This window comes from Perca fluviatilis, chromosome 6, assembly GCF_010015445.1.
Source record: "Perca fluviatilis chromosome 6, GENO_Pfluv_1.0, whole genome shotgun sequence".
Lineage (NCBI taxonomy): Eukaryota > Metazoa > Chordata > Actinopteri > Perciformes > Percidae > Perca > Perca fluviatilis.
Genome location: NC_053117.1, coordinates 12609724 through 12671954, shown reverse-complemented (window position 1 = coordinate 12671954; position 62231 = coordinate 12609724). Strand labels below are relative to the sequence as shown.

Genomic DNA, 62231 nt, shown 5'->3' with positions numbered 1-62231 from the left:
TATGGAGATGAGATGTGCAGCGACAGAAACTGTGGGAAAGAACCCAAGTGTAATCAGTTTGGGGGGAATCATAAGTCATGGCAAGCTGACTGTCCGAAGAGAAAGAAAGAAAAATGGAAGTCATGAAGATGAGGTTAAAGTGAAGGCTATGCCACGATGCAGCAGCTAGGAAAGTAAAGATTCAAGTCAATCAGTCAGGTAGAAAGCATGATGATCATTATTTATGTAAGGACAAGGTTAGGTTCTCAACATTTCCGGACATACTGATTAACTGTAATGCTGCTGAGGCGGAAAGGAAAATCGGAGAAAATATAAATAGTTGTTGATGCTGCCAGAACAATTTTGGATATTGTGGGAATTACTGGAGAGGAGACGCAGGGACTGTTTAGAGAGGCTTTCAGTCCCTCTCAGAGCCTAGATTGATAGGATTGGTTTATTAAAGAATAAGATGAGGGGTGGGAAATAACTTTTTGCTTTATCTCTTTTAAATTAGAGTAGATAGGACAATTCAGTAGTTGGCAATTTCCCACAAGGCTTCTCGTCTGCTGGAAAGTCAGAAGAAGAAGAAGAAGAAGAATTCAGTAGTAGGTGTCGGTCATGGATGTATTAAGAAAACGGTGTCGGTACGCGATCTGTGTTACATGTTACATTTTGGTTACATGTGGAATGAAGTCTGAGTCTTTCTGTCACTGCAAACCTTCACTTTCCTCCACACTCCCCATGAAATTCCTGCGGTGCAAAGGTACGCAAGCGTGGAACAGATCGTGCAGTGTCGTAATAGGATGCATGCGCGAACATCTTGCACATGCGCATGTCGGATTGTGCAGGCAGCACAGATCGCGTACCCACCATGGATGTATTAAGGGGTACCCACAGTAGGCTCATGGCACTTAAGAAAAGACATCCTGTGCAACATTAGAAGGAATGGTGGTCTAGAAGTATTACGTTTTGAAACCTTAAATAATACTTTCAAAGTGAAATGGTTAACTAATTTGATTGAAGAAAAGGACTGTATTTGGAATACTTTCCCTAAATATGTATTTGGTTTAACTGGTGGAGTAAAATTTATGTTAACATGTGATTACAAAATTGATAGATTACCTGTAAAGTTATCAAATTTTCATAAGCAAGCTCTGCTGGCCTGGGAATTAATTTACAAGCATAATTTTACACCAACCAATTACTTGGTTGATTTGGAATAACAAGGCTATTCAATGTAAAAATAAATCTCCGTATTATGAAAAGTGGTTTGCTAAAGGTATTGTATTGGTAAAACAACTCCTTAATGCTGATGGGCAGTTACTAAAGTATAATGAATTCCTCTCCAAATTCCGGTTAGTCACGCCAAGAGAATATACAGTTGCTGATGCCGAGGAGTGTGCTGCCAACTTCTTAGAGGTTCAGTAATGTCAGTGATCAATCCGTTTAGTGGTATATTCCTTGGGGGAGTTCACATTACCAAGAATAAATGTTCATATAAACACATTAGGAATTGTATACAAGAACCCTCAAGAACATTCTTTTGGGCTTCAATCTATGGAGAAATGAACTGGCAAAAAATCTGGTTAATTGGAGACAAATTCTGTCTTAATAACAAAGTAAAAGCGGTTTCTTTTAAAATCGTGCATAAAATATATCCAGCAAAAAGGACATTAAAGAGATTCAAACTTGATATTGAATATGCTTGCACTTTCTGTGAACTAAAAGAAGAAACAATCTGTCATTTGTTCGTTCACTGTGTGTATACTAAAATATTTTGGGTTGATGTTCAACATCTTATAAGACGGAACACTGGACAATCAATTCAATTTAAGGATGAAGATATTTTTATTTGTTTTGAAGGCAATGAGATGGACAAAGATGTTGTCTATTTTGTTCAATTAATCTTGTTACTGGGAAAATTCCACATTACAAGAAGAAATGGGTGGACTCCAAACCAAGCTTTGAACACTTTTTTCAAGAACTGCACCAATACGGCAACACTATAAGAAACATTAAGAATAAGAAGGCAATAAACATTGGAATTGTGTTTGATAATGATACATTTCTCATGTACTGATGACATATTTGACTTAATATGTACTACTTTTTTTTTTACCTTTTTAAAATGTGATTGAAGAAAATGACTGCATTTGGAATACTTTCCCTAAATATGTATTTGGTTTAACTGGTGGAGTAAAATTTCTGTTAACACGTGATTGCAAAATTGATAAATTACCTGTAAAGTTATCAAATTTCCATAAACAAGCATAATTTTTCACCAACCAATTACTAGATTTGGAATAACAAGGCTATTCAATATAAAAATAAATCTCCGTATTATGAAAAGTGGGTTGCTAATGGTATTGTATTGGTAAAACAACTCCTTAATGCTGATGGGCAGTTACTAAAGCAGTCACGCCAAGAGAATATGCAATATTTGCTTATGCTGTGCCGACTTAATATGTACTAATTATTATTTTTTTTTTACCTTTTTATTTATTTACCACATATATTTTTTCTGTATTTGCACCTCTGTTATTGACTTTTTGTATATTTACATACTGGCGATGTACCTATGTTCTTTACTACTACTACTAATAAAAAAATTAAAAGGAAGGCTCATGACACGGAACAGTTCCGTGGCTGGTGTTTTTGACGGACTGTTTACAAAGTTGCAACACACTCACAGGAAGTTGGCTTTGAATGCGAAGAGCGTATCAGACCATAGTGCATCCATGGCATAGTTGTGCTGTGTGGCAAGCGAAATCTTTTCGGCTGCAAATTCACATGGTAGAATATTTAATTCACATATAAATCTTGAAATTGATGATAAAGCAAAAACGAAAATGTTCGCGGGGCTGCCTGAGCTCGGGATATCCAACGGCGAGGATCTTAAAGAAACACTCACCAACTGTACTGAGCCTCTGAAAGCCATTGATCAGTTTCAGGTAACTCCACGTTAGAAGTTTGTTTTTTTGTTTGTTTGCTAAACAGAATTCTCCAAACCATGCTGTGGAGTGTCGTAACGTTACATTTCGAATATCAGACTATGTCCCCAAAAGGGTCACGCTGTAACGTTAGCTCTAAATAAACGTTAACGTAACTTGTAGGTTATAGAATATACAGAATATACTCCGTACCATTTAGCTAACATTAGCTGTCTGTCTCTGTTGCCTGTTTGTAATGTACCGTTAAGTTAACGTTAACGCTAGCTAATGTGATGCTCCGCCTGCGCAAATGCGCGAGATTCTGAGTGTGGATGTAATACACTGTCGCGTGCAGAGGAGGAAATTGCGGCTAACGTTTGAGTTACAATTAAGCGTTATGCGACCTGTTGCATTATTATTAGTTTTTAACTCTTCTTATTAGTAATATGATAGTTTCACCTGAAGACATACAACCACCCCTAATTCTCCATGGACGGAATACGTTTTTCTTATTAAAAACTTATTTGTGCACTGTGTTATTACTGTTTATTACTATTACTGTGTTATTGTGTAATAACTAACGTTACTATTTCCCAGAGAAATAAGTGTTCTCAGTATTATCCAAATTGTGTTAACATTAGTAATATTGTACTTTTGTTTTCATAATTGTCTCATCTGTTTGTTATTACAAATACACCAAAATGCATCAAAGCTTCCAGCATAAACGTATAAATAATGGCTTTAACAGAGTGATTATTTACAATATGCAAGTAGTTTCATGATGATTATTATTATTTAAGCTGCTACTACTGATTCATACTGATTATTGCCAATAAGCAAAGAAACATTTATTCAGCTGGCTCTGAATGACCAGCTACAGCTAGACCTTATCTCTGACGAGTCTTTGATGCGTTACGTATCTGCAGATGGAAAATGGCATCCTGCTGCCGACCCTCCAGTCTGCTCTTCCCTTCCTCGACCTCCATGGAACGCCTCGGCTGGAGTTCCACCAGTCTGTCTTTGACGAGCTTCGAGACAAGCTGATGGAGCGAGTCGCCACCATTGCAGAGGGCAAGGAGGAGGACAGGTGTAGCATTGGTTGAATGGACTTTGAGGAATTGTATTAACATTTTGAAGGAACCAGCTTGGATGCTATTGTGCTTTGTTTTTCTTTCAATCTACTTACAGATATGGGAAGCTTGAAGAGCTGCTGGAGAAGAGCTTTCCCCTTGTCAAAATGCCATCCATTCAGCCAGTGGTAATGCAGGTGCTGAAGCATCTACCCAAGGCAAGTGTCTTTAGGGCTATTTCTTTCATGTTAAAGACTAAAAATAGCAATCCGAACCCGGCCCGAGCCGACCGGCATTAAGATATATATGTCCGAGCCCGACACAGTTAAAATCTCGTTTTTTTATCATATTAATGACACATACGTTTGTGTGGAAAGCATTTATTAAGCAACTGTAGGAAGGCATTCGGAAATGTCAACAGATGAGCGCTTCAGCGCACACGGGGCAACAAGCGCACATTAACACAGGCGCGCACCTACATAATAAGCTGTTTTAAATTTAAAGTGTTCAATGTCTTATCGCGCTGATGTGATCTAGCCCGACCCGAACTCGAACATCATTTCTAAATATCTGGCAAAACCCAGCCCAGCCCGTCAGATTACGACGGGTCCCGACGGGCTCGGTTCGGGTATATATCCTCTAGTGGGCTGACACCCAATTTCTGGAGCTTTTGGCCCAAGAGGTGAGGCTGCACAATATTAAATGCACTTGAGAAGTCAATAAAGTTCCCTAGTTTCTCCAGGTGCGTGTGGATGTTGTGCGGCAGCGTCATAACTGCGTCATCAACGCCTCTGTCCTTCCGGTAGGCAAATTAAAGTGGGTCAGTAGAGCCACTAACCTCCACGTGCAGTTTAGTGAGAATGAGCCTTTCAAAGCTCTTCATCACTACTGATGTCAGGGCTACTGGGCGAAAGTCATTTTGGCCTATACAGTCCAGATCTCAACCCAACTTAACACTTTTCTATCCTGTCATTAACTGTAGTAAATACAAATACCTATACCCTCTGGAAACCATGAATGCCTGTACCAAATTTAATTTTGTTACAAAGCAAATTGTTGACCCAAAATCTTCAAATTGGCGTAAAAAAATGTAAAGAGCACCCTGCCTTTAATCTTTACCACATGCTCCCACCTGCAGGTGCCAGAGAAGAAACTGAAGATGGTGATGGCTGACAAGGAGTTGTACAAGGTGTGTGCTGTGGAGGTGAAAAGGCAGATCTGGCAGGACAACCAGGCTCTATTTGGGGATGAAGTCTCACCCCTCCTCAAGCAGTACATTGTGGAGAAGGAAGCAGCTCTGTTCAGCAGCGACCTCTCCATCCTGCACAATTTCTTCAGCCCTTCCCCCAAAACACGACGCCAGGGCGAGGTGAGTCCCAGTCATCACGTTAGATACCTGATAAACACTAATCAAAGTCTTTGAGACATGATGGTGGTGGTGTTGTTGTTCAACCTTTTGGTGTTGTTGTAGGTGGTCCTGAAGCTGACACAGATGATTGGAAAGAACGTGAAGCTATACGACATGGTGCTGCAGTTTTTACGAACACTCTTCCTGCGAACGCGAAATGTCCACTACTGCACACTGAGAGCAGAGCTGTTGATGTCTCTTCACGACCTGGACATCAGCGAGATCTGCTCTGTGGACCCTTGCCATAAGGTTAGGACACAAACCGTGATGGGGAATCAGTTTAGTAACACCGTTGTAGCACTGCATAGGCAAGGCAGCTTTGTTCGTTTAGCACATTTCAGCAGCAAGGCAATTCAAAGTGCTTTACATGAAATATTTAAAGAGCAATTATAACTAGCCCCTGGAGTTGGGTTAGTTACCGGTTTCATCGGTCCGGTGTAGGAGGCTATACCGATTGATTTTATGGTTGTTATTTTATATATATATATATATATATATATATATATAGTATAATCTAATGGCTCTGGAGTTGCTACACTCTAATTTTGGGCTCTCTCAGGGCCGGAGTGGGACTTATTTTCAGCCCTAGAGTTTCATGCCCACTTTACTTCACGGCGGACTATATTAAAATAATGTTACTGAAACCTTAGTATACTGTATATGTCTTCAATAGCGCACTGTTCTCTACAGCCTTGTAATTCAGTGCATTTTTGTAAAATATCATTCAGTACAAACAGTAAGTGTTGCTTCACAATGTAGACTTATTAGAACAGTTAGGTTATCATCTTTGCAGCAACGCAATAATGTTCAACAATATCAGAATCTATTTTCAGTGCAAAGAAGTGTCCACAGATATCCAAATATTTTTAAAAATCATCCTATTCCCTTTCATTCATGGGCTTCATGTATTTACGATCCTACATTCAAGGATAACCGGCATAATGGGCCAATAGTAACATCTGGGCTCTCTGATCAGTCTCACTCCGGAGCGACTGAGACAAGTCCGAATCCAAGTGGTAAAATCCGGGATACCAGTCGGATGTTTGGTTGGATATCAAACCGGTTTGAAAATGTTTACACCGGCTCAAGACTAGTATGTCCTGTGTTTTAGCTTTGTGTTACATTTTCTTTTGTGTCTCTGTTGTGTGCTGTGACAGTTCACTTGGTGTTTGGACGCTTGCATCCGTGAGAAGTTTGTGGACGGCAAGCGAGCCAGAGAGCTGCAAGGTTTCCTAGATGGAGTGAAGAAAGGACAAGAGCAAGTCCTCGGGTAACCGATGAGGGGATGGGTTTAAGTTCACAAACAGAGCTGTTCGTCATCTGATAAATGGGGGAATTAACCTGTGGAGAGTTTCTGTGCATTCCAGGGACCTGTCCATGATCCTGTGTGACCCGTTTGCTTGTAACACCCTGGTCCTGAGTATCATGAGGAACCTGCAAGAGCTGCTGAGTCAGGACGCTTTACCCAGGGTGAGGTTACTGTGCACGAGGATGCAGGCGACATCATGCACAGTCACGCCGGTGGTGTCATGGTTTTCTACTGATTGACATTTGCTGCTTTTGGAAATGTTTTATGAGGAAGGAAATGCTCTCAGCATGTTTGTTTGATCTCAAGGATGTTTTTGTGAGTAACACTGAATGTAAACCACGTGTGTTAATTTACAAGAAAACAGTCAATAAGATGACAGTACAGTGGGACGTTTGCCTTCAACAGAGCGACAGTAATAACCTAATATACCATCATTACTGAGTTTAAACTACATTCTCGGTTATGTTTGCACTGAATAACGCATTCAATAAACAGAAACCTAACTCTTGCAGCGCACATGAACAGATGCGCAATATTAGCTCACACATAAAATAGCACCCTCGTGAATTAGCCTATGTTGCTAACGTACATTCATAAATCCTTCATAACATCGTCCCGTACCTACAGGACCTCAGATTTACTTATTGATGCACGCACAGAGTAGTGTCGACAAACTTAGTCCATTGAGGGGAGAAAGGAAAGTGTGATAGCGTTCCACTTTTAACGCTTTTTTCTCTCTCACTCGAGACCGCTGTGTCCAACGTTACTAGAAGGTAGAGCGAGCTACAACTGACAGGGAGAGAGAGAGAGAATGTATCACTACAGCCAATCCAGTCTGCTCAAAGCGATGGTCTTTTTCACAAATAGGTTGCACGTAAAGGGGGAAAAGTAGCTTCCACTTAAGGAGCCCTATGTCTTGTCTTTGTGTCTTTGCTAGTTTAAGACCGACGCACTTGTCAATTTCCCGTACAGCGCCCGCGACTAAGATTAGTGTGTTTGACAGGGTGAGGAATGTGGCATCACGATGGTGGCTCTCCATCGTGATGGACGATGATATCGTCCATCACGACGATACCGTGGGGGCAGAAATCTGATACCGTGGGGGACAGAAATTTTGCCATGGTGGGCCGCCACTACAAAATCACACAGAGGAAACATTGTTATATTATTAATGATGATATAAATTGAGTAACTGTTTTTACAGTAAGCACTGAAGTGTTGGCATTGTGGCTACATTAGCTAAGACTACAGCGTTTGTACCACAAATACACATTAAAACAAGAAGAATAAACAGCAGCTTAGGTTTTGTAGTAAGCTTTATAATAAATAAAACCTGATAAAGCAGGATTAATCATAAATAAATCATCAGTTGCAAATTATCAACTAATACCGAGCTTAAATGTTAGTTTACACAATTTAAACCAACGAAAACACAGCGATAACTCATAACTTGTTTTGCAAAAAAACAATCTTACCCACCAATCTAGTTACAATATTTTAATGCTGCTTTCCATTAGGACAGCAATGTTGTCGTCTTGACAGTCTGTGTGAAACATCATACATCATCAGACATTTTTTATGTAAATATTTACTTTCTATTTGCACATTTCTATTAGCCTGGAAATCAGAATAAGCTTTATTGGTCAGGTTTGCATAGACAAACAAGGAATTTGACTCCGGCTAATCTTTGCTCTCAAGTACAACACTCACTTAACCCATAAAGAATAAAAAACTGAAATGACAGTAAGAAATATAAAAAATATACTGTTAAGTATACAGTATAACACTCCAGACCCAAAGCCGAAAGATTAAGGGCCTGGCACTGAGTAATGAAAAAGGCCCAACTTGAGGGGCCGGTGCCAAGCATGCATTTGAAAATCTCACTGCACGCAATTGGATAACACTACAACCAATCACAACAATACACGGGGTGACGTATCCAGAGCCCCATACGCTTAGCTACCAGCGGAACTAACTGGTAGATTAAACTGTCATCATCTGTTTAGCTCGCCTCTGGCCCGCCTATATCAGATACACCGATGTGATTGGTGCAGCTCGGCTACAAGGGCATAGTTAATGAGCATCATTACTCAAAGCCAGAATGACTCGCTGAGCAAATTCAAATTGTGCACTCGTGAGAACTATGGATTTCCAGGGTACATTTCTATCGCTATCGTTTAAATAGTGTATGCCAAGTCTAATGGCGCTTACCCACTGCTAGTCCCAGCTGGGCTTGACTCGACTCGGCCGCGGTGCTCCGTCCTCCTTTTTCCATTGCAGATTTAGTACCGCCTCATGCGTGAGGCGAGCGTGGCTGGTCGTCATAGTGACGCCACAGGAAACTGCCGTGACCTAACCCGACACGCACACAGAAACAGCAAAAAGAACCACCGCTGGCTAAACTATTTAAAAATGGCGGGTGTGTTCAGGATACCCCCGTCTGTCGCTAGCAATGATGACGCAGTGATTAGTGACGATTCTCTCTGACCAATCAGTAGTCTGCAGATTTTCACGTCACCTTTTGGTATCGGCTCAGCTCGCTTGGAACCTCGACTGAGGTGATACTAAAAAAGTACCTGTTACCAGTCACGTTTTTTCATAATGGAAAACCAAAAAAGGCGAGTAGAGTCGAGGCAAGTCGAGCAGTTACCATATAATGGAAAAACGCCATAAAAGACTTTATTATTATTGGTATAACACCAAGGCCATTCCAATATGTGATTCTCCACCACAATTAAATGTTTTCACTCTAAAGTCCCCTCACACACACACCCCCCGTTGTATCAACAGAAGGTTTTTGATTTGATTTAATTTTTTATTTATCCCGAACAATCAACAGTATGCTATAAAAGAGAAAATTAAACAGAATATAAACACAAAGATAAAAACGCAAACGTAGACGAATCAATTGGATTTTATCAAAGAACAAAAAAAGAACAGGTACAAGAAGGAGCACGCAGAAGTATAATGCTTATATAGTCCTGCCACTATAATATCGTATAATATTATATTATATTATTATTATTATTATTATACAGCATAGAAAATTGTAGGTCATACAACACTTACAACAATACAATAATACATTTACATTACATTTCAATTCCTATATATTAAGGTCTCCTCCTTTCTGTATTGGTCAAGTATTGTTTTCTTAAATCTATTTTTGAACTGTATATTATTATGACTCTAAGTTTCAAGTTGTTGTATCTGTGTTTGTCAACAGGACAGTCCAGACTTGATGCTGCTGCTGAGGATGCTGTCACTTGGTCAAGGGGCGTGGGACATGATTGACAGCCAGGTCTTCAAAGAGCCTCGTTTGGTACGTACAGGATACGCCTCGGGTGTATCTGTGCTTCGGCTCATAGAATCACATCAAGTCACTGCGAAAGAAAATTCTTTTTGTATCTTTTGTTTTGACTGTAAGATGTTGATGTCAATTTGTCTTTCCTGTGTGCCTACTCTCAGGATCTGGAAGTGGTGACCCGCTTCCTGCCTGCCATGATGTCAGTGGTTGTTGACGATCACACCTTAAATGTAGAACAGAAGCTTCCCAATGAGGAGAAGAGTTCGTTGTCATACCCCACCACCCTGCCAGATGCCTTCAACAGGTAAAGCGCGGCAGGAGGACAGAGGGTGACGTAATATATCATGACTTCAAAGCGTTTCAGAGTTTCCTTTGCTAGGGCTTGCGTCAGGAGGAGAAAAGAGGGGGTTAGCAAGGTCATAGTCTATATCCACGACGTTCCACTTCCGGGATTGATCCGTTGCCACCGGAAAATTCCGTCGGATGTCCCTTTTTACGGCCAGATGTCCGTTACATTCCCCTTTTATTTGTGTTGGAATTTTAAACTCCAAAACAAGTTCCTTCCCGAGGCTATTTTTGCAGCGGCCCTGGGGCTCCGTCCGGCACTTAGCTACGCCCAAGACGATTGTGATTGGTTTAAAGAAATGCCAATAAACCAAAGCATGTTTTTCTCCCATCCCGGAATGTTGTGTGTACTAGCCAGACCCTCCTCCTCAGCGCTGTGGAGGAAGGTCTGGCAATGCGAGACTAGCAGGTTAACAACAGGCTTAACCTTGATGTCTTAGTCTCACGTCAGCCACTTGTGTATCATCAGGAGAAATAACAACAGTGTCAACAGGAAAGGCTTTTATTAGTTTCATTAAGATGACACAAAAGTGTAAAAAATAAAATGTCCACCGGGTCCTGATGCAAAAGATAGGGCTTTTTCAATGTTTTGTATTTACTCTCTCCGCAGTAATCTTCTCTAAAGTTTGCAGCAGAAACAGTGATGCTTGTATTAGCTATAATGTATGCATTCATTACAGTAGTTTATTCGTGATTAGGATTGGGTAATGAAAAATGCACCAACCGAATAATGTCGGTCCATCCCGTAAACAGTGCCAAATTTTAGTACTTCACGGTAATTGCCAATCATTGGGGGTTTCCTTAATTAGCACCGTTCGCTTTGAGGGGCACTATGTCGCGACATACTGCAGAGGGAGAGCACGGGTTAGATTCCACTGGGCAACTGTGCTGCCGGAGTTGAACTGTTAAGTGTTTCTTGACAGCGAGATAGTTTGGTCCAGTTCATGGCATGCATAAGCCTTACTTCAACAGTCAGCAGAATGCTAGTATTTTGCAAGGATTGATGGGTTAGGTTTTTATCAAGACTGATATGGCTAATTGAAACTTGAAATAGTTGTTAGTTGAAGCTATGAAATGTTCCTTATCTTTAACCCTTGGGTTATTTTTGCCTTTAACGCAAAGGAGATCAACCATCTTATCTCATACTGTATAAGGTACATTGTTCTTAATATGTTGGTGTTACATGCAATAGGTTGTGTGTTACTAACTTCACAGCTTTAATGAGAACATAGTCTTGCATTGCCAAACACATCTCCACAGCTCTGCGGAGGAAGGTCTGTCCCCACAGTAATGAGAGCTCCTGTATATCAATTAGCTGGATACATGGTTAAATGTAATTTGCTCTTTCACCGTGTGTATTTTGTCCATAGCAAATCCCCGCCAATAGGTCCCAAAACGTCCCATTTAGAGAGTAAATGCTGTGAACATATTCTTTGTAAATCTTAACAATCATTCCCCGAATGGACCAAGCAGGCCTGCATGATCCAAATATTCCATAGAACTTGCCATTTTCAGCCTGTACTGTTGCTCAGAGGTTCCGGTTAATGTTGCTCGATGCAACTGCAATTTTAAAGTTAACTCAAAGACAGCAGAAAGTGAGGGACATCCGGCAGAGGTTCCGGCGGCACCGGAACTATACCGTAAATGAACCATAAATGTCGTCAATATAGACTAATGAGAACATGCTGAGACTATGTATCTGGATCATAGCATGGCTCTGAGATGGTCCAAAGGCAGTGAGATTTGCAGCTTTCAAAATGCCACAAACTGGAATTTCAGGGCACTCTTTGTAATGTACTGTTTCTTGAATTAAGGATGTTTTTCCATCTCTCAAATGTCTGATGTGAAATGTGAAAAATGCCTCAGTGCGAGCTAAGTGTTGTGACAGTCTTTGTTGCTCCCCCTCAGGTATCTGCAGGAGAACAGAGTGGCCTGTGAAATGGGTCTCTACTACGTCCTCCACATCGCCAAACTGAGGAACAAGAACACCTTACAGAGGTTACTACCTGCCCTGGGTGAGTATAGTCAAATGTGTAAAATATGAGTCCTAGAATATCTGAAACCGTATTATCTAAAACCCTATCCCAAAATACTGAAACTTGTATTTTATTTTAACCCTCCTGTTGTCAAATTTGACCCATTTTCAAAGTTTCTGTAACAGAAATATAGGTTACTTAAAACCAAATTGCCTCAAAAATAACATGGATTGTTCCATACAACGCTTTTTGCAAGTAAAATGACGGATCGGATCATTACTCTCATTGAATTGTGGGGGTTTTATTAAACTTTATAGCATTTGAAAAGAAATTGAAATGGTTTCAAAACAGTTTCCTGACTAAACGTTGACATATATATATACCAGTCTGTGATCCACTCCGCATCCTCTGATTTAGTCAAATTAATTCATAATTTGTGCTTTTTTTTTCTCAGAAAGTAGGTATTTAGTTAATATTAATTAGGTTTATTGACCATGAATTCCAGAAATAAGTGTAACACTAGTGGTAATAGGTTGGAGTGAAGTTGGCTGAGAACACAGAATGGGATGATAATTTATACTTTACAGACAAAACAGAAGGGTCAACAGAGTTGAGGGACATTTTTTTTTTTTTTTATTAACCAAAGCGTTCTGGTGTGGGAGTTTCTTGGTACACTGTTTTTTCTAAATTTTATTTTAATGTTCCACGTAAAATTGCTGTTTGTGTTGTTATTGACAAAAAGGAATTTAAAATATTGACATTTCATTTGATGTGTAATTGGCACTACGGGGGACCCCGGCTAGTCGAATACTCTATGCTTCCATCAAAGGAGCCATATTCGACTGAGCCAATCACCACAGTCGAATCTTCGCAGAGGTGTAATGGAACGTGGATCATGCCATTTCGGCTATATAGGGGTTCTTAATAGCCGCTTTCCGACCAGGTAGTTACAGGAACATATTATAGGAAAAGTCCACTTCTAAGCAGTTCTACTAACTACTCTCCCCCAAAACCGTTTTTTCAATTTGCATTCGCACTGGCCAGGAGGACTATAGGAGGGGTAAGGGAGTAGCCTAATGCAAGCACAGCAACGGTCTTTATAGCGTTAAAATCAGAAAACAAATACACCAAAAAAGTATGAACTACTAAATCTAATGTATATAGCATATTTGTCATAATTTAAATAAGTTTCCCGAAGAGAAACTAGTATCTGTGTGTGTGTGTGTGTGTGTGTGTGTGTGTGTGTGTGTGTGTGTGTGTGTGTGTGTGTGTGTGTGTGTGTGTGTGTGTGTGTGTGTGTGTGTGTGTGTGTGTGTGTGTGTGACGGCCGGACAGCGAGGTTGTCAAGTCCGCCGGGCACGCTTGTGGAGTTTAACTCCGAAAAGACAGTTAACCACAGGTTCCCGTTAATCTTATGATGGACATGTGTTGTGATATTTAAACAAACGAACCGTCAACGGCGAAATAAAAGCCTGTTATTTATGAGAGCGGTCTGAGAGACCTCCAGCTGACAGCGGGGTTTCTGAGCAGGACATGGCCGAGCGGCGAGCTTGCGGCCGGGGCAGGCGCCTGCCGACTGTCGCCTCACTTCATGGAGCTTCTCACCTCCGAAAACTTTGAAGCAAATTGTCAATTGTCAAATGTTAACAGTTAATTTCTCGCCTAAAACGTTGTCAGAAGTGAATTTAGTGATGAATAAGATGGCGAAAATTGTTAAAATTGTCCCGTTGTTGGTCTGTCTGTACTGGAAACTCGACCCTCGTTGAGCTAGGTCTCTATGCTGAAAAGGGAACAGCGAAAAGACCCTGCCCTGAAGTAGGAGCTGAAAGAGTTACAGGAACTGCAGCCAGAGGGACTTAAAAATCCCCAAATTGGTCCAGTTGGAACAAGAGAAAAAAAGAGTTCTTGGAACGTTGCGTTCTAGGAACTGCAAAAATCCCTCCGGTCGGAAAGCGGCTAAAGTCTGATTTTACATAGAACTACCTGTTTTCAACATTCATGTCTGTGAACTGTGTGCTGCTCTTTGTAACACCTTCTGGGTGCGGGTCAGTGTTGACAGTTAAAGTATCCTAAACAAAAGGGTAAGTGTCACATCTTCATGCCTCTTAATTGTCCCTCTGGGACAAATAAAGTTATTTGAATTGAATTGAATATAGCCTAATGCCGTAAATAAAAATGTGAAAAGAAAGAAGCTTTTAATAAATCTTTTTAAAGTGCGTAAATCAATGACAGATTTAAGTTTCATTTTCTATGATCCGTGACCGATGGAGGAGCATCTTGGCGGCAGGGATTTAAACCTTTAATTGAAAAATGTCTGGGAAAAGAAAATCTAAAGTGCAAGTTAAGGCTGGGCAATATATCGATATTATATCAACATCGATAACGAGGCTGGATATCATCTTAAAGGAACACGCCAACTTACTGGGACTTATTCACCGTAACCCACAGAGATAGACAAGTCCATACATACCCTTCTCATACAAAATATTTTCATACAAAAGGAACTTAACACACAACCTTATCACGGCTGAATATTTCATCAATGATTCGTTGATCAGTCGACAATAGGCAAGACTTGACGAATCTAATTCGACGATGTAAGTTCTTAGTCGGGGACACCCCCCAGTTGGCACTGGCCATGTATGGATTAGCAGTTTGAATCCTTAAGTAGGCCGTGAATTATACTACTAGGGTCACTAGTATAAAGAATCCAGTGAAAGACATCCATTTGAAGTAGGACCTACGTGACTTGTCAAATTAAGAGTTGGATCTGTGCTGTTCCCTCACAGTGGAGACCTACAATGACATGGCCTTTGGTGACATCTTCCTGCACCTGCTGACCGGACACCTCACCCTGCTCTCTGATGAGTTTGGATCCGAAGACTTTTGTTCAGTTGTCTTTGATGGCTTTCTTCTTACTTCTTTTTCCAGGTGGGCTGAATCTAGCAGAGCCTTATATATTTAATATAACTGCATGCCCATGGTCAGTGTAATCTACTTTATAAAAGTTCAACGTAATTAAAGTACTTCACCATCATAAAACACAAAGTGGACTGAGACAGACTGTGTGTCCTATTGCTAACAGATACACACACATATAGCATTTGGCAGGATGGGCTGGTTTGTAGACAGGATGGGTCTCCCAGGGACCTTTTAACATTATTCTTGAATCAAAACCGATTTAGTTTCTGTCTATATATTTTTCCAGTAAAGAGAACGTCCACAGACACACCCTCCGGATGTTGCTGCATCTACACCACAAAGTGCTGCCATCGTACATGGAAACCTTGATGAAAACTCTCGAACCTCCAAAGCAGGTTGGTTTCATTTCCACATTTAGCTCATGCTTTGAAATGTACTGTAGTGTACAGTGTGTGTAGTGTGTGGTAGTGATGGCTAGAATCCGAAAGAGCTCTCTGTGGTCTATAGTTCCACATTGACAGCGTATTTAAAAATACCTCGTATATATCAATATATGAGTCTTAAACCACACTTGGCTGAAATCTTTTAGTCAGGGAGAGTAGGGTTGGGTATCGTTTTTTTTTTTTCTGATACCGGTGCTAAAACGATACTTTTAAAACGGTGCCTGAACCGATACTTTTAAAAAGATTTTTTTTAAATATGTATATATTTAAAAAAGAAAACAAAAGGAGCACAAAACGACAGTCGGTGAGATTTAAGAACGGCTTGTTTATTGCTAAGGCCATATGGTCAAAATTAAATGATGTATTAAAAATGTAATACATACAAAACAAATACAAAAACAACCACTAGATGGAAAAAGGGTATTTTACAATAACTTTGAATGCACCACGAGGCTGGCGAGGCGAGTTTCAAGTGACGCACCGGCAGCTGCAGACTGTTACGTCCCGGTGTTGGAATCCTCTACTGTGAAATACAGTCACACCGTTTAATGTTAGCTGTCAGAATTTTAACCGTGTTTAATCCAGCTTCTAGCTAACGGTAGGCTAACGTTACCTGCTGCCAAGTGTATTACGTTAAATTGCCCATATTATGAACAAAATCACTTTTTCTGGGATTTGGGGTGTTATTTTGTGTCTCTGGTGCTTCCACACGCATACAAACTTTGAAAAAACCCATCCAGTCTGTTTTGAGTGAGATACGGGTTTCTGAATGTGTCCTGCCTTGTGTGTCCGGGTGAGCTGTTCAAAATCTGCACGGCTTTCTACGTCACTAGCCTAAACGAGGGGCCTAGGGGGCTAACCGTTAGCTAGCTCGTTCTCAATGGCAAAACACTGCTACAACACACACAAATTCACCCTAATCTACAAAATAAATTGTATAGAACTACATACATGTCCCTGTTCTGTAGGTATTCCACGCAAAGTGTGAAGTGCGCCCTCGTTTAGAAGAAGTCTCCCGGCTAATCCTGCCTTGTACTGACTGAAGTTAGAGAAACAGCTAGCTAGCTCATGTAATCCTTACCTAGCTACTGCGTATGTGCGACTGAAAACAAAGATGTTACAGAAGTTGAGATGTCTCACTCTGTAGCTAAAACAGAGACCTGACACAGGGTGAAAAGAGGAGCTGCAGCAATGTGCAGTACAACAAAAATATGGTGTTTTTTGAAAATGAAACCTATTCTGATACAATCTCAAATTACAATTATGAACCTGAAAATGAGCATAATATTGCCACTTTAACTAGCGGCACGTGCAGCGATGCATCTGTTGCCATTTCGGAGCATCAGAGGGCAGCACTGGCATTTCAGTAGCACCGAAATGTTGCTATTCGGTCCGGTAGATACCGGTTGTTAAGGCACCGGTGCCGTATAAGCAGCGGGTTTCGGTACCCAACCCTAAAGGAGAGTGACCAATATTACCTTTGCTGATCAGTAGTGATGGGCAAAGGAAGCCTCATGAAGCGTCATAAATCATTTTCTCTATTTTCTGAGCCCATTAGACAGCACTCTTTGTTCAACAAAGGTTTAAAGGAAACTGAATTGCCATTTCTTAAGCCTTTTTCTTTAAACCAAGCGTGCCATCTAATGGGCTCAGAATTAAAAATAAATTCGCAAATTAGCAAAATATCTCTTTAACATGTTCTACACAGGATGGAACTTATTTACATACAAATTTGGCCAGTCGATATGATTGAAAACATTATCTTGATATTAATAACTTAGGATACTTTACAATATTGATCATTCATATCACGAAATAGCAAATCATTTCAAAATCACATATAAAACACTTAAACTGATGTTCCAACTGGTGAACTTTTGATAACACTGTTTCACATTGGATTAGTCTCGCTTTGCCAGACCTTCCTTCCTAACCCTAACCAAGAAAACTCAGATTGGACAGATAGTCTAGCTAGCTGTCTGGATTTACCCTGCAGAGATCTGAGGAGCAGTTAACCATAGTCCTCACAAATCCACCGGAGTTTAAAGAAACACAAAAGAAAGAGGAAGGTGACGGACATCCGTCCGGAAAGAGTGAAATCCGGCGGTATTTCCGGCGGCAACGGAGCAATCCCGGAAGTGGGACGTCGTGGATATAGACTAGGGTTGCACGATTATGAATATTGCGATATCGATACTAATTTCGATATTTTTAAACATATGTAAAATTACAAAAGTTACGGGAAAACGCATCAAAATATATTCTTCCAACACAAGGTTTATTTGATATTGGACTGGTCCAACATGAATAAATAAATAACGACCGTGTCTACAGAACAGGACATGCTTTACTGGTTGTACAGTATAAAATAAATAAATAAAGAGAGGCACAAGAGGACACTTTTCTTTCGCTTCTCTGATTCGTTCCGTTTTGATGTCTCTATTTCTTCACTTACAGTGTCACTCTGTCGAAATATGCACACTTAGAGTGCGGATCGGGCCAGATTTTCCTGTCCGAGCCCGGCCCGCGTCCGACAGAGCCGTGACTGAACCCGGCCCGAGCCCGACAGGCATTAAGAAATTTGTGTCCGAGCCCAACACAGTTAAAATCTCATTTTTTTCCTCATACTAATTACACTAATGATGTTTGTTTATGTGGAAAGCCCGCTTATATTAAGCAACTGTAGGAAGGCATTTGGAAAGGTCAACAGATGAGCGCATCAGCGCACACGGGGCAACAAGCGCACGTTAATAAGCCGTTAAAATGTTCAATGTGTTAACCTTTCCTGATCGCTTCGTTTCCGACCGTGATCAGAAAACCAGGAGAGACTCGTTACCTCCAGGGCCGACGTTACCGTATGAATAAAATCCCATTTCTGGTGAGAAAATGAATGAACTTGGCTTTCAGTCTAAGGTTTATTTCGGACACCGCACACACTGCTCCGGTTGCATACAACACGTCTGCTTCCTCTTTCTCTATCTCTCTTCTGCCCACTTACCACACACACACACACACACACACTCATTCACACACACACACACACACACACGCACGCACGCAGTGAGTTCTCTTAAAGGAGCCGCAGCACCACCGCGTTAATAATTTCAATTGAAGCATCACATTGCAGCTTTAAAAAAAAGCAACTGCATGCATGACAGGAAGCCGTTGCCAAAAATCTCAGCGTTTGGAGTGTTTAGCACTTTGTATGTACTGAAACTTTTGTGACCACAGAGCTGCGAGCCAGTGAAGGAGCTGTACACCCAGCTGACGGAGAAGCTGGATGCACAGAAGAAGAGCCCTCCACCAGCAGATGAAACTCCATCTCTGGACCTGGGGCTGCACCCAGTGACTGTCCCCACCACTGCCTCCACCCCAAGCACGCCTCTCTGAGACACAGCAGAAACACATCAGTGACTGACTGTAAATGCAGCCACCAGTTTGGCTCGAGAATTTTCAAAAAGACTGGACATTTTACATTGTTGTTTGTCCTATGGTTTGTTTCATGGAGATTTTTCTTTAGTTGTTTATCCCTGATAGGCTATTTCTGCTCTAGTTCAGCAGCCATCTGTTTTTCTTCAAAGGAAGGTGTTACCTTTCTAAACTTTGGTCTCGCGTTATTGTCAGAATATAAAGAATCTTAATATGTAATTGGGCTATCAGTATTTTAATTTGTATCAGTAGTGCAACAAACCTGTAAATAAATGATCATTTAGAAATACAAAATGGTGTTTTACAACAACGTTGCTACACATCTGTGCAGATTCAGTCACTTGATAAGAAACACTTGACTAAAACTGAAAATGCCTGGTGTCGAACTCAATTGGCACCTCCCCTGGTAGCCACACATGTAGATAGTGAGGAAGAGGAAGCGTGGTGTGTGTTATACTGGGCTCAACACACTGAGGACAACTTCAACACTGGTAAGATCATTTCTTATGGTTCAAGATCATTTTCATCAAGGGCATTTTTAGGCCTTTGACAGGACAGCTGAAGAAATGAAAGGGGAGAGAGAGAGGGGGAATGACATGCAGCAAAGGGCCGCGGGTCAGAATCAAACCCCAGGCCCGCTGCGTCGAGGAGTAAACCTCTATACATGGGCGCCCGCTCTACCAACTGAGCTATCCGAGCATCCAAGTGCCCAAGATCATTTCGAAATGAGCGAACAATGCCCATAGAGGTGACAAAATGTCATTTAACCTGCCATATCATTAAGTAAGGGTCAAACGTTATGCTCTTGATCATTATATTCAGTATTTATTAGAAAAGCAAGGCTGTAGTTTTTACAGGTCTTAAATAATTGTGTTGCCATGTACTTTTATACTGTTGGATATTTGAAAATGACCGGAAACCTCTCAGGGTAAGTATTTTCTTAAGTGTGGCTTCTGTATTTGTATATATAATTATCTTTTATAGAGCATAAATTTAAAAAAAACACATACGACAAAAGTGCTTAACAAAACAGTTTAATAAAATGGATGAGTCAAAAACTAAAATACTGTATGAGAAACTGAGAAATTAACAATAAGAGAGTATGTGCTGCATCTCTATCTGTTAATTTCTCAGTTCCTCAACAATACTAAGGCAGGAAGGGATTTTCTGCAAAGAGGCACCTAACAGACTGTGATCACAATAAATGTAGATGCTGTACAGTGGGTATCCAGCAGGTGGACAGAAAAATAAGACAACCATACATTATAATGCTAACCAAATGACAAATTTCAGCCTCAAAAGGGTTCAATCGTGTTGAATTAACTCCTCTACGACGCCCTCAACAAAGACTGAAAGGCCCCGAATACCACACAGGTGTTTTTAGTTAATTTAGCTGATTGGACCTCTATCCAGGACTTTGTGGGTGTGTATAGACTGATTGATTGACAAAAAGTACAGGCTCAAATTGTGTGGCAGTAAAGTACCAGGATAATGGATAGGGTGGTGCGCTGATCCAAAAAAGGTTAAGAACCGCTGCTGTACTATAATCCACATGAAGGCACAAAAAAACAACCTAATCCTAGTGTGAGTGTAGATGCTGTATGTGGACAGCATAACAAAAATAACAGGAACACTATACAATATAATATGACATAAACAATACAAAAAGGTCAACAGAATTGACTGTACTAGTTGAATGTACTATACAGCTCTTTGACAGCCTGAAGATTAGAATGTAAAAGAGTCTGTGTTGTTCATTACAGTCCACAACTGGAACTTACTAACGATCTTGGTCCTGAGGGTGCTGCTAGACCAAAGGTCACCGAGTGTGAAATGGAAAGGGTTCATCCTCAATAGAACATGAAAATAATCGGAAAAGTTAAGCCAATCGGCCCATTAGATTTTGATATTTCTTGTGTGGAATTAGACTTTGGGCCTGATGGTGGAGCTTAGGAGAAGTTACAGGGAACTCCTAAGCATAAAGATGAATGTAACAAGAATATTCACAGCAGATTTCATGGAGATTTGGCCATTAGCTTATTATTAGGCCATATAAACACTCCCCCTCTTTAAATACAAGTTAACAAATTCCATTTGAAGGCAGCAACATGGGCATAAATCTGATCTAACAGTAGGGGGGGACAATAAACCTTACATTTCTGAAGAGCAATTTTTGAAGGGGACACAAATAATACAGCCACAATTAGACTCGTAGAGGATGTGTACACAGAGGAAAGCCTTAAAGGTGCCCTGCCGCATGTATTTCATTACTTTGTGGTAATGTCTGAAGTTCTACCATGGACTCTGTAACATTTTTTTGTGGAAAAAATGCCTTGGTTACCTTGTTTCAAACCATTCTAGCATGGTATAGAAAGCCTACAGGAAGACTCAGCTCGATTTCTGCCAGTTGTCATTAAGATTCAACAAGCTAAGCTGTTTGAATCTGATTGGCTAACAGCTAGCCAATGAGAGCCTGGCTGTTATTTCTTTTCAGTGGCTAGCGCTGACAGAGGAGGTAGCAGTTCATTTTCACATTCACCACATAACACAAACACATATGGACCTAACATATTTCAAAAAATACAAGTAAAAACGGTTTTTGTATTGCAGGGCACCTTTACTACTGTCATTAGTGTAGCATGGAGACTGTACCATTATCCTTCTTTTCAGTGTTTCTCTTGATTCAATGAAAAAACTGACTAAATTCACCAAAATATTCTTCTTTAAAACCATGTATTTATTTTTAAGTTGTTTACAATCGAGCCACAAAAATACCTTAAAACATAATGACTTATTTTGAAAAAGTGTCCCCATATAAAAGAAATACAATACTTTTGTACACTTGTTAAATTAGCTGATCATAATGTAAATTAGTGAGCCACTAGTAAAGCTCATCTGCTAACCCTGACAGCCATACATCTCCAACAATATGAACTAAGCTCAACACACTTCCCTGAGACTCTCCACCTGACTGTCCCTGGTCTCCCTGAGACTCTACACCTGACTGTCCCTGGTCTCCCTGTTCCTCAGTTCTGTCTGTCTCCTTTGCCTGTGACATGGTGACGTTAGTATTTCCATAAGCACCCATTCTTATAAAGATGTTACCAATTTGTCTTGATATGAGGACTTATTGTACTTACTTTTTGGTGTAGGCCTACTGAAAAAGGATCTTATGTCTTGTTTTTTATCTGGACAACACAAATCTTTAACGTCAGATGTCTATGAGTCAGGTTCATATGTTCACCACGCAGTCATATAATTATAAAATGATCTTGCATCCTCCACATAAATATTAGGTTTTGTCTGGGACAGAGGATATATATTTAACTGCAGCAAACCCACTGATCAGCCACTTCAAACACAACTGTGGATCTTCAATATTAACCCTAATATCAGTTCACACACATAATGTTAGGCTTATCGCCGTGTTAACGTTAGTTGTAGTCTCTTAATACATCCATGGTTGTAGTGGGTGCATTTCTATTAAACAAGCTAGGTAACGTTACATTATATTACGCTAACATATTCTTCAAACTTCAAAAACCCTATGAAACAACGAGGAAGAGGTGAAGTGACCCTGCCCGGAGGAAGCCCGGGGCCCCCGTCTGGAGCCAGGCCCAGATGGCGGGCTCGTCAGCGAGCGTCTGGTGGCTGGGCGTCCTGGCTCTGGGGACGTGGAACGTCACCTCTCTGTGGGGGAAGGAGCCGGAACTGGTGCGGGAGGTGGAGCGCTACTGGTTAGATCTGGTGGGGCTTACCTCTACGCACAGTCTGGGTTCTGGAACCATACTCCTGGATAGGGGTTGGACTCTTTTCTTCACCGGAGTTGCCCAGGGTGTAAGGCACCGGGCGGGTGTGGGAATACTCACAAGCCCCCGGCTGAGCGCCGCTACGTTGGAGTTTACCCCGGTGGACGAGAGGGTCGCCTCCCTACGTCTGCGGGTGGTGGGGGGGAAAACTCTGACTGTTGTTTGTGCATATGCACCAAACAGGAGTTCGGAGTCTTCTTGGATACCTTGAGTGGAGTCCTGCCTGGAGACTCCATGTGGGGCTCCGGACAGCTTTGTGGGGCCAATGCGGAATCCCACAAACGCGGGGCTGGGAGGGACACCTGGAGGCGCGAGGGCCGAGAACCCCCGATCTAAACCAGAGTGGTTGTTTGTTGTTGGATTTCTGTGCTAGTCATGGATTGTCTATAACAAACACCATGTTCGAACATAGGGATGCTCATAAGTTTACTTGGTACCAGAGAACCCTAGGCCAACGGTCAATGATCGATTTTATAATCGTTTCATCTGATCTGAGGCCGTATGTTTTGGACACTCAGGTGAAGAGAGGGGCGGAGCTGTCAACCAATCACCACCTGGTGGTGAGTTGGGTCAGGGGGTGGGGGAAGACTGGACAGACCTGGTAAGCCCAAACGGGTAGTGCGGGTAAATTGGGAACGTCTGGAGGAGGCCCCTGTCCGACAGACTTTCAACTCACACCTCCGGTGGAGCTTTTCGTGCATCCCTGTGGAGGCTGGGGGCATTGAACCCGAGTGGACAATGTTCAAAGTTTCCATTGCTGAAGCTGCGGCGAGGAGCTGTGGTCTTAGGGTCTTAGGTGCCTCAAGGGGCGGTAACCCACGAACACCATGGTGGACACCGGTGGTCAGGGAAGCCGTCCATCCCAGAGGACTCCGGAGGCAGTTGCAGGGTACCGAAGGGCCCGAAGGGATGCAACCTCTGCCGTGAAAGAGGCAAAGCAGCGGGTGTGGGAGAAGTTTGGAGAAGACATGGAGAAGGACTTTCGGTCGGCCCCAAAGTGCTTCTGGAAAACTGTTCGCCACCTCAGGAGGGGGAAGCGGGGTACCATCCAAGCTGTGTACAGTAAGTGAGGGGACATTGTTGACCTCAACTGAGGAGGTAATAGGGCGGTGGAAGGAGCACTTTGAGGAACTCCTGAATCCGACTAATACGCCCTCTATGTTAGAGGCAGAGCTGGAGGATGATGGGGGATTGTCGTCAATTTCCCAGGCGGACGTCACTGATGTGGTCAAACACCTCCACAGTGGCAAAGCCCCAGGGATTGATGAGATCCGTCCAGAAATGCTCAAGGCTCTGGGTGTGGAGGGGCTGTCCTGGTTGACACGTCTCTTCAACATTGCTTGGAAGTCTGGGACAGTGCCAAAGGAGTGGCAGACTGGGGTGGTGGTTCCCCTTTTTAAAAAGGGGGACCAGAAGGTGTGTGCCAATTACAGGGGTATCACACTTCTCAGCCTCCCTGGTAAAGGGATCTCATCGCTGCTCTTTGCAGATGAAATGGTCCTGATGGCATCATCGGCCTGTGACCTTCAGCACTCACTGGATCGGTTCGCAGCCGAGTGTGAAGCGGCTGGGATGAGGATCAGCTCCTCTAAATCTGAGGCCATGGTTCTCAGCAGGAAACCGATGGAATGCCTTCTCCAGTTAGGGAATGAGTTCTTAACCCACGTGAAGGAGTTCAAGTACCTTGGGGTTTTGTTCGAGTGTGAGGGGAGAATGGAGCGGGAGATTGGTCGGCGAATCGGCGCAGCGGGTGCGGTATTACATTCAATCTATCGCACCGTTGTGACGAAAAGAGAGCTGAGCCAGAAGGCAAAGCTCTCGATCTACTGGTCAGTTTTCGTTCCTACCCTCACCTATGGGACTCCCATCCCAGAATGCTGTGTGGACTAGCCAGCAGGGCGCAACTAACCAGTGTCAGAGGGGTATGCAGCAATAATTTTGGTGCCCCCCTTCCACCCCCCGGACATCATCATGTATGGGGTTTAAATAATAAATGTTTATTTTAAAGTATATCAGCCACTGTAGGCCTAGCATAATTATAAATAATTACATGGTATATATCACTTATATAAATGTACTTTATTTTCATTACAATAATAAATCCTCATTGATGGCATTCGAGCACAGATTTGTTTGCTACGTCCCCGCTGTCAGACATAGGCTAATTGTTAAATTTCGCACATGTGCCGGGTTTTGATACAGAAATGCATTTTTCATTTGCAACGGCAAGATTAGCCTAATAGCATATAACAAAACATTTAATTATTTAAATTATTTAGATTTTGCATTAGAAGTAATCAGACTTCATCTCTAAGCAACACTAATGTTAAAGTGCAAAATGAAACAAAAGTGAGGAGGACTCGGAGCTTGAACTGGACATTTAGTTTTGTGTGGTCCAACTAATAGAACTCCTACCTGATGTCATCACTGGTCTCCTCTCTACTTGATGACATCGCTGACCTCATGTCTGTCTCATTCACTCCTTGCCTGTGTTCTTCTCCACTAAGACATATTGTCAAACAAACATTATGTAATAGATTTTCCACATTAGTTTTTCCATATTAATAATATTAAGAAATGAATCTGATGGTATCAAGTGGCTCCCCCTACACTTTCACCTAATGTTAGACCTACCGGTTGCCTTCCCCTGTCTTTCCTGATCCACCATCCTCACACCTGAATGAAATGAACTCACTGTTAAATATAGCAGCCTAAATTCAATTCTTAATTCAGCCTAGTGATGGCATCAGATTTTTTTATTTTTTTTTTATTTAGTTTATTACAGAGACAGTGCATATTAATAAACATTTCTGTCAATATGCCAGAGTTAGCCAGAAGGCTATTTTTCATCTGCAGTCTCTAGACAGATGGTAAAAAAGTCACCCTAAAAGAATATAAAATTACGCATTTACATAAAAGTATAAATAAGACAACTATTATGCAGTAAGGTTGTGCTGCTGTTGAAATTACATTCACATTTTGGATTTTAAAAAGTATAAATATGGAGAGCTACTTAGCACAGACCTTTTAAAGAGAGGTAGAGATGTGACCCTGTAATTACAGCTTCCATGTCACCCAACAGATGTAAATATAGCCTGTATGTCTGACAGCACAGCTGACATGAACAGCTAATGATAAAACTAAATCCATTAATGATTCCATGGTAAACCAGCAACATTTAAATTATATTTTTAACCATCGCTTTGGCGCCCCCATGGTGCTGCGCCGCATATAGCGCATACCCACTTTTTGCGCCAATGCTAGCCATACCCTCCTCTGCAGTGCTGTGGAGGAAGGTCTGGCAAATTCTCGTACTGTACTACACTGGAGCAACATACTGAAGCAACATCAGGTCACTGGGGAAAATGTTTTTAGAAGGGCTAAGGAAAACAGCATTTTGATGCTAAATAATATAAACCTTTTTTTTTTAAATGGACTCATCCTTTAAGTGTTCATTCATTCTTACCTACTGCACCCAGCATGTCAGAGTGAACAGATCAATGTCTGAGCATGTGACCATCAACACTGGAGCACCTGTGCTGTTCACTCTCTACATCAGGGGTGTCACACATACGGCCCGTGGGCCAGAACTGGCCCGCCAAAGGGTCCAATCAGGCCCACTGGATGACTTTGCAGAGAAGTAATTAATTCCAATTCCAAATGTACCACTTTAATAGAATATCTTCATAGAATATCTGAGTACTTTTTCCGTAAATTTACAACATTAACATACCTCTCAAGTCTCACGCATTGGGTGTGAGACACACACATTTCAACCCGTTCACACGCTCACACGCCACACCTTGTATTTCTCAGGCAGAGAAATTAACAGGATAACGCCCACCAAGTTGCGCCGCTATTTTTTAAACAGTGGAGCAGGTAGAGGAATCAAGTGAGTTCCCCATAGAGTTCAGAAGGCCCTGCCACACACCAGCTGAGTGAGTGCAGATTTCAAGTTGCGGCTTATGGTGCGTTCTTTTTGTCCACCGAAGTTGATCTACGAGTCGTCTTCCGGAGTTACGACCCGGAAGTTGCAAAAAGACGCCGAGGTCGTATTTACGACTCGTCAAGTCGTCTGAACTCAGAGGACCCCGAGCTCACTTTCAAAGATGGCTACGTCGTGCATCACACGTAGTAAACATTGTGGTTTTCTACAATTTTAAGCACTTTTGTCTTTGTTGTAACCAAATGAAGAAGTCGTACACATAGCGCTGTATACTGCTACCTATAGACATGTCGCTACAGTCTTATTAGGAGTTAAATACCGCCTGATTAGTTATTTTGTAGCTTGTGCAGCTGAAATTGGCTAGAGACGCTCGGTTGCTATATGACAACAATGGCTTTAAGCCGTGTCTTGAGCAGAAAGCAGAGCAGTAGCCTAACGTTAACGTTAATCAAAACGTAATTTTCATGTATCAAACTGTGAAATATATGTGTGTAATATGTCAATAACTGGGTGAATAGAATCCTAAATGTTACTAAAAATGTTAAAGAAATCCATCTTTTCTCCGACTCGTAGTATTGTGTGACAAAAAGAATGCAACAACCCGCGGTTATTCGTTTTTCGACACGGATGTGACGTCACGCTCGAGCTACTAGTAGCGATTACAAGACAAAAAGAACGCACCATTAGTCGCTGTTTGTGACTTTGCCTAAGATTGAGTGACAAGTGTACTCGCCCTGTTGTTTATTTGGTTGCCATGACTTCGCGAGTGATGACGTCCTGTCACTGTTCCAGTTGAGGGGAGAGAGAGCGGATGACAGTTCACTTGAGTTTAGTAGAGCACACCATAGACATAATATAGAGCACACGGCTCTGTAGAGTCGTGTAATTATAACTTTATATACAACATGTACATAGCGGAAACGCTGTTGTGCGTCTGCCCTATTTCTGATAGTGTGGCGGCGCAGAAATCAACATAGAGGAAACACTGGGTAGCTTTTGCGTTTTATAATAGGCATGCCCATAATACTTTTATAACAATACCCATAATAATTTTGAATATTTTTAGTTTTTTCTTTCCTTTTATTTTTACCGCACAATCTCCCAGCCCCCATTGTGGAAACCTTTGGCCTAGGCTATTTCATTATATTTTATCCAGACAATGCATAGTATTAATTATTGCACACACACACACAAAGAAATACTGAATTAAATAAAAATAAAAATATTTGTACGAATTTATGTCATTTATTTCAGATCAGACCCCCGTCCCCACCCAAACCCCTGCCGCCAAAATCTCACTCTGAACGCTGTTCAAAACTTGAGAGCCCTGCATTAATGTTAGAAAGAGTTTTTTCTCAGAATATTACTCCTATCTCCCGGGTCTGTAACATTGTTTATTTTTCCTGCACTTCCTGAGAAGGCTCAGAACCTTTGGTGTGAATCGAGAGGTGCAGCTTGTTTCTATAATGCAGTAGTGGAGTGCATTATGTGCTATGGTATCTCTGCATGGTTTGGTAAATTGACAGTACAGTCAAAGGCCCAGATTACCCAATTTATACAGACAGCCATGAAGATCGTCAACATTCCAGTCTTCAGGCTATTTTTCAGCAAAACATAATCAGACAGGCCCAAAAATCATTTTGTGATCCATTTTGTGATCCAACCCTGAAATATGTGTATGCCGTAGCTTCTTGTCGTTGATCACTGTTATATATTATAATATGTGTGCACTTTTTATGATGTAGACAGGCATGTGCAATTGCTGTATGAATGGATTTGTTGTTGTTTTTACTGTTGTTTTTGCTGTGATTTTCTACTGCAGTCATTGTGGTTTCCAATGCAAATTTCCCACTGGGACAATAAAGTCTATCTTACAGTATTATTTTATTTTGTAAATCGAAGTTAACCAGCTTTCTGTTCTTTGATTTTATATGAAAAGTTATGTTTGTAGTATATATTATTGAAGTGAGCAAGTCTGTTTTTCTTTTCCCGCAGGTTTAAGAAACAAGAAGATCTTTGAGAAGATGGAGCCTCTGGCGGTTTCCTCACAGCTTGGGAACAGCAGCAATGACTCTGGATCTTGTCTGGGGGAGAGCCAGCATGTGTCCATCGCTGTCCTCCTGTGCCTGGTCTTCTTCCTGGGCTTCCTCCTGAACACCTTCAGCCTCTGGGTCTTCTGCTGCCGGCTGCCCCGCTGGACCTGTGGAACCACACTGCAGTTCCACCTGGCCCTGAGCGACGCCATCGCCACCCCAGTCACTCCCATGATGGCGGTGTACTTTGCCATGGGCAATGATTGGCCCTTTGGTCGCTTCCTATGCCAAGTCAAGATTGCCCTGCTTAGTTCGCATTTCTACGGCAGCACCATATTCCTCACTCTCATCAGCATACATCGGTACACAGCCGTTGTGCGCTACAACAGAAGCTCCTGCATGAAACGGAAGAAGTTTGTCAGGAATCTGTGTGCAGGAATTTGGTCTCTGCTACTGATTCAGGCTCTGATCTACGCTTTATTGCTTCCTCCTAGTAAAGAGGGCAGTAACAGTCAATGCCTCACCATCCATCAGAGGAACCTATCAGACACCTACTTTGTCATTAACTTCATCCTGGTTATCTTTGGGTTTCTACTCCCTTTTCTTCTGTCATCTGTTTGCTATGGGCGCCTGACAAACACCTTAACGCACCTCAACATCAGCACGGCTAAAGGTCTGAATGTCAAGGTGAAATCTCAGAGGATGATCGCCCTGTGTCTGGTGATATTCGGGCTGTGCTTCCTGCCCCTGAACGTGGTACGAACCGTGGGAGTGATACTTAAAAAATACTACCCACAAGAATGCCACGTTCTTCTGCAGATCGAGACAGCGTATTATGTATCCTGGATTATAGCAGGCGTGAACAGCTGCCTGGATCCACTGCTGTACTGTTTTGGTTCACAAAATTTTCGAGATGCATTCCAGTCTTTCAGGATTGGGAAGAGAGAAGGACTACCAAGAACTGATTCAGACATTACTGCAAATTAGTAACATTGGGGCATCTCATAACCCTTATTTGATAGCTCCTCGGTCCTCGGCTGAACCGGAAGTTGTTCTGACCCTCCTCGGTGAAGGCTGTCTCAAAGCTCTTATTTCTGCCCTGGGGACCGAGGAGCAAGCATCAAGGAGGGATCACCGAGGAGCTATAGGCGAGGATACACAAGAGCAGCCTTCCCGGAAGCCGTGCAGCTGAAGGACTTGCTAACTCTGCCCAAACAGCTGACGTATTCATGTGACGTTTCAGAGGAAAGGACGTCTCATCCCTCTAAAACACATTTGCTCGTTGCTTCTTTCCTCCCATGATTTCCTTGCGTCTCTCAAGTGCCTCCTCGTGGGAGGGACTAAGGTAGGGAGGCAAGTGGAGGACTCAAGGAGGCCATTTGAGGGCTATCAGATGCACCCTCATGCACTATAACCGAGTGTGACCAATGTAGCTTTCTATTTTCTGTGCAGAAATTAAACTCTAATCTTACTCTCAACAAGAAGTCAAGTGAGTATGTTCCCCGAAATGTTTAATTGTTCATTTTAAGACCTGAACCCAGCTTTTAAAAAAACGTTGGTAACCCAAATTTTGTACTGCCAAAAGCTTTATTTGTGCTTTATTTCATCCATTTCTGGTGGTTAACATTACGTTCCCACTGAGCATTGCCTATCTATCTTGCAACACATCAATGCATATGTTTAGCACAGTCAAAGAAAAGCAGACATTTCTTAAAGGGGTGAATGATTATATAGGGTATTTTTAAATGTTCCTTAAGGTCTCCTAATGGGGTATGTAACATTGGTTGGGCTGAAAATTGCCTGAATGCTATTTTATTAGGCCCTTAACTACCCTGTGAATATGGCTCTATTTGGAACAAGAGCTTTTCTTCCAAATATGGTATGCTCATGAATTTTTAGATGAGCTGCGCGCTGAGCGAACCACATAGAAACACATTGGAGACTCGACAGCAGGTCTCATATTTCAGACACTGCAAAGTTATACATTGTTTGTTGGGCTATTTTGTTATTAAATTCACTTCTGAGACTTTTTTAAGTGAGAAATCAACTATATAAAGCTCAAATATGGGCCGTTTTACAAAGATTACGGCTAATTGCAAATTTAGCTAGGAGCTCCACACAGTCTGACGAGAAAGCGGCAACCTCCATACCCAGTGAAAGTCACCGTCCCTGGGTACTGGACTACTGGAATACTCGGGGCTGCCAGCTGCCGGCATAACTAGAGTAGCCATATTTACAGTTTGAATTTCGTCACGCCACTTATATAACATCTACCCCAAAGTCTTATAAAGCTAACAATGGTGTCTGATTTCAATTTAATAATTTTTTGTGAACATTAGGGGTTTCGTTAACTGCGACTGTCCCTTCAATCCTATGTGTACAGATAGTTAGTTTCATTTTCGGCATAATTAGAGTATATTTACAGTTTGAATTTCGTCACGCCACTTATATAACATCTACCTCAAGGTCATGTAAAGCTAACAACGGTGTCCGATTTCAAATTTAATGAATTTTGTCAATTTCAGAGGAATTCTAAGAGGAGGCTAGCTAGCTCTCATTGATAGAGCTCCATCCAGCCGCAGGCTCTATCAGTGAGACTCGCGGACAAGCGGCGTTTATTTCCCCAATCGTTTGTTTAAATAACTCAACACATTATAATTACACACATTATAAGCAGAGATGGGAAGTAACAAAGTACAAATACTTCGTTTCTGTAGTCAAGTAGATTTTTCAGATATTTTTACTTTACTATTTATTTTTGTGGCGACTTTTTACTTTTACTCCTTACATTTTAACAAGAATATCGGTACTTTCTACTCCTTACATTTTAGAAAATTGGTTTGTTACTTTAGTTTTGTACAAAAAGTCGTCTATCAGGAGTGAGTGCATGTCGGAAAATAGCGCGGACACGCGGCTCACACGAGAGCGGGCGCGCGCGTGCCACACAGAGAAAAAAGTGAGAGAAAAGACGATAAATCAGTTGAGATGGTGTGTGTGCGTCCTTGAGAACTGTAAGTCGTATAACTTATGTTGTCAGTTAATTTAAGCCTGTTGTATTGGTCTATATTTCTTGCAAACTTAAAGTAAGTTAGCTAGTGATTTTGTTGTTTGTGTTCTTCACCTGTTAGCTAGGTGTGTGTGCAAGACTTTTGATCTTATTAAAGCATCAAAAGAGAGAAGTTGTCTCCGTCCGTGTTTTAACAGACACACCTGCGACAACGTTGGAAACCAGAATCAGCTTTAAATACAGTCCTAATCTAGTCCTAACTAACAAGTTTCAAATCATTTCACTGGAGTTACCGTTTTTATTTTTCGCGTCATCAATACCGAATTCAATCTAATTGGATCTAACTGGATGGGAATATACTGTACGTTGCACTTGATGCAACGACTCGACAGATTCGGCGGCATTCATTTGCGGCAAATCATTGTGGCTTGATGGTGGTAACGTTAGCACTAGTAGTATGGATGTTTGTTTGTTGTCTGTTTAGTAATTCATATTGAATCCTTTATTTTCTTTCCAGAAGCCATATTTGAGCACACACACACGCATACATGTAGATTCCTTTAAATGTTAAGCCTGTACTTTGTTACTTTTACTTGAGTAAAGAATTTAAATCAGTACTTCTACTTTTACCAGAGTATTTTTTAACAAAAATATCTGTACATCTACTTGAGTACGGGAAGTGAGTACTTTTGCCATCTCTGATTATAAGATTAGTGGTAAGAGATTGCTGGCGTAACAAGCTCGCTAACCGCGCTCTCACTCACACACACGGGCCATTTAGCTAGCAGGAAGAGGGGAGCTGCAGGCCCTGGAGCTCTGTCAGGGCAGCGTTTGGTAGTCCATTAACCCAAAAAACGGTGACTTTGCACGGGTATGGAGTGCCATGGGCTGCCAGCCGTGACGGAGTTCCATCTACCTCACAGCAGGCGGGGGTCTGTGAAGGAAGGCAGGCCGGGCGGCGAGGCAGCTACACAGGCAGCACCGGCCGCTGAACTCCGACACACAGTCGGACAAAATTTGCAATCAGACATAAAAAAAGTCTCAGAAGTGAATTTAATGGTAAAATAGCAGATGAACAATGTATACAATTTCTGAGATCTGCGCAACCTCAGATCAGTGGTGTAGCCTATGCAAATGTTGGGGCGTGAAAAAGAGAGAGACTACAGCCAAATGAGGAGGAGCCGCAGAGTTGACGTCAACTAGGCGGCTTGTTGAGATTTGCCCGTTTTCAGAGGCAGTTTCAAATTGTGAGATTTGCAGAGAAAAGAGGTGTCAATGGGATTTTGAGGTTCTATTTATGTCCTAGTTACCCACTAAACTGTCATTATTCAACTATGACAAGGTAAAATCAGTTTTGCATTCTATCACCCCTTTAATAAATTACATTTGAAAATAACTTAACATGAACCTGAAGCTTTATGCAACCAAACATCCTGACCTGATTTAAAACCTGATACTTTTGTCAGGACCCTTTGGGTTGGAGTTGTGTATAGACTTCCTATTCTTTCCTTATAACATAAAATAATTGAAGGTGGTTCTACTATTGCCATAATTGTACATTAGTTACGTGGATTTAACTTTCATTGTACTGAACCTAAAATGTTAAATAAATATATGATTTCAGAATCAAAATTATCTTGTGATGTTTTACTTTTTCCGTAATAATTCACCCACAGCTTACCTATATAAATAACAACTGCATAATTAAACAGCAAACTGGATGTTGGTGGTAATTAATGCACTATAGCAAGTTTCATTTATCTACAGCAGAGTCTTGAATTTGATCTCAAGTGGTCAAGACCAGTATATAATGCTTTATTTTAGTGTAAAGCGGTATAAGTACATAATGACTTATGAACTATAATGAACTATAAGCCAAACAACTGTAAGATTTATGCCTGAAGTTTTTTCAAACTGGTAGTTTCGGTTTCCACATGTGATAAAGAGCAGCACACAGCCGCTTCCCTAACCTTTGATACACATATAATCATCGAAACGTCCCTTGTGTTTGGTAATGCTTAATCCTTTACAATGTAACTTTTGCCTGAATGCATCGTGGCCTGATTGCATAAACTAAGGCATTGTTGCCCTGGATGTCAACATAAGATACAACCTCTGGCAGATGAGCCCTTTACCTTGAGAACAAAGGCAGGCAAAACAGTAAGAGACCCAATCCTGACCAGAGGGGGGAGAACCAATCCAGGGTATAAAGAGAAAGAGAGCAGCTTTCCATCGGTGTGCATATTACAAACTAACGTTTGTCTTGTGAACCATGCTCTGAGCAATACTGTAAGAGATTTTTGTATCATTCCTCATTGTTGGAGAGGGATTACAAAATTGCCTCAACAGTTGATATAGCATGATAAAGTTCCCTTTAGTGTGCCCTTCCAGTAGAGAAAACGTGATGAAGTACTCTTTGGGGCTAGCCTAAATCTAGACGCACCCTAGCGGCAGCAAATGTAATTTGCAGCCAGGGTCAGTCTAGCAACTCTCCATTGGCTTGTGAGCTGGAAAAACCAAATTCTTGTCAGGCCAATCACGTTGTGTACAGAGTCGGTGGGCGGGCTTAATATAATGACGGCCGAGTTGCGACGGTTCTGCGTGAATTCCCTGCTACTTTAAAACAAAGAAGATGGCTGCTGCTGGCAAACAGTGGTCTTTGGAATAGGCTTTAGCCGCGACTCTGGAAGACTTGGAGTTAGGCACAGAAGTCATTCTTAAAAAAGGAAGATGTGTTCGGAGTTTTGCAGACCAGATACGGCAAAAGTTTAAGCTATCAACTAGCGTTGCTCTGGTTGGCTATGAGTGTAGAGAGAATTTGAAAGACAACCGTTTATCCCGCCCCTCGGATTGAGCCCTGCCAATGATGAGTTCCCAGACCCAACATCTTGATGTGGGTCTGGCTTGTCAGGCTACTTTGGAGCAGTTGTTCCCAACATTTTTTGGTCTGAAGTACCCCCACAGCCCTCTTGGGTTGTAATCGATACCCAATGTATGTATTAAATGTATAACTATTCATTATATAAAACTGGATATTCTGAACTGTCAATATTAATGTTGGTTTGATCAGCAATGGTACTACTACTATACTAAGCAACTACTTGGTGTGAAGCTGAATGTTTCAACCCTTTATCCATTAACATTACTTGCATTACTTACAGTTCAGCTAACTATTTTAACAGTTTTTCCATTATTTTAGCTAATCATTTGAACTGTTTAGTAATTTTTTTAAACTTAAAACTTAAAACTTCTGTGCTTCCTTGCAAACTAGTTTTCACACACTCTTACATAACTGCAGCACCTAGTGTTCATGTGTAACAGTTGACTTAATGTTAATATATGGATATAATTTAATCAAATGGTAATTCATATGTTTTCAAATTAGTTGAGCTATACAGTTTACTTTCCATGTACACTATAGTAACTCCAGAAGTACCCCTGTAGGTTACATGTACCCCTGGTTGGGAACCATTGCTGCACCAGATGGTTGTGGGAAAAAAATGAAAATACGTCACCAACTATATTATTGTTGGGGGTCGCGACTCGTTGGGGCGACCTCTAGCTCACAAGAGCGTGCGCCCCATGTAGGCTGAGTCCTTTGCAGCGGCCCCAGTTCGAGTCCGACCTGTGGCCCTTTGCTGCGTGTCATCCCCAAGGGGTTAAGCTTCTGCTCGGAACGCGTAGCTCCTATGGCGCCATTTTGATGCTAACAAGCCATCACCTCCCGTTTGCATTCCATTGACTGCCATTCATTTTGGCGCCACTTTGACAGCGAATAACTTTACATTTGAAGTGTTTAAAGACTTTATTTGTCCATTGTTTATTTCTAAAGAAACATGACAATGTAGAAAAGGCTCCATTACCCTGTACCTCACATTATGGCTCCGTAGCAGACGTTTTTGTAAAAATAGGCTAACGATTGTGTCATAACCACGCACTGTTGTACAGTAGAGAAATTACCGTACAGTACAGGAGAAGCTCGCAGACAGTTTCGACTCACATTAGCTGTTTAAGTTTAATTACTAATGTTAACTAGCATTTTAGTTAGCAATAATTAGCCTGCACCTATATTATCGCCTTACATATCCCTACGCTCTCAGTCTCTGCAAGATTCGGAATGATTGAGATTTCTCTTTGACAGTTGAAGACTGGAAAAATGTTGCCTGGTCTGATGAGTCTCGATTTCTGTTGAGACATTCAGATGGCTACAGCTACCAGAAGACTTCCAACTTTCAGACAGGTTGCTCACGTCACATCTACGTCTTCAAGCTCAGTTGGAGGCTGCAAAGTAACGCAACGTAAAAGTGCTTCTAATATCCTTCACTGGTCTCCGTCCAGAGCAACGGGATCTGTTGGTCCATTATATATTTGTCACTGGTCATCCCCCATCTCTCTCCCACCTGTCCTGTCTATCCACTGTCACCACACATAAAGGGAAAAGCCCCAATAAAATAATCTCATCTAAGTTTAATGTGTGGAGAAAACAAGATGCAGTGCACTAATGGGTGTCTGTAAAATGGAGAAAAACTACATGCAATAAAACATTCTGCATGCTGTTAACCCACTGCATGTAGCTGGTAGCCTGCCTACCCTTTTTATTTTTCAGCATATTTAGGGGCAAGTTGGCAACATTGTTTTTTTATTTTTATTTTTTAACCTTTTATTTAACCAGGTTAGTCTCATTGAGATATAAAATCTCTTTTTCAAGAGAGACCTGGCCAAGATAGCAAAACAAGTTTGTTACATATACATCACAAAAGAGGCAAAAGCAACTCCAGTGCATTGCATGCCTGAGCATTTGAAAAATTATAGCCTATTAAACATCACAATGAACAGTTTTCAACGTGATGAAACACATGTATCAGACATTTTGGAGAGGTCAGTGACGTCACGCGAAGGGGCGGGGATAGAGAGTCGGAAATGCTCATGTTGTTTGCGCGACCAGGTGAGCTTCACTCTCGCTGTGGATCGGGCCAAACATGGGCAAACTTCAGGAGTTTGAGATCACGTTTGACAAAAACAAAGTGGTGTACACTCCGGGTGAGTCTATCTCTGGAACCGTGAGATTCAAACTGGGACAGCCGCTGCAGTGTAAAGGTAAGAGGCTGCTAACACTGCGGTTATTCAGCCAATATTCGCGCACCTGTTGGTAAAAAGCCGCCGTCGCTAAACAAGGAAGTAAGGGTTTTAGCCAAGATAACATGGGTTGTAAATTAGGCCTCTCACACTATCATTCCACTGTGGGAATAGTCTATGTTATGTGAAAATCACTTTCATGTTGATATGATAGTCTCTGGTACTCTGTCTGGGGTAGTTATGGCTTCAAAATTGGATTTTAATGGCATTTTAGCCTAAGTCATTTCCTACAGCACTTCACTATAATGTTTCTGTAATATTCTTACAGATTGAATCTGGGTTTCAGTGAGAGATTTTAATGGGACATAATGGAGTAGTAGGTTGATTTTTCTTTCATTATCATAACCCTAGAGACGGGGCCATAAATGGGATTTTAAATACTGAGATCACGAGTCTCCCCTCCTACAGAAATATTTGACCACACACCAAAAATGAACTCCTATCTTTTTATTTGCAGTTACATTTTTTTAAATGGTTAATTCACCCAATTAATTGTTACATAGTCTGTAAAAAATGTTTTAACATGAAGGTCTCCTGTGAAAACCATACCTCTCCAAAAACTTAAACTTTTCTCCAAGATAAACACTCCTGCTTTTAGCTTTGGGGCAATATTATTTTCAGATAATCCAATGTGTTTTAAATGGTTTATTTAGTCTAAGAAGTAGGAGAAATTTCTCAACCCATAAAAGAATACGTAATCTTTAACTTTATTAGTATAAAATAAAAAAATCAGATCTTCAAATTTGATACATGGTTTTCATTGGACAGTGACTCGGCACACTCTCAGAAATGGAAAAACAATTGGTGGGAAAATAATGAAACTGTTATTTAATGACCTACAATCTTACAAAATTATATTTAATCTACAAACCCCAATTCCAATGAAGTTGGGACATTGTGTAAAACATAAATAAAAACAGAATACAATTATTTTCAAATCCTTTCCAACCTATATTCAATTCAAAATCACATTCTAAATGAGTGAATATTTGCAAAAAAACAGTTTATCAGTTTGAACATTAAATATCTTTGTAGTGTATTCAGTTGAACCATTGTATTCTGTTTTATTCACGTTTTACCCAACGCCCCTACTTCATTGGAATTGGTTTATAAGAAATAAACTTGAGACAAAGAAAAGAATAAAAAACTAATTTAAATAAACTAAATACTGGAATCAGCCGATAAAATTTCCACCAATATAAAATGTAAACTCCCTTAAGTTCTGAAAACTTTTAAATTCCCAGGAAGAAAAAGAATCAGAAGACATGACCTCAATGGTAACCTCAGCCCTACCTTGAAGGGTTATACTGTAGCCTACACTCACCTAAAGGATTATTAGGAACACCTGTTAAATTTCATGTTAATGAAATTATCTAATCAACCAATCACATGGCAGCTTCTTTAATGCATTTAGGGGTGTGATCCAGGTCTAGACAATCTCCTGAACTCCAAACTGAATGTCAGAATGGGAAAGAAAGGTGATCTAAGCAACTTTTGAGTGTGGCATGGTTGTTGATGCCAGACGGGCTGGTTTGAGTATTTCACAGTCTGCTCAGTTACTGGGATTTTCACGCACAACCATTTCTAGGGTTTACAAAGAATGGTCTGAAAAAGTAAAAACATCCAGTATGCAGCAGTCCTCTGGGCGAAAATGCCTTGTTGATGCTAGAGGTCAGAGGAGAATGGGCCGAGTGATTCCAGCTGATAGAAGATCAACTTTGACTCAAATAACCACTCGTTACAACCAAAGTCTGCAGCAAAGCATTTGAGATGCCACAACACGCACAACATTGAGGCAGATGGGCTACACCAGCGGAAGACCCCACCGGGTACCACTTATCGCCACTAAAAATAGGAAAATGAAGCTACAATTTGCACGAGCTCACCAAAATTGGACAGTTGAAGACTGTAAAAATGTTGCCTGGTCTGATGAGTCTCGATTTCTGTTGAGACATTCAGATGGTAGAGTCAGAATTTGGCGTAAACAGTTTGCAATCCAACTTCTTAAAGCTTGTGCTTTTCGCGTGATGCGCGTTTATGCCAGGCGTTGTCATTTGTGTTTACCTACTTGCATGGACCATGTTTCTGCCTTTTACAGTGGTTCTACTCATTGACTGGTGCTCAATTCATATTTATCGTATGCCATGCACAGTCCAGCCATATACTAGGTTTCGGCTTGTTTAACATGATACTGTGTATGTGCTGGAGCCTGAGTTCCCATTTCTCATAGGCTTTAGATACTTTTTAGTACTTACTTACGTACTTACTTACTTACTTGCTTACTAATTATCAAAGTTTCTCCTTGAGATCGTACTCAAGTGCTCTCTCTCTCTCTCTCTCTCTCTCTCTCTCTCTCTCTCTCTCTCTCTCTCTCTCTCTCTCTCTCTCTCTCTCTCTCTCTCTCTCTCTCTCTCTTTTTTTTTTTTTTTTTTTTTTTCTCTCTCTGTGTGTCTCTCTCTCTCTCTCTCTCTCTCTGTGTGTCTCTCTCTCTCTCTCTCTGTGTGTCTCTCTCTCTCTCTCTTGTGTGTCTCTCTGTGTCTGTCTGTATCTGTTGACTTGCTGAGAGCAGCTTTTATGTGTTTGGGTGTTTCTGTCTGAATGACAGTGCCTCCAGTCTATGTACATTCCTCTTCAGGTAGAGCGGGTTTGACTGTCAGCTTTAAACAGGAAACAAACTCTCCCTTTGCAACAGTGTGAATCACTGATGGATTATTAAGCGGGTTGGGCCCTGAGGCGTATTATTGGGCAAATACTGACAATGCATTTAAAATCAAATGTCATTGTGGTTCACTTCGCATACAGTGGGTATGATGAGGTTACTTATGGACTGTTAAGCATTTGTGTTGTTTAGTGTTTTAGACTGACAAGTTTTCTTTTTATTTTGGAAAGTTAAAAAAGGATTACAAATGTGTCGATGTGGACATATACTATACCTGCCCACACTCTCATTTCTCCTGGGTTCCGCCTGTATTTTAAGGCCTTAGCGCCCTCCCATTTAGTTTTGCCAGATTGTCTAAGAAACGCAACACACACACCAGAAAGATAATGACTAATAACATAATTTGCTTATGACAAGGGTTTTTTGCTGCAGCTACTTAAAACATTATTTGTGTAATTGTATGTTGTTTTTAAAATGTTAATCACAAATTTGTTTTTATCTGTGGCTAAAACCTAAAGACTGTGCATTCTCATTTACAGCAATCAAAGTGAACTGCAATGGTTTCTGTGGCATCACCAGTAAGATAAATGAGACGGCATGGTCTGAGGAGGAGCAGTACTTCAACAGTACCATCTCTGTTGCAGACAAAGGTATGCTGCCGAACAGTTGCAGTGCTAACTACAAAACTGATCCAAAGAGTTATTGGTTTTCAGTATCCGATAGGTGCAGTTTACCACATCAAAGATCATGTAGAGGCAAGTGTCCAGACACAGATTAGAGAGCTCAATTGGCCTAAAAGGGTAAAAAAAATTTGGACCCTATTTTCCTATATTTCTGTGTCTAAGTGACAGATGGAAACAGTCTTTGAAATTTGTCCAGTATTGAGCGAGACTGCTGCAGTGGGCAGCGGCGAAACAAGCTGCATTGCAACATTAATGGGCAATTGCGCACCTTCAATTTACGTCTTCGTTTTTTTTTTTTTTTTTTTTTTTTTTTTTTGGGGCTTTTCCCTTTAGGTCGTGACAGTGGATAGACATGAAAGGGGGAGAGAGATGGGGGATGACACGCAGAAAAGGGCAACAGGTCGGATTCGAACCAGCGCCACTGCAGGAGGATTATTATTCTAAGTGTCTGACAACATTATGGAAATGATCCCTACAGAGGTTAACCTTTTTGTGAAAGAGTAAGGTCTATTTTGACACCTTTTTAACATGAAACCTCCCCGAAATCACAATTGCCAAACCCATCAGACTCCATTTAAATAACCAGTAATCTTATCATCGTAAAATGCACTTCAGTCAAAGTCGACAGAAATAAAATAATCAAAAGCCATCTTGGTTCGTCTTTCCACTGTTCCAACAATCCCCACTCTGGTTTGGTTAAAAATCAGTCTAGACGGTTCATTTACCAGATAGTTTGCCAGATGTCCCTCCCCTTCCGCTTTCTTCGCGTTGCCGTTCTAAACTCCGGCCTTTTTGGTAAACCACAACCAAAACGAAAATTTGGATCGTGCAACAAGGCGGGCCTGTTTTGTTCTTTCAGGGAATGATGGTAAAGATTTACAAAGAAAATGTTTACGGTATTTCCTCTCTATCTGGGACGTTTTGGGACCGATTGGCTGGGATTTCTATGGACAAAATACATATGACAATACGCTGATAAAAGCAAATTGCATTTAACCATGTATCCAGCTAATTTAAATAGCTCACGTTACTGTATTGTGTGAACAATACATTAAATATTTTAGGCGGCGTTTTCTTTAGCAGCGTGCAAGTGTTCCACCAAAACAAGTTCCTTCTGAGACCAATGTACAGATCCTCCGTCTCTGAGACCGGAGTTTAGCGTCGCCCAAGACGATTGTGATTTGTTTAAAGAAATGCAAACAAGCCAGAGCGTTTGTTTTTCTGCTATCCAGGAGTGTATGTATGGAGGGGCAACCCTTATTCCACAGCGCTGTGGAGATAGGTCTGGCAGTGTGAGACTAGGTTGAAAAAAAATGTGTAATGTTGTTTCAGAGTATTCTCGTAAGCATAGAATCTGCAGAATACATACGAGCGAGTCGCTCTATGTATTCTGCCATTCTCCATCTTTAAAATACCTTAGCCAAAGGACATACCTCCGCCTTTCGCGCTTTTACACTCAGTGGCACCGTGAAAAATGCCAGGAGGAGATTAATCGTGACTGCCGGCAGATTTGAAAGCCTGTTGAAGATGGAGGATGATGCTGATACTTTACTAACATTAGCTTGCATTTGTTTGGAACCTGATAGCTGATGTTAGCAATGAAATGGTACCAAAATAAAGAAAACATAAAACTATTATTAGACTGGAAGGAACACTCACGGACGAAGTTGTACTTCTTGGAATAATACGGCGATCGGAATGGGAGGGGCTAGAAAGTAATATTCAGATGGTTGTCCTATACAATTTCACTGCTAGATGGGAGAAATTCTTACACTGTAGCTTTAATACACTCATTTGCATGTGGAAATATGCTGGCTCTATACACGCTAAAAGTATTGTTTATTTTAAATGGAATCTGGTGAATTAGGCGAAACAAATAGGATCTTACTCTTTAACAAAAAGGTTGACCTCTGTGGGGATCCTTTCCGTGATGTTGTCAGACACTTAGAATAACAACCTGAGCCTGTCAGTGGCAAAAACAGCACTTTTAGTGAACAAAATTGCTGATGCACATTTGCCCAATAGGGTTACATTGCAGCCCGGTTCGCAGCTGCCGGTTACAGCGTTCTCGCTCAATACTGGACCAATTTCAAAGATTTTTGCTCACATTAGTCACTTATACACCAATGTATGAGGAAATAGGTTGAAAAATAACCAAATAAACACCTGCTTGTGAAAAAAAACTATCCACACACTCAAAAGATTTTAGACACAAATTTTCCCACAATGTAAAGGTAAAACAGTAGTGTGGTTAAAAATAATTGAGGTACAAAGAACGTAGCAGTGAAGGTGTCCATTTTCCACCGTGGATACTGCATGCAGCCCAGAGGCATATCTGCTGGTGGGAAACAGCAGTGTGATTGGTACGGTTTCCACTGACAGATGTTCTCTGTGCTCTCTGTGTCCCGTACAGGAACCCTGATACAGGGAGTGCAAACCTATCCCTTCAAGTTTCTCATACCAGGTAGGAGCTTTGTTCTGCGCATTCTTTTCTGTTTGTGTGTGTGTGTTTTGACAGACATGTCCTGGCATGGTGATATTGTGAGGACGGGGCTCTTATCCCATCATTCACTGGGGCTTATGAGTGTTTCCAGTAGTTGTTTGCACCAGCCCCTCTTATTATACAAAGGCAGTACTTTGAACTTGACAATTTTGGGTTCGCTATTCAATTTGCTACACTTTAGACCCGCTCTAATCCATATTTTTAAATTGACAATGGATCCAATGACAGCTCTACGGAACTTTTAGCCTATAGCCTGATAAATGGTTCTGCGTTGAATCTACGCCGGAGGTACACGTAAGTACACGTAGATACGGACCCTATGCCATAGCCTGATGTGCACCTCCCCAGAAATGTAATTTTTACATCGTGGCGACGCAGGCTGCAGCAACTGTGATTGGCGTCACATTTCCACCCGCTCGTTTCCAGGTTCTCCTCCGTGAACTAGGGATCGACCGATACTGGTTTTTCAAGGCCGATTTTGGAATGTTACAAACTCCAACACAAAATTTTGTTTAAATGCTTTAAGCACTTATTTAATACATTTAGAAACGTTCACAGTAAAAGATAGTTAGTGTTGTGGGCGGGACATTAAGTCAGACTCGGTGGTGAGTGAAACCGAAGCAGAGGGGACAGACGCAGAGCTCTAGCGGAGTCAAAGTAGCGCGATAATTCATTAACTTTGTCGTTTATCAGGCAAATGAAACGCCAATAAAGATAATCTACAAACTGCCAAAAAACGGCCCGATAATCGGCCATGGCCTATAATCGATCTATCCCTACCGTGAACAACATGAAATCGAGGATAAGGTTAAACTTTTCTTGCTACAGCTTTCCGAGCGTGGTCAGAAAGCACAGTGGAGACGCTTTGTCGGTACTGGCTCAGGAGCTAATCCCAGTCACACTCGCTCTACCCTCGAAAACCAGATGATAACCTCTCAAGGGGTTTAGCCTAATAAACAAATTTGAACACACACTTCTCCCCTCTTTGTTTTAATGTTTATGCTGTTTTTAATGTAAAGCACTTAGGGTTTACATCTAATGAAAGGTGCTACACAAATAGAATTGCCATTGCCAAACCTACCGGCTCTGACATTCTCTTAAAGAGATATGCTAGATCGACGCAGACACAGCTATAAATACTCACAAGTGGCGTAGGCCACTTATGTATGTCGTACTATGAATCAGCCTTATGTCAGTAACAATATTAACTGTGGGGTAATGAGGGCCAGGGTAATTGGAAGCATACTGTACATTCCTGCCAGGTGGCTCCACCCACTCTGACCTCCTCAGCATGGGAGAATAATTGGAAAGTTTTTTTGGCTGAGAGTAAGGAGCTCTCAGGCTCTCTCCTTAGGACACACCTTTGTTTGCATTTTGAATCTCACTATAACTGGTAGAAAATAAATAAATCAAAAACTACCCCAGCTGGGCCGCTTTTTTTTTTTTTTTTTTTACCAGTTATAGTAGAGATTTTAAGACTTTGGGTTAGGTTAAATGAAAACCCTGATAATCTTTAAGCTGACTCTCATTGATTGCTACTCTACAGCTCTTCCCCCCTGTCATCAGCCCAGCCCTGTTGCATAGTGTACTCACCAAGTTAATTGGTGAGTACACTTAGCTGGCTCATCAAAGCCTGAAGCCCTAATCAGAGATAACCGTGGTTACCAACTTGCTGTGTTAACCCTGAAGGCTTTCTTCTTCAGGCTCTGTGCTCATTCCCATAAAAGGGGGCCGTTTAAAGCGTCATTTGACTCTTTTAACACACAAAATGGTCCCAACGAGTGCCTCGTCCTGAGGCAAGAGCGCGGGAATGCTGGCAGAAAAATAAATGTTGTGTAAATTCATGAATGAATATTTATTTAACAGCATTGATGCAGACTCGTTTATTTCTAATGTGACGGCTGCTCATTCTACAGCTCTACACTCGAATAAACTTGATGCAGCAGAATTAAATGTTGTTTTCAAGAGGTCTGACACTGTCCCGTAATGAAGGACACGTAGAACTCCCTTTTAGTTTTTGACAAGTCAAAGTGAAATGAATTTTATTGATTGAATATTCTTTGTGATAAATACTAATAAGACTATTCAAATTTCTAAAGCTTTACATAATATATAGTGAACTATAAATGTAGGCTCATGTTACCTGTGATTTTATAGAAGCTTCTTAGAGCCAATGTGGGCAGCATATTGTCCAAAGAACACTACAAAGCTCCTTTCACTAATCCACTCCTTTTGGAAATAGTTACTCTATAGTCAATATTCAATCTATGAGCCGTACAGATTCTCAGCAGAAGGAATAGGTTGTGAATGTGAACTCGTTGAGGTGTAACGCATCATTAGTTTTGCGCTTACTGTATGTGTTTTTTTGCGACCCATATCAGTTATGCAGAAAATCTGAGCAAGAACACCATTTTCTATTTGTACGCTTGTTGATGCTCTCTCTGAACTACTGTACAGTATATGTTTGTAGTGTTCTATGAACATTTCCCACACTGCCTCTATAAAATCACCGGTATCAGACATTAATATTTCACTATATTAATTAATCAGTATGATGTTTACATTAATACATAGTTATAGTTAGTCTCGCATTGTTAGACCTATCTCCACAACGCTGTGTCAGCGCTGGAGTAAGGTCTGGCTACACCGCTTATCTATTCTGGGATAGAAGAGAAAACGCCCTGGCTTGTTTGTATTTCTGTAAACCAATCCCAACCGGGAGGGGATAACCTCCAATAGCAGAGATAGCGAGAGGGGAGGGTCACGGCTTTCTCCCAGCAATGTAGATCTGTTGAGCCAGACTACTATATTATTAATCAGTATGATGTTCACATTTACAGTTCACTATATTATTAATCAGTTTGACGTTTACTTGCATATGAAATGTGTTACAATTCCTTCAAGCCATAGTGTGACTACTTATTACGTTAATGTTATTGGTCCTGATTTGCTGATGTCCGTTTTACACTGCTGGTATATTGCAGCTATAGAACACAGATTTTAGAAATTTGATTAGTCTATTGGTATTTATTACAGGTAATATTCAATCAGTAAAATTTATTTCTTTTTCATTTGTCAAACTAAAGTGAGTTCCACGTCTCCTTCATTACGGGACAGTGTCGCATCTCTTGAATACAACGTTTAATTCTGCTGCATCAAGTTAATTTGAGTGTAGAGCTGTAGAATGAGCAGCTGTCACATTAGAAATAAACGGTCTGCATTGAGTTGTAAAATAAATATTAATTTATGAATCTACACAATAGTAATTTTCGGCCAGCATTCTCTCTTGCCTTAGTAAGCAGCATGCGACAATACAAGACATGAAAGGGCAGAGAGAGGGGGAATGACATGGAGCAAAGGGCCGTAGGTCGGAAGTCGAACCTGCGGCCGCTGCGTTAAGGAGTAAACCTCTATATATGGGCGCCTGCTCTACCAGGTGAGCTACCCAGGCGCCCGTGTGCGTAGAAGATTCAAATGAAGCTTATAACGCCCCCTTTTATGAGAACACGCAGAGAGCCTGAAGAAGAAAGCCTTCAGGGTTAACAAAGCAAGTTGATAACCACTGCTGTAGTACCTGTTATCTCTGATTTAGGCTTTAGGCAGAGGTCTGCATTGGGACAGGACACAAATCGGGAGCGGGAGTGGGCAGTTTTAACGCTGCTAAGGGTCCAGGGATTTAGGAGCGCTGCTCCTGATCAGTTCTTTGAAATGCTGTTATAAACAGTTCGCCTAACTAGGTTTTATAAGAGAACTGAACGCACACAGAGCATTCAGTGGAACACCAGCCAAATGCTTCATTAACACTCCTCTCTTTCTTCCCTCCCGGGCTCTCCGCCCCGCCCATTTCTCCTATGGCAACCTGAGGGATACAATCAACACAGACTAACCTAAATTATGTTACAGGGTGTTAGAGGACCGGGAAACAAAACAAAATAGCCGTCCCCTGCCAAGAAAATGTGACGTTTTCCAATAATTGCTCACATTTGATGTGACGTTTTCCAATAATCGCTCACATTTGGTGGTGCATAAAACAGCTTGGGTTATATATATATATATATATATATATATATATATATATATATATATAGATATAGATATAGATAGATAGATAGATAGATAGATAGATAGATATATATATATATATCTCATAAACAAAAAAAATAGAAAACCTGTTTGTTGTGCTGGTAGATGCACTATAGGTGATGTTTGACACTGTACTTACTGTAGTAATTAGTCCTGTGTAATGTAAACAACCTGTCTGATCCTCCTGCTGTTTGTTTTCTTAACCAGGCTCACTTTGTTGTAGTGACAAGTGATAAGAACCAAGTTGTACACAACCTAAAATTTCCTTCCAGTTTATAGTTTTATGCTGGTGTTCTACTTGATTTCCTTTTTATATTATGTGTTACTTTATCCGTACTTTTAATGTTCAACCAAGCGGAAAAATTGGGAGAATTTTGACATGAGTATGTGACTTTAGCCAGTTGTTTCAGAGTTTTTACTATGGCTGCGTATTGCCAATGATTTCCAGATTAGATTTCGATTCACAAGGTCCCGATTTGATGACCTCTACGGTTCAATTTAATATCAATTATGTTAGAGAAATTTCAGTTACAACACCAACTGTTCTTGGATATAGAAGAGATTCTTAGAGAACTTATGCTGTAAATTGTACAAGCAAGAAGCAACCCTCAAATATGTTTTACATTAAGAACTGACTCCCAAAAAGTTTTTATGGTAAAAGGAATATTTTAAAAGATTGACTTCGGGATTTTATTAATTGATATCCGATCACTCAAACAAAGGGATTTTATTTGGAGAATCAATTATTTTCACCCAGCCCTTGTTTTTTACATGGAAGAATCTCCCTAAAACACCTCATCTCTTTTAGTTACGGTTATTGCCAATGTCTCAAGCGTTACTACTTTAACTGGAAGTGCACTTGGCAGCACTTGGTGACGATTTCACAGACTGGATCTTGGACAGCGTGCAGCTGTGTGTAAGACGTGTTTTGCAAGGGGTGAGAGGTAAGATTCAGGTCATGAGGTGACCTCGGCTCGCAGCGCTCCTGGGTCTGCAGAAGATAAAGACTAATACATGTCTCAGTAGTATGAACATCCTATAACATTTTGTAGCAGTGTATACATTTGATAAACAGAACTAAACCCTAAAGTATCCCAAATTGTAACAAACTGTCCGTTTGGCCTGGGAGCGGGGAGAGCAGGGGTGTATTTCATGACATTGCGCGGCCTTGCTTTAACCTTCGCGTGAGGAACCAAGGTGCCTGGACAACATCCAAAGATAACAGCATCACCAGGGATGGGCAAGAGGGCTGGCGAAGAAGGATAAGGAGTGAGGTTTTGAGCTAGTGGGCACCAGATTCCCGGGGAAGACTTTGTCTGTTTGCTAGGGAGAGAGAGTGAGACTTGTCTTTAAAGTCTCTCAATGTTCCGTAATGCATAAGTTTTGATATTTGCAATATCATTCACTAAAGCTTTGATAGACGTTACCTGAGCGAATCTTGTGTCTTGATTTGATTTCTGATCTACCATTTAACGAACACTTTTAACTTGAAGGTACATGGTGTAGTGAGTGACCAAAGAAAACCGGTGAGTGGTCACACTTTTTCCTACAGTCTTTATTATTTTAGAGGCACAGAATGAGAACAATTATTGTAGAGCTGCAGAGATTCATGGATTAATTTGATTAGTTGTTAACTTTTTAATTAATCGGCAACTATTTAAATAGATTAATCGGTTTGAGTCATTTTTTTTTTTTTTATTAAAATAAAAGTCAAACTTCTCTGATTCCAGCTTGTTAAATGTGACTGTTTTCTAGTTTCTTCACTCCACTAAGACCGTAAACTGAATATCTTTTGAGTTGTAGACCAAACAAGACTTTTGGAAACATTGATCCACATTTTTCACCATTTTTCTGGCATTTTATAGTCCAAGCAACTAATCGATTCATTGACAGATTAATCAACAATGAAAATAACTAGTTGGTTGCAGCCCTACATTCTTGAAAATGTTCCAAAGTAGAGAATCAAGATTTGTATCTGCCACCACCACTACCCGTCACCTGATGTGTACAGAGGAATGTCAGCAGCTCAGTTTGTTCCACTTCCGCATTGCAATCTGTGTGAGCACTCTCTGATGACATCAGCAAATGTTTGACTCCTAAAGAACAATAAGAGAAACATGAGTTTGTTATCCTAAGATACAGAGACAATTGGCTATTTCTGTGTCTTATGGTAATGAGATTAAAAAGCTGTGATGTCCTAAATTACATTTTAACAACCCTGCACACTTTAAAGTTTGTATACACAAACCATTAAATCATTTTTTTACTTGGTTGGTGTTTTTCGGCATAGTCATAAATCTTGGAGAACAGTACACCTTGTCCTTCACTTCATGTCTAGATACTGTTGCCATTGTTGATTATGATGGGCACTCAAGCACTGAAAAACACAGCCAGCCTTTGTGTTTAGCCCTTGTAAGGCCACTCATCTGCTGGAGGTCATTTTCCCAGGTAAAGCGTTCTCCGCAGTGTGACGAGGAACACCACAGAAACTCAAAAGCAAACCAACCGGTCGTTTAGCTGTTGTGAATCTAAATCTGTCATTTGAAACATCTGTGTGTGTGCTTTCCTGCTCCCTGCAGGTGTATCAGGACACACTCTGGAGTCTGGTGTGGGTTGTGTGTGGGAAGATTATTGCTTTGGTAGGCAGACAGATTCTTTTTAAAAGGATGGAAGAATGAAGGGGTGCCGTCAATCCGGAAGTCGGCTTGCAAGGAGTGGCGTTTGAAAGAAATGCCAGATTGGATGTCTATACTAGAAAAGGGGTAAAATAATGGTACCTGAGCTATCTGGAGGGCTCTTAAGAAGCTTTTTGCTAGGTAGATGTGTATGATGGGCTTTTGGTGTTCATTTGGTTTATTGGCTATTTTGTTACTATTTGTTGAATGGTCTTAAATATTGTAGTTACTGTCATCTTTTCTTGAGTTTTGTCTGGGTGGGTGGCGATGACGAGGGGGCAATTGCAAATTGTATGTTAAAAAGAAAAAAATGTTGATCACAAAAAAGATTATTGCTTTGGCAGTTCGAGACTGTGGACACCGCTGTAAGCACTTCTTTCCAAGTGTTTGCATGAAAAGGTCAGGAAAATAACATTTGCCAGGTTTCGAAAGGTTATGAAATAGGAAAATCGGTGCCTGTAGAGCATAGTCATAGTGTATAGTGTGAGCAGTTATTCTCTTCTATGATATAACATGGTCAAATGCCATACTTCATTATTATCTTAATTCATTAATTAACTCACTTTTTAGTGCGCAGCCACGCAAGTCTTAAAATCCAGTCAAATAGATAAAAAGGCTAAGGAAAACTGTACAATAACTCTTCTATTACAAACATTTTTGTCTGTATTTGCTATATTTGATAAAACTAATACATATTTGACTTCTTTCCCACAGCCTCTGCTCCGACATCTTTTGAAGGCAACTATGGTAAGATCATTTACAGAGTGAGAGCTTTCATCGACACACCACGATTCGCCAAGGACTACAGCACAGAGAAACCTTTCTACCTGCTAAGCCTTCTAAACCTGAATGAAGTGCCAGACATATGGGTGAGACACGATTAGATGTGTGTTTGTATATGTTCAGTCCTCGACTGGTTAGACCTGCACAAGGCTGATCTCGGTCTTTAGATTTAAAAAAAAAACAAAACACAGCAACATTGTTTCTTGTTCATTTACTTCCTACATCAAGAGAAATGTAATATCTGTGACCGTTTATCCATCTGCCCAGCACTTCTGTGTGTCTCCGTCTATAGTTCGGGTTGTCCCATACGTTAGGTGAGCCCTGGCATTGTTGCACGGATTTAAAATTTTCTGGTGGACAGACCTCATTGTGTCAGGGTAAATGGCACAATGAGACCGATATCTATCCATCTTGTCATCTAAGTTGTAGTCTTTATCCACACCAGATGTCCATTACCTTGTGTTTTCTTTGTGTTGTAATTTTAAACTCCAGTGGATTTATGGGGACTATGGTTAACTGCTCCTCAGATCTCTGCAGGGTAAAGCTTGATTTATGGTTGTGCGGAGGCTCCACGCAGAGCTTTCGCCGTAGCCTACCTAAGTGGCCTGAAGTGTCGATCTCTTTAGGAGAATGGCCGGCCTGTGTGTGTGCGTGGGGAGTGTGTGGTAGCAAGAGTGAGCGAATGACAGCGATTAGCTTTGGAGCGAGTAGCGACTCTAGACTCAAGAGTCATAGTGAGGGAAACAAAGTGTCTCTCCTGTGCTTTCTGACCACGGTCGGAAATCTTTAGCAGAGTCCGGCGTAGGTCTGTGTCTCCATGTACTTAGGTATGATGTAGCCATGGCGTAGATTTTATACTGAAGCGTGAATCGGGCTTAAAGTGATGGTTCGGAGTAATTTACCCTAGGGTCCTTTGCACCATGACCTCGAGCCAAACACCCCCCCAGAAGCTTTTTTCACCTGGGTCTAACACTGGGCGAGTTAGCGTAGAGTAGCGTTAGCCCCTGAGTAGCTTAGCGCGGGGCTAATGGACCCACGTTTGTATCTCTTAAATGACCCCACTAATAATGCGCTTAGCACCGCCCAAGATGATTGTGATTTGGTTTAAAGAAATATCAATAAACCATAGCACGTTTTTCTCCCATCCTGGAATGCGGTGTGGACTAGACAGACCCTCCTCCGCGGCACTGTGGAGGAAGGTCTGGAAATGCGACACTATCTAACTTGTAATGTAACTCCGAAAGAAAACAAAATAAATAAAATCTAAATGTTCCTTTAACCAACGTGTGTCTGTCTTGATAAATTCTTTGATGTTATTTCACTGCCCTCCATGCAGGGAAAATGTTCATCTGCAGTGACGCAGCAGTTCACCTACATGCTGATGAAAACCGGCACAGTGGACATGAAGGCCCAGACAGACATGAAGGGTTACACACCAGGCCAGGTCATCCAGGTGTTGACCAACATCCACAACCAGTCTGGAAAGGCCACAGGCAACATGGCGGCCAGCCTGATGCAGGTAAACACTTTTTCTGACCAAACCTGTGAAGAGCAGGTTATGGTCAGGTTTAAGCAGGATTTAAGTAGGGTGACCAGACGTCCCAGTTTGACCGGGACAGTCCCGATTTTGAAATTAATGTCCCGAGCCCCGACAAAAGCCTGTCGGGACGCTAAAATGTCCTGGTTTACACCAGGAGCGGTGTAAGCCGACATTGCCGGGGCTTGAAAGCAATACAGAATGCCTGAGAGCCTTACTTCAATATATTCCTTTATGTTTTTATATTTGGATTGTAATCTATGTTTGTCTTCACATAAAGATATTTGCAGCATACATTGATTCAGAAAAAGGTAGAAATAGGTGCATAAAAATTCACCAGAATGCAGGAAATGAAGTGTTTTAATGCTAAAAATGTTCAATAAATCATTTTAGTTCTTTTGGAATAAATAACACTTCAAAAAATCTTTTTTAGAAAAAATCTCAACATAAATCTCACACTGAACTGAAAAAGGCTGTAGCTGAAAAAAGAACTGCAGCAGCGAAATGTTACACAGATTTAACTTTTGGAAAAACGACTTCATGCTAATCACCATGACCAATGGCCAATCACAAAACTGCCGATCAGACTTGCCAGTCCCCGGTTGAGGCCGTGTGAGAGTCCCGTACAGTAAATGGGAAACATCACTGCCACAAGAATTTTAAAACCCTACTAAGGCTAAGAAACGAAACACTGCCCGGAAGTTTCTAAATGTTTCCTGCAACAACAAAGCACAGTCCCTCCGTCTCTTCTCTCTTTCTCCGTGAAAGGAAGCTGCCTACAAGTGCGGACAGAAATGTCCAGATCTAGAAGAGTTCTGACTGAAAACAATAATTTGAAATTAAATAAAGAAAATATAATCTACTCAGTGCTACATTTGGGGGGTTAAATAACACAACAGGACGTCACACTAATGGGCCATTGAAGTGACACTCCCACCGGTGGATGTTCTTTTCTGGTCTGAACGTGACCTGACTACCTTTTTGTATTCGTCAGTCACCATGTACTAGGGTTGGGTACCGTTGACATTTGTACCAATACCGGTACTTGAAATTTGGTTCCGGTAGCCAACAGTACCATTTCTGGTTCTTTCCCTCTGTAATAAATGTTTTTTTGATTTTATTTGTAAAACTAATTCCAAACCTATTTACTTAGAGCATTTTGTTATTTATTTAGAACATTTTACACATGGCAGAAAATAAAACACTTCCCTCTCTCCTCCCAAACCCATCCCTAAAACCTATTAAATCAAATAATTAATACACTGCACTGGAACTTTTATTCTTGTATTTGTATCTTATTCTATTTTAGCCCGTTTTTATTTTCATCTCTTTTTAACTGCTCTTTAATGTTTTATGTAAAGCACTTTGAATTGCCTTGCAAAAATGTACTATAGAAATAAACTTGAAGGAAGTGTACCGTTAACCGCCTCTCCATTATAATACATTGCAGCAAACGCTGTCTGCGTGGAGTTTTGAAAACTCTAATCGTACTTGCAACTGCTTTATCGGCAATGCCGGGACTCGCTTACTAGCTGTGACTTTAACAAATGCCGAGACGATGTGACTTTGCTCCATCTGCACAGCAGCTCTGCGTTTGTGTGTGTATGTCGGAGCCAGGGCATGAAGTTAACTTTTTTGACCACCAGCCACTTTGGCAGGTGGATTTTTAAATCCACTTGCCAAAGTGACTTTTTACCAGCCACTTTTTTTTTTTTCCTCATACAAGGTGAAAAACAGGACTTGCTGTGTCTCTATGATCCTGTCCTGTCCTATTCATGGTAGCCTACTCATGGACATGGGGCCCAGCCTTGATAATACTGCATAGGGGTCCGGTGTTGGCTCGTTACACCACTGAATATAAGAGATGAGAGGACTGACAAAATCAGGAGTAGCCTACGCGCACCACAACAACAAAAAACACTGGTGAATGTGGACCATAACACATGAGTTGTTGCAAAGAAGTTGCAACTTTTTTTGTATAGTTCTTAAAAATAAAAAAAATAAATCAAAAGGAAACTTGTTTTGGGGAGAATAATAATTAGTACTATTAATTAATTACTCTGGGCTGAGATTTTCTAGGAACCTTACCAAAAAGGCTCAGGATGATGATGTTGGTATAATATGAAAACGGCTGGTGGATTTAAGACACAAAATAATAATTTATTGAATGAATCAAATACGAACATATGTGTCAGTGGCTTGTTGATCTTTACATTGTTAGTTCATTTCCTATCCTGGGCTGGGACTCATATTCATATGGTTTCATATTGGACTTTAACTTATCATTGGACTTACAATTAAGTAGCTGTCCACAATTTAGGTCATCCTGTAGGTCTCATCTGCGTTTTTTCCTGCATCCACCGTGTGTGAGTGTGTGTGTGTGAGTGTCAGTCGCGGGGGAAACGGAGCAACAGGCCCGCCCGCTGCAGACAGCTGACAAGATGAAACAGCAGCAACGTTCAGAGACTTAAGAGTGAAAAATCGTTCCAGCGTACATTGATGTTACAATGTAGACATGTTGGCAGGACAGTCTGAAATGTTTTGCACGGTCAATTCGCTGTACGTTTTGTTGGTAATGTGAGATGTTCGAGTCACACACGTCTCGTCTTCATAACATAAACAAGGAAATGAATTTGACCCGTTCTCCCTGCCGCTTGGTCAGTTGCTGCGCGATATGGAGCCCCGGCTGTCAATCAATGTCTTTCAGTGATGCGGGCCCCTGATTGGACCAGGCCCGTAAGCAACCGCGTACCCTGCTTACCGATAGTTAAGCATCTGAATCACTCAATTCTCATTGGCTAACCGGCAAAGTGGCAGGTAGATTGACAGTGTTACCCGCCAATTGCAAAATTCACCCGCATTTGGCGGGTGGGCGGGTGTTAATTTCATGCCCTGGTCGGAGCCCTATATAGTGGGTAGTGTCTGTTGCCCCCGTGAAAATTCTAAGTAATGACAACAAAACTGTCAGCGTGTCCACATGATACAAGCCTTCCGTGATGGAGCACGTGCCCCCCACCCCTCCTCGATGCAGTTACTAGTAGCCAAGGAGGACACAAAGGATTAAAAAAACATGATGGACTCTTCAGAAGAGGTAATTATCTTCACTCGAGCTTCTGCGCGGGAAAGTCACCGGACGCCACCATCTTTTGAACATAGCCACACTGAGAATACACAGAGTTATGTGGAGCTGATAGTCGTAATTAGCTTTGTAGCAACTCATTTGACACACTAAAGCACTCTCGGGTACCGAAATTTGGCACCGTTTGAATGAACGCGAATCGGTCCTCATAGTACCAACGTAATTCGGTCGGTACCCAAAAAAGTACAGAGTTCGGTACCCAACTCTACCATGTAACGTTACTGAGTCCAGTTTATGAATCTGCATGTCCACGTGTGTTTTCAGAGAGTGACCTATGAGACGAAGAGGCCCACCTATGACGTGAGGACGATAGCAGAGGTGGAGGGTGGTGTGGTGAAGGCTGGCAAGGAGGTGGAGTGGAAGGAGCAGATCATCGTTCCTCCTCTTCCTCAGTCCTCCCTCGCTGGCTGTGAACTTATAAAGATCGAATATTATGTCAAAGTAAGTATAATATGCTCATCCTCTGTTGCACTTTCACCAGTATTTTCTTGTGAAGTGGTCCTGTTGTCCATGTTTTTGATTGTTAGACAAATTTGACATTTGAAGACAACTTGTAAGGGACATCTATCATCACAGCCCCTTTCAGTCCTTCACCTCCCTCTGTAAATGTGGAAATTCTACATGTTGGTCTCATGTCTGAATACACTACCTCAATTTAACACTTTGACTATGTCAGGCCTGTAATATTTCTGTGATACACGGCACACAAGTCTGAACTGAATGCATTACATTAACATAAATGTAAAACGCAAGAAGATTTAATATACCTAGACAGATGAAATGCACTTCTTGTTTTTCTCCTTATTAAAAGTAGTATTTAAGTTATCACTTTATTGTCATCTCTTAGGCACAAAGATAATTACTTTAATAAATCATGAAACCTCTTGATGTGGCCAACAAAAATGGTTGAGGAGATTTTTGTCATCTCATGTGTCACGTCATGGGGCAAAAGAGGTTCAATCTTCTCACCACAATAATAATCAGTCCAGCAGTCTTTCTTCCTACATTTTCTATTTTGGCAGTACCTCTTCCAACTGCATGAATGAATTAATATCCAGCAAAACACTTAACTATGGATCCCCAAAAGGCAGGGTGATTTTTATTTTTTTTCTGCGGGCAATGTTCGCCAAAACTTAGAAGCCTATGCAGTTCCATTATGTTTTACAGATGACATTTGAAGTTAACTTAGAACGTAAAACAGTTTTGTTCATGCTGCATTTGGCTGAACTTCAACGTCTTTTGTATGGCGCACTAAGCACTTCAATCTGCGTAGCTTTCGCACTCTCAAAGCCTAAAAGTTTATCTCATACGCACAAGACAACATCTACATAGGAGATAGGGCTGGGAATCACCAGAGGCCTCACGATAAAATATCTTCCCGATACTTACGTCACAATACAATATTATTGCAATTCTAGACATTCTGCGATATATTACAATGTATTACCTTTTTTCCAACTTAAAAATTTTCCCAATTTCAAATGATGTCCCCAAAAGGAAACTTTGTCAACATCTGTTTTATCTAAAAAAGATACAGTTCTGTTTGTTCATCTCACTTCAATTGTATTGCTGCAAAATGGGATTGTCAAGCAGATAAACTGACCAACACATATATAAAAACAGATCGATACTTGGCGTCTGTTTCGATACAGTATTGCCACGGAAAATATTGCGATACTGTATTCATTTTTCCCCCACCCCTAGTAGGAGATAAACTTTCAGATAGCATGTCCTACGTAGGAGATAACATTGCCTGCAAAAACTTTGCCCCTCAGGGTTTCTGTATTTAACATACAAACGTGAGCATTAATAAAACAAGTCATTAGTTATGGCTTCAGTGGCTAATTAAGCCTGTGAGAGAACAGAACATTCTTCTTCCTTCATGTCCTTAACTTTTTTTAACTCAACGCTGTCCTCAGCAGTGTAACTGCTTAATCTCGGGAACCAGCTGCCATATATTATGCGAAAATTGTTTCTCTCTCTTATGTCTTTCCATGGGCGTGTTGGTCTTACAGGGAGGTGTGTTCAGGTGCACTCTTGGCGTATTGCTATCTTGAGGCAGTGGAAAGTGATCGCGCCATTGATCAACAAAAACCTGGTCTAAAGTCAATACGCAGCATTTAATTGTTACTTTAACAGCGCATTAGTAAAATGCGTGTGCACACTGCTTGTTACACACACAGGGTCAGGGCAGCAGCATACAAACATCCAAAAGATAAAAAAATAACAAATATTACAATGTGAAATGGTATATGGTAGGATGTGCAGATCAGTTTCTTCTCCTGAAAATATTTCCTTCCTACTTAGCAAATCCACCATCATAATAGCAAAGCAACAAGGTACAAACGCGCCTGGCTTTTAAAGGGATTGGGAGATGACACTCTGATTGGTTGGTGAACATACAAAAAAAAACATAGAAAGGGAGCATGGTTATTCATCAATTTATGAGAAACTGGTCTGGTCCAGGATGTTTTTTTTTTGTAGAATTATATTAAAATGATGTCTACATTTGCTGCTCTTACTGTATTTGTGTTCATAATGAGTTTTGGCTTCTAAAGAATGAAAAAGAATCAAACACAAGATTAGGTTGTGGGTATAAATTCTGCATATAAATATAAAACCTTCTCTTTTTTCGTCTGATCAGGTCGGTTTAAAGTCTCCAGATGTCATGCTGACGTTACCCATCCACATCGGGAACGTCTCCCTAGACAAAAAACTGCAGCCTTGCAATAAAGCAGCCACTCCCTCCTCTGCCAAAGCTGAAGACACGCCAGCATTGGCCTCTACGCCTGACACCGTCATCGCCACCACCCCCAACGTGGCCCCTCGCCCTGCCCCAAAACCCGCTCCCCGCCCCAGCGCTCGCTCCAGGATGTCCTCGCTTAATTCCCCCAGCGCTCCTCCCGCTGACTACCACCAGGGAGCAGAGGGTGGGACACCGATAAACGATGGCTTCCCCAACAAGCGCCAGTCTCAGCTGGTGTCACCCCACGCTTTCAGCTATGCTCCCGGCCTCTTTTTTCCCCACAATCAGCAGCCCAATGGGCCCAGCACTGCACCCAGTGGGCCTATGTTCAGTGGGTCCACAGGGGCCACAGCACCTTACCCCCCTGAGAATGGCGCTGGCTCAATGCCGACACCACTCATCCTGCCTCCGGACTACGGCACTTCAGCATATCCACAAGGTCAGTTGGCACACGCTCACTCTGTACCATGCAGGCTCGGGTCCTGAATGCAGACTGGATAAGGATGTACAGTACGTAGAGAAGAACAAGGCCGTAATTTAGGATTGATTTGAACACTTATTCGTCATCGTTAAGGTTGCTTTCACACCTACCTCATTTGGTATGTTTAAAACGAACCCTGGAGCCCTTCTGTAATATTAGAAAACTGAAAAGCAGAACCAGAAAACCCAATACATTAGAAATGTCAACTTGTCGTTATTTCTGAGATCAGGAGGTGTCGACAGGTTTCGGATATTCTGTCCAATAAAGAGGCGACCATTTAGACGCGTGACGTGTGCTTACAACGTGCATTTGACGCAAGTGCAGTGTGAAAGCAACCCAAACCAAATGAAAAATGCAACAAGGTGCAACTCCCTGATATAAAAATCGGCTAACCAATGATCGGGCCATTGAGAAGCACATGATAAAGGGGTTTGGATAAAAGCACTACAGTATATAAATGCGTCCCATTAAATAAATGAATAAAATAAAACACACTCCTGAACCAAAATGCCAGCCAATGATATTCCCGTTTGGCATAAGGGTGTTACTGTTAACTCTCATAATGCTCTGTTACTATTATGTATTTAATGTAATATTCCATTTGTCATGACACATAAGGGTACAGATATTTGTAATCCATTTCTTTCTCACAGCTGCTGTAGACTACTTTTTAAGGTGTACTCCAGTGAATTGCTATTTCACTTCCCTAAAATTGGGGTACTCACAAGCATGGTTTAATTAAAGTGCTCATATTATGCTAATTTTCAGGTTTATAATTGTATTTAGAGGTTGTACCAGAATGGGTTTATGTGGTTTAATTTTCAAAAAACACCATATTTTTGTTGTACTGTACATTGCTGCAGCTCCTCTTTTCACCCTGTGTGTTGAGCTCTCTGTTTTAGCTACAGAGTGAGGCATCTCACTTCTGTTCCATCTTTGTTGGGAGTCGCACATGTGCATTACCTAGGTAAGGACTACTAGCCAGTCAAAAGCAGAGTATGAGGGAGTGCCACGCTAGCAGCTAGGTGAGCATTATGACGTGTGTTACAAAGTGACCACGTTTGTCTCTGAAGTAAAGGATGGACTACAATAGAGCTGTTTAGAGCAGTTTGTGAACAGTGTTTTCTGTTGGAGATGGTATGTCCCTTTGGGGTGGACTTTGGGCTTTTTCACTTTGTAAACCTATTACATGCACAAAAAAAATACACCACGATAAAGGAAAGGGAAAAAGCCAAAAAGCATAATATGAGCACTTTAAATGCTTTAAGCAATTAGTGAATAAATTGGAAACTTTGTTTAACATAATAATACACAGTAAAGGAGAGTCAGATAGTGTTGTGGGCGGGACATTAAGTCCGACTCAGTGGTGAGTGAAACCGAAGCAAACAGACACAGAGCTGTTGCCAAGCAAAAGTAGACCACTTTTTAATGAATTAACGTCACTGGTAATCAGGCAAATAAAATGCTGATACAGATAATCTGCAAACTGCCAAAAGACAGCCCGTTAATTGGCCAGGGGTGATAATCGGTCTATCCCTAATGCACACATAACATTATCTGTCAGAAAGGAATCTATGAGGAAAATAAAGAAAGGAATCTATGAAGAAAACAAAAAAATAATTTCAAGTAGGGTGTGTGCATTAACAATACACAGGTGTACATAACATTTCTACATTTTGACTACCATTATAATGGAGAGCATAGTAATTGTCATTTATTTACAAGGTGCGTGCGTGGGTGCAAGTGTACACATCTGTCAGAGCCTAAAAATGTAAGAATTGCCACTCACCTGCCTCATACAGCTGTGGGGCTTTTGCTGATGACATCACATTTGGAATGTGTGTGTATGTAAGTGTTTATGTAATGACCAGCTGGCCTGATGGTGACTGTCTGTTACAGAGGCACCTCCTTCTTATGATGCGAGCTGCAACACATGAAGTGGATAAGGAACCAGCAACCTTGCACCAGAATGGCGATCAGTTCACTCTGATTTTTTTTTTTTTAAATGTTGTCCTGCCATTTAAAAAATAAATAAATAAAAGGTTGTAACTTACTTGGACAAAATGATTGCAAGAAACAGGAAACCTAATGTTACCTGGTATCATGAAGGTGTTTTATCTTTTCATAATGTAACTGCTGCCCAGTGAAGTACCCTCACTAATCTAATGGGGGTTATTCTCTCCTTTTAAACAAGTCCATAGCTGTCCTTTATTTTTATTTTTATTTTTGGTACTAAGTGAAAGGAAAGACGAGGGGAATTGCATAATTTAATTTGCTGTTCTTTGTACGGTAAGAGGAGTCATGTTCTTAGTTGTGGGTTATTTAGAAATCCCTCAGATGGCATCTGTGATGTCAAGGTGGAACGTTTTATGTATGAAAGCCTGAGCAAAACAAACCCATCTCATCTGGTATTTTGTCTAATATCCTCATTTCTTCAGAAGCCAAATAAAAAAATTATGGATTTTTTTTTTTTATTATTATTGGAAACTGGTGAAATCAACTTTATTCTTCTGGCAAATTTTTCATTTAGTTTGAAATTTAAGACTGGATCAAACACTTTGTTTAGAAAGATTTAGAAAGATGTTGATTTATGATAATGAACAATCCCGATATTGCTGTTGCAAGTTGTCTACATACAGCTTTTTATATAATGCTAATAAGATTAGCCTCTTATGATTTCTTCCCTGTTATCATTTGCGACATTCATGTTCTTGAACTGTGTTAAAATTACTATTATGTTGATTTCCTTCGAGACATGGTGTTTAGTGTGTTCCCTGCCCTGCTGAATGTCTGTTGGTTCTGTATATGCCAGACATCCCTTCTCCGTCTCATTTATTATATTACAACAGTTGTACAATAATGCAAGAGCATTGTGATTTTAAGTTGTCTTTGGTCCTTCCTGATGTCGTTTTGCATCCTCTATCTTAATCGGAGAATTTTGTGAATAAGTTTTAAATTTTTATGTTTTTTAAGAAATATTGTTTGGGACATTTTCATCTTTATTTCACCTAGTAGAGAGAGAGAGAGAAGGGTATGACATGCAACAAAGGTCCCAAGGCCAGAATCGAGCCCCGGGCGTGGTTATTTGGCATGTGCTGTAACCAATCAAATGCCATGGCTACCATTTAATATGTATATACATATTTATTGTTTTGAGTGTTTCCACCTGTTGTCAAGATTTTAATAAATGTGTTAAAACCACTTGCGTCAAACTGTTTCATATTTCTGACTATGGCAGTGGGAGGTTGTTTCTGTTCTTATTTCATAAACACCCAATTCTGCTTTCGGATGCCGTTACATTAGATGTAGCTTTTAAAGGGATGTAACCTTACTAATTGATAATGTACATATTAGTAGCATGTCTGTACATGCAAAAAATAGTGGTTGTGTTTGCCAAGAATGTGTAGAATTGGGCCAATCACATTTGTTACAGCATGTACGGAGAGGATTTCTTTTCATGTTAGAGAACAGACTCAAGCCTCCAATGCTGCCTGCTGGAAACCTAAAAAAAAACAAAAAACAGCCTGTAATATCACCAATCTGTAACTACAATCAGTATCAAATTTATTTGTAAGTATACAAAAGTATATGGACACATGAAGGAAGTACTTAACAGTTGTCTGCAGCTCACAAAGTACTTCCACAGATTGATACACATTATGTAAACCATATACATGAACAAAAACAACAAAGCTGAGACAGATGTAGCTAAAAATGTACAAGCAAGAGGTAAAAATAAAATGTGTGTATATATATATATATATATATATATATATATATATATATATATATATATATATATATATATATACACATTTTCTGTTGCTTTATTTTTCTACTTCTCTGAGGAAATATTACTTCTTACTCCAATACATTTCTTTCACAGCAGTAGT

At 40.9% G+C, this 62231-nt stretch overlaps 3 protein-coding genes across 3 annotated transcripts; all 3 read left to right on the top strand.

The window, feature by feature from the left end:
* The first annotated feature begins 2828 nt into the window (after positions 1 to 2828).
* Positions 2829 to 19337, top strand: nelfb (negative elongation factor complex member B). The gene is made up of 13 exons (XM_039804465.1): positions 2829 to 2930; positions 3836 to 3996; positions 4098 to 4197; positions 5118 to 5348; positions 5451 to 5636; positions 6545 to 6657; positions 6755 to 6857; positions 9923 to 10018; positions 10165 to 10307; positions 12257 to 12363; positions 15114 to 15255; positions 15533 to 15641; positions 18921 to 19337. The coding sequence occupies exons 1-13, from the start codon at positions 2829 to 2831 to the stop codon at positions 19077 to 19079; spliced, it is 1752 nt and encodes a 583-aa protein (XP_039660399.1). The 3' UTR covers positions 19080 to 19337.
* Positions 19338 to 28798: 9461 nt separating this feature from the next.
* On the top strand, positions 28799 to 30100 carry LOC120561146 (P2Y purinoceptor 4). Its single transcript, XM_039804115.1, has one exon. It carries the CDS (start codon positions 28898 to 28900, stop codon positions 29891 to 29893), a length of 996 nt encoding a protein of 331 aa, XP_039660049.1. The 5' UTR covers positions 28799 to 28897; the 3' UTR covers positions 29894 to 30100.
* Positions 30101 to 36831: 6731 nt separating this feature from the next.
* Positions 36832 to 61539, top strand: arrdc1a (arrestin domain containing 1a). The gene is made up of 8 exons (XM_039804145.1): positions 36832 to 37010; positions 40248 to 40358; positions 42805 to 42855; positions 50367 to 50521; positions 51772 to 51954; positions 55376 to 55552; positions 57756 to 58296; positions 60238 to 61539. Exons 1-8 carry the CDS (start codon positions 36893 to 36895, stop codon positions 60273 to 60275), a joined length of 1374 nt encoding a protein of 457 aa, XP_039660079.1. The 5' UTR covers positions 36832 to 36892; the 3' UTR covers positions 60276 to 61539.
* The last annotated feature ends 692 nt before the right edge of the window (positions 61540 to 62231 follow it).

Bases quoted from the DNA above. Each gene is read 5' to 3' on its own strand.
- nelfb (XM_039804465.1), top strand. From the start codon at position 2,829: ATGTTCGCGGGGCTGCCTGAGCTCGGGATATCCAACGGCGAGGATCTT. The intron at 12,364-15,113 runs GTGAGTATAGTC...GTTCCCTCACAG, and splicing joins GAGGTTACTACCTGCCCTGG to TGGAGACCTACAATGACATG. The intron at 15,256-15,532 runs GTGGGCTGAATC...ATATTTTTCCAG, and splicing joins CTTCTTACTTCTTTTTCCAG to TAAAGAGAACGTCCACAGAC.
- LOC120561146 (XM_039804115.1), top strand. From the start codon at position 28,898: ATGGAGCCTCTGGCGGTTTCCTCACAGCTTGGGAACAGCAGCAATGAC.
- arrdc1a (XM_039804145.1), top strand. From the start codon at position 36,893: ATGGGCAAACTTCAGGAGTTTGAGATCACGTTTGACAAAAACAAAGTG. The intron at 40,359-42,804 runs GTATGCTGCCGA...TGTCCCGTACAG, and splicing joins CATCTCTGTTGCAGACAAAG to GAACCCTGATACAGGGAGTG. The intron at 51,955-55,375 runs GTAAACACTTTT...GTGTGTTTTCAG, and splicing joins TGGCGGCCAGCCTGATGCAG to AGAGTGACCTATGAGACGAA.